The sequence below is a fragment of the Zeus faber genome (assembly GCF_960531495.2).
Source record: "Zeus faber genome assembly, chromosome: 1".
Classification (NCBI taxonomy): Eukaryota; Metazoa; Chordata; class Actinopteri; order Zeiformes; family Zeidae; genus Zeus; species Zeus faber.
The window spans coordinates 62,719,232-62,790,311 of NC_137193.1; the positions used below are offsets into that span (position 1 = coordinate 62,719,232).

General features: G+C 43.0%; 6 protein-coding genes across 10 annotated transcripts in view; 3 read left to right on the forward strand and 3 right to left on the reverse strand.

Annotated features, from left to right (window-relative positions):
- Window positions 1-16,323: 16,323 nt before the first annotated feature.
- On the forward strand, window positions 16,324-24,181 carry akr1a1b (aldo-keto reductase family 1, member A1b (aldehyde reductase)). 3 transcript variants are annotated; one of them, XM_080009523.1, is made up of 9 exons: window positions 16,324-16,469; window positions 19,523-19,618; window positions 19,699-19,818; window positions 20,852-21,003; window positions 21,254-21,449; window positions 22,609-22,808; window positions 23,299-23,371; window positions 23,495-23,581; window positions 23,794-24,181. In XM_080009523.1, exons 2-9 carry the CDS (start codon window positions 19,538-19,540, stop codon window positions 23,857-23,859), a joined length of 975 nt encoding a protein of 324 aa, XP_079865649.1. In that variant the 5' UTR covers window positions 16,324-16,469; window positions 19,523-19,537; the 3' UTR covers window positions 23,860-24,181. The 3 variants fall into 3 exon arrangements, with proteins under 3 accessions (XP_079865649.1, XP_079865651.1, XP_079865650.1); XM_080009525.1 differs by having other exon boundaries at window positions 19,729-19,818; XM_080009524.1 differs by lacking the exon at window positions 16,324-16,469 and adding an exon at window positions 16,706-16,742.
- Window positions 24,182-24,303: 122 nt separating this feature from the next.
- Window positions 24,304-40,805, reverse strand: cUnh19orf44 (chromosome Un C19orf44 homolog). Its single transcript, XM_079998232.1, has 10 exons — window positions 40,431-40,805; window positions 39,915-40,073; window positions 39,399-39,544; window positions 34,112-34,625; window positions 33,546-33,885; window positions 30,451-30,530; window positions 29,146-29,665; window positions 27,506-27,595; window positions 26,758-26,924; window positions 24,304-24,441 (listed from the first exon to the last, which is right to left on the reverse strand). The coding sequence occupies exons 1-10, from the start codon at window positions 40,569-40,571 to the stop codon at window positions 24,352-24,354; spliced, it is 2,247 nt and encodes a 748-aa protein (XP_079854358.1). The 5' UTR covers window positions 40,572-40,805; the 3' UTR covers window positions 24,304-24,351.
- Window positions 40,806-54,159: 13,354 nt separating this feature from the next.
- Window positions 54,160-59,876, reverse strand: ncbp2 (nuclear cap binding protein subunit 2). The gene is made up of 5 exons (XM_080014561.1): window positions 59,718-59,876; window positions 57,580-57,666; window positions 57,279-57,373; window positions 56,874-57,012; window positions 54,160-54,851 (listed from the first exon to the last, which is right to left on the reverse strand). Exons 1-5 carry the CDS (start codon window positions 59,790-59,792, stop codon window positions 54,753-54,755), a joined length of 495 nt encoding a protein of 164 aa, XP_079870687.1. The 5' UTR covers window positions 59,793-59,876; the 3' UTR covers window positions 54,160-54,752.
- Window positions 59,877-61,167: 1,291 nt separating this feature from the next.
- Window positions 61,168-62,756, reverse strand: fkbp2 (FKBP prolyl isomerase 2). Its single transcript, XM_079997138.1, has 2 exons — window positions 62,217-62,756; window positions 61,168-61,575 (listed from the first exon to the last, which is right to left on the reverse strand). The coding sequence occupies exon 1, from the start codon at window positions 62,666-62,668 to the stop codon at window positions 62,252-62,254; it is 417 nt and encodes a 138-aa protein (XP_079853264.1). The 5' UTR covers window positions 62,669-62,756; the 3' UTR covers window positions 61,168-61,575; window positions 62,217-62,251.
- A 317-nt stretch (window positions 62,757-63,073) lies between these two features.
- LOC307241982 (protein NCBP2AS2-like) lies at window positions 63,074-63,934 on the forward strand. The gene is made up of 3 exons (XM_080016288.1): window positions 63,074-63,206; window positions 63,335-63,695; window positions 63,800-63,934. Exon 2 carries the CDS (start codon window positions 63,385-63,387, stop codon window positions 63,655-63,657), a length of 273 nt encoding a protein of 90 aa, XP_079872414.1. The 5' UTR covers window positions 63,074-63,206; window positions 63,335-63,384; the 3' UTR covers window positions 63,658-63,695; window positions 63,800-63,934.
- A 2,537-nt stretch (window positions 63,935-66,471) lies between these two features.
- The window catches only part of hps3 (HPS3 biogenesis of lysosomal organelles complex 2 subunit 1), a 26,162-nt gene continuing 21,553 nt past the window's right edge, over window positions 66,472-71,080 (forward strand). For all 3 annotated transcript variants that reach the window (XM_080002846.1, XM_080002847.1, XM_080002848.1), the window contains exons 1-3: window positions 66,472-66,559; window positions 66,874-67,052; window positions 70,873-70,944. In XM_080002846.1, coding sequence (XP_079858972.1) covers window positions 67,002-67,052; window positions 70,873-70,944 — 123 coding nt within the window. In that variant the 5' untranslated portion in view covers window positions 66,472-66,559; window positions 66,874-67,001. The remainder of the gene's footprint in view (window positions 66,560-66,873; window positions 67,053-70,872; window positions 70,945-71,080) is intronic.

The window sequence follows — 71,080 nt, forward strand, 5'->3', positions numbered from 1 at the left end:
GCACGGGGAGAACATGCAAACTCTACACAGAAAGGCTCCTATTTGATAACCCACCGGAGCACGGTGCCAACAGCGCCCCAGGCGGGAATCGAACCCAGCAGACAGATGGAAGGAACAATCAGATCCATTCTAGCATGAGGTACTAGTGTTGAAAACAGATGATCCTCTTGGAGAACTTTAATCCCACATTGAGATTTTAACTCGATGCTGATCTGATGACTAGGGGGCTTTTTGGGCATATGCTCGAACAGTAAGTGGATTGAGGAGATTAGAAATTAGGGTATAAAACAGTAAGGTTCCGCTTCAGAATTAAATCGCACACTCCACACCGCCTGTGGAAGACCCAAAAACAAGTTATGAGTCATGAGATTGAGTGGAATTTTTGCGTTAAGTGGCTTTTTTTTGGTGTATTTCATGAACATTGCTATACTGCATAGCTATACAGGCTAAGTGTTGAAGTGTCCAAGACGCGTCAATGTTGTTGTAGGGAGAGGAGGAATACTGAAAGCAACAGCGATTGAAATATTTTTTAACAAATAGTTTGATTATAAGTTTAAGGTCTGAAATATCACGAATGATTTTATAAGTTATTGTGTGCAAAATAAAAATAAATCTCCTCCTCCATGATTTCGGTTCATTACTTGTTTAAAAACGACATTACAACATGTTGATCTTGTTTAGACTGTCTCACAATATGTCCCATGATCTCTGCAGACACTTTAAGTTAAAGAAAGTCTTATCAGTTATCCAGTTAAAGGGTATTAAAAAATGTTTTTATAGTAGTCTGCCATAAATAACTTTTAATATAATTGAAATGCGAGTGATAACTGTCATTGTTGAAATTGGTCAGTAGGGTATGTTTGTACTGTATTGCATTACTTCTACATATGACATATGTTTGTTCTTTAGATTTCTGATCAATAAGCAAATCCGACAGCAGTTCTAGGTCTCAGGTACAATGTAGGCTTTTATAAAACACACTTTAATATATTGCACTCTTTACAAAAACTTTACTATGTCGTTTTATCTGGTGTTTCTATGGGAAAGGCTCACATTGCGCAGTGGAAATTTTTTTTACCTCTCGCACAAAAAAAGAGAAACGCCGTGCGGCTGATGTGGCCAGTGGAGCTCCAACAGCTGATTAACATGGATTCAACAGGAAGGGTGTACGTATGGCACTCCAAAGCGTGCCCGTACGCTGCGTCAACGTGCCTGGTGTAGTTCTACCGTTAGTGTCTGCACATGAAAATATTTTTACACATACACACACACATGCACACAAACACACACACACACACACACACACACACACACACACACACACACATCCTTGTGCAAGTGATAGATATTCTTATATTATTTATTGAGGGTTCGAAAAATCCACTTAAAAATAAGTAATAAAAAAGAAATTATTTAATTTGAAACAGGAAACAGATGGCAAAGCTTTCTTTTCCACTTTAACACCTTGCACCTTTTTGTCTAGGAAACCATAAATAATAAAGTAATATTTTTCTAGTAAGTTGAATCTCTGTCCCTATTATAAAGCGCCGTGCATTTTCATTTTTATGGCTACCCCTCTCCTGTGTCAACCAGTCATCCGGGCAATGAGCAGATATAGAGCTGAATGACATGACAGTCAGAAAGCAGATTTACAGTTGAGGTGTCTGGAATATTTGAGGTGAAGAGGGCCTGGGGTCCCAAGAAAGAGCCCATTGTTCAAGAGCCCATTGTATAATTACTAACAGATGTTGCTAGAGGCCCTGTGAGGAAGGGAGTGCCAGGGGCCCCGGTGATAAGGGAAGTGGAATGTGCTTAGATGTATGTCAGTCAGGCTCTGAACTGTGACCTACGGATTGGAACCAGATGTACTATGTTATCTCTGTACAAGTATAAAGGACACTCCCTAGGTCCATCGAGGAAGGAATGCATTTGACTTCTGTTCTGTCTCAGACATCCATGGCAAGTCTGTTTTAATGCTGTTCTTACTTGTAATAAACGTAATATTATAATCAAGTCAGCGTCAGCGGAGAGTCCTTCTTCATCAACACATTATCGACAACAAAGAAACGATACAGTATCACTGACCTTTATAACACACATCTGGGGACAGCGTGGCCAAGCAGTTTTGAAGCCCGAGTGGGACAATCGTAATATGAAACATTTTGATGAACTCTATTAGCACCGTTGATCTGACACAGGCCACTCCATACTGCCACTTAACTGAACACTGTGACATAATTGTGAGAAAAATACGTTTTGCTTTTGTGGATTTCATACAACGATAATATATATATATATATATATATATATATATATATCAGGATTATTTGCCATAACAAAGTATTAAAATATATTAAAATATAACATATTTAAATAATACACTGACATAACATAGTATATTAATGCTAATACACTAACATACTATATTAAAATAATACATACAAACTAATACACAACACAAGTAATTTTCAGCACAATCAACCATTACTGTTATGTACAGGAACAAGTAAATGCAAATATTAGCCTATATCTATATCTATATATCCATATTTCTGTCTATCTTTCAACATTTTGCTATACATCTGTTTATATTCATACAGTATATTCATATTAAACTCGGAAGTTTACCTGGTTGCCAGATAATAATTTACCCTTGGATTATAATTCTGACAATGTTTCAATACTTGAGTCTGCAATTATTATTATTATTTTTTAAGAACATCCTGTGCCAACATAAATGAATTTGTTGCATTTGACAGAATGAGGAATCTAAATAAGTGAATGCGGTTGTATTCAGCCTTTTCCCTGCTGGAAACCAGGGACCTTATGAACAACATCTTCACAAGAAACATCTTCACATTCTTTCAGTCAACCAAATTTTACTTGCTTTTGTTTAGCGGTCAGTGAAAACGCCACAACACAAAACTCCTAGAATTGGTCTCTTGCTGATAGCACGGGTCAGCAAAACTTTGTTGGGGTCAATATTTGAAAAATGTTATTGTTTTAGATCCGATAAAATAGACAAAGTTAAAATACTTTGTAATGTAAACAAATGACAGCAAATTTCAGATTCACACGCACACCTCGCTCATGTTTTTCTATTATTTTGCGCTTTAAGTCAATGGACATCAACCGCTTCTCTTCTCAGTACTTTTTTTTTCAGACCCATGGTTCGAAAACAAATTTGGCAAAATAACTGCACAAAAAACACAAATCACAAGCACAAAACACAAAAGCGATGCTGCCACGCTCAGGTAACTACATGAAGTGAAGGAGTGAGACGCGGGATGCTGGCCGCATTCGCTCGCCACACCCACCAGTGGCTCGCTCCTCGTGACTCTAATTTCAATGCAAAAAATCGACGGAACAATGGCTTGTAACTCGGAAAACTTGTATGTTAGTGCACTCATAACTCAAGGTACCACTGTATTTTATGGTTTTATCACTTTATACAGCGCGCCTGTTCTAAGTGTGATTGTCTTGTGTTCTGAAAGCCAAAAAATTAGGGAAGTTTGCGCTGCCTCAACACCATTGGGAGTCCTGATCCATGTCTGTCCTCCGGGCCCTGGTACACTTTATCTACTGTAACACACAGAGACCTCGCTGGGGCTCACCACCTGGAAGATAGCATTACAACTTTGGTGCTGTGACCTGGATGGTCACACATCTCCATCCTCGAATATCCTTGTAGTGATGCGTTTCAGTCCTGGGCCAGGAAATGAGAGGGGGAGGCAGGCGGAGGCAGAAACAGCAGCATTTGGCGTTAACAAACTGTGGCACGTGGGCCAAGAGGGAAATTAAAGGCCACAGGTGTTAATCCAAACATATACATAAGTTCAGGGCTTAGTCCTGTCGGCGTGGGTTTCGTTCGGCGCGGTGTCTCTGCCACGCACCCATCTCTCCACTGTGAGAAAGACTAAATCATTTCCTGGACTGAGATCGGATGAATCAGGAGAGCTCCTCCCTTGATTTGCTCGATCCCCAGCAGCTGAGCGGCCCCAGGATGGGACCCTGCACAGCCTGTCTGCAGAGGCGGCTTGACCATGCCCCCTTGGTCCGTCACAATCCTCAACATTCAGGTTTTGTCTTTGATTTTGTTTTCCTTTAATATTGAAGTAAATAGGTTGTATTGTAACTATTTCTAGAGTAGAAAAAAAATCTTGTTTTTTCCTTTAAAAACTGTATTCAATGCAAAGTTGAATTAACTGTGCACATACTGTAGTGATGGTAGTGTTGGTGCTTATATGGTATTTGTTGTGTCCCTTCCCGCCCTCTCATGACACAACACTGATATATCCTCTAACATTCTACGATCACTACATAACCTAAAAAGTAAAATATGCAGAGCCACTACGAAAAGACTCCTCGCCGCCCCTTGTCAACTATCCTCACTGCAGTGAGGCAGGCCCTGACATGGCATGTGTGCGGCACCTGAGTGGTGCGGCTAGGAGGTTGGTCCTAAATCTCCCTGCCTCGACTAGATTTGAGGCAGCTTGGCGGCTGCGGGAAAGGGAACTGTGCTGTCGTCCACAGCCAGTGCTAGACCACGCCCCTTTGTCCGCCAACACTATTGGACTTAGGCCGGGGAGCCGCGGAGCCGTCGGCCGACAGCCAACCCCCCAGAGCGGGATAGAAAGTCAGCCACAACCATCAGCGCCGCCGGCCTATGGACCACCTGGAAGTTAAAGGGCTGGAGAGCCAGGTACAACCGGGTGATACGGGCGTTTGTGTCCTTCATGTGGTGGAGCCACTGCAGCGGGGCATGGTCCAAACAGAGGGTGAAAGCTTGTCTCAGTAGGTAGTAGCGGAGGGAACCGACGGCCCACTTGATGCTTGATGGCTAAACACTCCTTCTCCACCGTGCTGCACCTCGACTCCCACTCTGAGCGCTTGCGGCTGAGGTACAGCACCGGACGCTCGGCCCCCTCCACCTCCTGGGACAAGACTGCACCCAGCCCTCTGTTTGATGCGTCGGTCTGCAGACAGACTGATTAACCTGAGCGCCGACCCCCTCTGCAAGACAGACAAACTTTAAGAAATCTCCCTGCCTCAAGTCGAACCAATCAGCACCACGCGGGTGTTGATTGGGCCGATTCGCAACAGCTTTGTGGCCGAGGGAAAGGGAACCGTGCTGTCGTCTGCAGTCGGTGCTTGACAACACCCCTTTGTCCGCCACAGGCGGGGTCCCAGAAAAAAAGACAAACACTGCTCTTGTTGAGAGCCACGCAGGTTCTCAGCTGCTAGAGGGCCTTGCGGTGAGCAGGGTTCTTGCTTATGTGACAGAGGGTCATGTTCCCATCAGTGATGAACTTATCTGCACGACCAGTACTGATCAAACCACATGTTCATCTGGCAGATGCATTCCTTGTCCAGGATGTGGTACAGTGACAGATGGCAGTCAGCGTTCAAGAGTTGGTGGACAGCCAGATGATAAGCAACAAAATGTAGTGTGTGCAGAGTCTGAAGTGTGTAAAAGCCATGACAAGATTGTTCGCCCCAATCCCGGGGGACACAACCTACCCTACCTATGTGGATCTCAGTGGAGCTGCTGTTGAGGAAAAGGAGCAAAGAGTTAGTCTTGCGTGCCTGGTGGGGAGCAATACAGATCTTTTCCAACAGCACTCAATGGATTAAGATCATGAGATCCTCCTAATGGATCCAAAGCCCTTCCGCCTCCCATACTGTAAATTACCACCCACGCATTCGCAGGATGTCCGCAAACTTCGAAAAGACATGGAGCAATCTGACGTAATACGCCCCAGCAGAAGTGCCTATGCCTTGCCATGCCAGATACATTCCCACTCCAGAGAATGAGGTTCAAGGACGCGCTGGAGGGTCTTGGATATGCAAAATATTTCTTGACCCCTGACTTGACATCTGGCTACTGGCAGGTGGAGGTGGCAAAGCAGGACAAGCATAAACGGCTTTCACCAACCCTATGGGCCTCTATGAAGCCAACAGGATGCCATTTGGCCTACAGAATTGGCCTACATTTGGCCTATTGTTTCAGAGATTTGAACTGCTCATATCTCCATTACCCAGTACCCAGTCCCAGGGAGCACGAGGAGACCCTGCTCCCCAGCGGCGCACGCATACAACCAACCCTCAGGTGCAGGCACAAGACGCGGCCGCAGGCACAGAACCCGGGCAGCGGGCACAAGGCACGGACCCCAGGCCCAGATCCCGGCCCCACGGCAACAGACCAACACCCCGCCCGAACCGCCCGCCCCACAGGTGAGCCGGCGACATTACCTTTTCAAGGACAGCATCTGGAATGGCTTTGGTTGACAATTGATAGGCTATGTGAACATGGTCTAAAGCTGAAGTCTATTTGAGTTTGGAAACTGATGGGTTTCTGTCTTGTGTTCCGAAAGCCAATAAATGAGGCCAGTTTGCTCTGCCTCAACCACCACTGGGAGTCCTGTTCACTGTCTGTCCTCCCAGCCCTGGTGCACTTTACTTAACAATGCAGGACCTTGCTTGTCGCCTGGAAGATAGGGTTACATATATATAAATATATATATGTATTATGAATGTATGTGTAATGTATGTACTGTATATATATATATATATATATATATATATATATATATATATATATATATATATATATATATGTACAGTGGGGCAAAAAAGTATTTAGTCAGCCACCAATTGTGCAAGTTCTCCCACTTAAAAAGATGAGAGAGGCCTGTTATTTTCATCATAGGTACCTCAACTATGAGAGACAAAATGAGAAAAAAAATCCAGAAAATCACATTGTCTGATTTTTAAAGAATTTATTTGCAAATTATGGTGGAAAATAAGTATTGGGTCAATAACAAAAGTTCATCCCAATACTTTCTTATATACCCTTTGTTTGCAATGACAGAGGTCAAACGTTTTCTGTAAGTCTTCATAAGGTTTTCACACACTGTTGCTGGTATTTTGGCCCATTCCTCCATGCAGATCTCCTCTAGAGCAGTGATGTGTGGGGCTGTCGCTTGGCAACACAGACTTTCAACTCCCTCCAAAGATTTTCTATGGGGTTGAGATCTGGAGACTGGCTAGGCCACTCCAGGACCTTGAAATGCTTCTTACGAAGCCACTCCTTCGTTGCCCGGGCGGTGTGTTTGGATCATTGTCATGCTGAAAGACCCAGCCACGTTTCATCTTCAATGCCCTTGCTGATAGAAGGAGGTTTTCAGTCAAAATCTCACGATACATGGCCCCATTCATTCTTTCCTTTACACAGATCAGTCGTCCTGGTCCCTTTGCAGGAAAACAGCCCCAAAGCATGATGTTTCCACCCCCATGCTTCACAGTAGGTATGGTGTTCTTTGGATGCAACTCAGCTTTCTTTCTCCTCCAAACACGACAAGTTCAAGTTCAAGTTCAAGTTCAAGAGATTATTTGTCACATACATATACATACGGTCATACATTTATGCTGTGAAATGTCATGACACCCGGTGATTACGCACAATAAGCTCTATAAATACTAAAAAATACCAAAATGACAAGTTGAGTTTTTACCAAAAAGTTCTATTTTGGTTTCATCTGACCATATGACATTCTCCCAATCCTCTTCTGGATCATCCAAATGCTCTCTAGCAAACTTCAGACGGGCCTGGACATGTACTGGCTTAAGCAGGGGGACACGTCTGGCACTGCAGGATTTGAGTCCCTGGCGGCGTAGTGTGTTACTGATGGAAGCCTTTGTTACTTTGGTCCCAGCTCTCTGCAGGTCATTCACTAGGTCCCCCCGTGTGGTTCTGGGATGTTTGCTCACCGTTCTTGTGATCATTTTGACCCCACGGGGTGAGATCTTGCGTGGAGCCCCAGATCGAGGGAGATTATCAGTGGTCTTGTATGTCTTCCATTTTCTAATAATTGCTCCCACAGTTGATTTCTTCACAACAAGCTGCTTACCTATTGCAGATTCAGTCTTCCCAGCCTGGTGCAGGTCTACAATTTTGTTTCTGGTGTCCTTTGACAGCTCTTTGGTCTTGGCCATAGTGGAGTTTGGAGTGTGACTGTTTGAGGTTGTGGACAGGTGTCTTTTATACTGACAACGAGTTCAAACAGGTGCCATTAATACAGGTAACAAGTGGTGGACAGAGGAGCCTCTTAAAGAAAAAGTTACAGGTCTGTGAAAGCCAGAAATCTTGCTTGTTTGTAGGTGACCAAATACTTATTTTACAGAGGAATTTACCAATTAATTCATTAAAAATCCTACAATGTGATTCCCTGGATTCTTTCCCCCCATTCTGTCTCTCATAGTCAAGTGTACCTATGATGAAAGTAACAGGCCTCTCTCATCTTTTTAAGTGGGAGAACTTGCACAATTGGTGGCTGACTAAATACTTTTTTGCCCCACTGTGTATGTATGTGTGTGTGTGTGTGTGTGTGTGTGTGTGTGTGTGTGTATATATATATATATATATATATATATATGTATATGTATACGTATATTACGGTGGCCCTGAGAGCTCAATGCACTGCAACTTAAGAAAACGCATGCAAATAGAAAAACATAAGCAAATTAGGAAAACATCTCCAACAATATGACACATGCGCAACATTTACAAAACACGCTTCAAATCCAGACGTGTTGAACCAACGGCATAGAAAAGCGATTTTCAAATATGATAAACACAACCACATTAACAGAAAACACAAACACATTAACAGGAAACACAACCACATTAACAGAAAACACAACCACATTAACAGAAAACACAACCACGTTAACATACGCAAAACCACATTATGGAAGTGAGCCATACCGGATGCACTGATTTATTTGCAATAAAATATGTTGAACTAAATTATTTCTGTCTGTAATTGTATATAAGAATTTCTACAAGTAACAACCTGGAGCAGCAACTATCACAGACCAATCGTGCTACACGAGACCACCATGTCCAAATCCTCCATCTGCTTCCTCCATGCAAGTAATAAATAGAAAAAACAACTTTTATATAAATTCACACTTTTTATTTAGGCAATTTAAGTGCTATGTGCCAGAGAAAACAGCTTCTACCAGCTCCATAATAGTGTGGTGAAGTTTGGGAAGGATTCAAATCTTTTGGGTAAATAAACTTGTGGTGGATGGGGTGGCTTAAGTAGCCACACCTGATGCTCGTTGGTTGTGTCTCGAGCATCAGGCTTAAAAACCCCGTCCACACACTCAGCATGGGCGCCCTGTGTCATCACATGTTCCATCTGCTCCTTGCTTATTCCACCTAGCCTCATCTCTACAATAAACTGGTGTTATAAACCCCTGGTCGTCCGTGTCTCTGTGCTTGAGGTCCCTGAATGCGTAACTTGGATGGTGTATGGTGGCGAATCTGCCACAGAACTGAACTGAAACGATCCATTCATCAGTCAGTTCAGTTGAACTCTCAGTCAGTTGCTCCCAAACGTCATTCAGAATCACGTTTGCAGTGGGTGTATTCCTGCGAACGAATCAGTCATTATGGGATAAATTTCCTTTCACCCAAAAGATTTGAATCATTTGCGAACTTCACCACTCTATCACGGAGCCAGTAGAAGCCGTTTTCTCTGGAACGTCACACTTAAATGGCTTAAATAAAAACTGTGGATGGATATAAAAGTTTTTTCTACTCTTTAATTGCATGAAGGAAGCAGATGGAGGATTTGGACATGGTCGTCTTGTGTGGCATGATTGGTCTGTGATAGTTGCGGCGCAAGGTTGCTAGTTGTGGAAATTCTTATATATGATTACAGATACAACATAATTAAGTTTAATATATTTTATTTCAGATAAATCAGTGTGGCTCACTTCCGTAGTCTTGTGGCTTACTTTCGTAATGTGGGTTTGTGTTTTCTGTTCATGCAGTTGCGTTTTCTGTTAATGTGGTTGTTTTTTTTGTATTTGCGAATCGCTTTGGTATGCAGTTTGTTCGACGCGTCTGAATTTGAAGCACGGTTTCTAAATGCTGCGCATGTGTTGTCATTTTGTTGAAGATGTTTTCTTAATTTGCTTGTGTTTTGTCTATTTGCATGCGTTTTCTTAAGTTGCAGTGCATTAAGCTCTCAGGGCCGCCGTAATATATATACATACCAATAAGCCACAATATTAAAACCACTGACAGGTGAAGTGAATAACATTGCTCATCTCATTCCAATGGAACCTGTCAAGAGTTGGGATATATTAGGCAGCAAGTGAAAAGTCAGTTTTTGAAGTTGATGAGTTGAAAGCAGGAAATATGGGCAAGCGTAAGGATCTGAGCGACTTTGACAAGGACCAAATTGTCTGTGTGTGATGTGATCACGGCTCTAATGACTGATGATGGTGTCAGTCAATTTACCTATCTTGTTTTCTGCTTTCTCTAATAAATAAAAAATGTAAACATTGTACAATTCTATGATGGGGCCCCTGAGGGGCTCCTATTGGTATATCTCCACCCGCGTACAGGGAAGTACGGAAATATATTCATCCACTCACTTCAGCCAATCAGGATGGAGCAGCATAGCTAATATAAACCCCAGAAGTGCTCCCTTCATCCTCTGAAACCAATTCAGCAAGATGGATGGGGGTCCAGAGAGCTATAAAACCCTAAGGGGCTACGCCTTCTTCAAAGAACTGTAGTTACAAAACTACAGTAACCCCACCCCTTAGGGGCTACGCTCCTATTGGTATACTAGGGGCAGAGACCCCGCATACTCTAAACCTGCTGGACCTGAACACGGCCCAAGTGTGTAACGGTCTGGGATGTAGGCTTAACAGCCAAAGCGCATACAGGAGGCAGGATGCGATGCAATGATGCATGACGCTGTGGAGATTTACAGCACACCAAAGATGGTGGACGAGGCTACAGACTTATCAGTAATTGTGACTTATTTTGTGCTGATACTCCATATATTAGGACGTATCCACAATATAAACTAAAGAGTGGAAAGGAATATAAAGGAAAGCAGAAAGGAGTATGAAGCAGCTACACTCAAACGCTTCTTCACCCTTCAGCGAGGGCGTGGCGACGCAGCACGAGAACACGCATGAAGCGAGCTTATAGCGAAATTGTACTCTGGTGTACTTGTAGGCTACCCTCTGAAGGGCGAAACTTCCTGTTTCGTCGTCACAGTCTCAGAGGCAACATATCCCACGAGGGGTGCAGTCCTTGTGTAGCCATGAGACAGACTCCAGTTCTATCACCTCCTCGTGTGGGAGAGTGCTGAAGGTCACGCTGTATGTATATGTATGTGACAAATAATCTCTTGAACTTGAACTTGAACTTGCAGCGGGCAGTACTACAGCCACTCATGCAGTGCATGCTCAGCTCTTGGTATTCCTTCACGTCTGTCCTGCAATTTTAATACCGCTCGTATAAGCTTTGAACACATACACTCCGACACAAATTTACTGCAAGGACTTGCACCCCCTATCTGACTTGTGGGCGTTGGCGCCTGCATCAAGCGGACTCATCTAAGTGGGTGGGTGCTCGGGGCTTGTGGCCGGGTGGGGCATCTGGCCGGTTGCGGTATGGCGGGCCTCGCCTTTGCGTGGGGTGTTGGTGGGCATGGGGGCTCTTTCACCTGGGGGGCTGTAGTGGGGTGTCGGTCTGTCGGCACAGGACCTGGCTCCAGGCCTGTGGTCTGTGCCTGGCGTCAGGCAGTGGTTGATGCGTGCGGTGAGATAGTTCTGTTATGACCAGGGCTGGAAGGGACTCAAATGCACGGCACAGAGGCAGCTGGTAAACGGGGTAAACAAAGGATTTTTATTAAGAGTCACTGGGGTGACGACGGGAGAGATCCGGTCAGGCTGGAACATGTCCGGGAAGACGGGACTACCAGACAAGGCGAGGCAAGACAGGACAGAGATGGCGTGGATGGGAAAGGAGAGATCCAGGTTCCGGACGAGTAGACAGGGAACCAGGCTTGACGAAGCAGGACAGAAACGGCTTGAACGTTGAAAGGAAAAAGGCAGACTAGAACGGAGACTAAACACTTGAATTCAGAGACTTGGAGGGAACCAGGAGAGATACCAACTGAGGTAAGTTAGCTGACAATCTGGCAATGAGTGGATGGAAGGCCAAGGAATACATACAGCAGATTCTGATAGTGATGGATCTCAGGTGTGTGGGAAGGTGCAGAAGGACGGAGTGGCAGAGGAGAGAAGGGCGGCCCCCAGTGGGACTAGGAGGCTGTAGGCTTGACAAGTTCAGGTTGTAAGTAAAACTTTGTCTAAGTTTATTGTATAGAAGATCGTGATCAGTGGAAAGCACCTTACATGTCACTGAGTAACAGCAAAAAGCATCTCACCGAACCAGGGGCTGAACCAGGGGGCTTATATCACATAGGTCACACGGAGCATTACTGTGAGGGTGTCACAACGGTCCACGAATGGGACTAAGGTGGCACAGTGCTACCTCACAGCATGAAGGTCCTGGATTCCATTCCCGCCTGGGGAGCTGTTGGCACCACACACTGCCCCCCGGGAGGAGGGACAAGCCAGGATGGGTCAAAAGCAGAGAACTAATTTCACCGGGCCACCATTTGAAGCGTGTGTGTGTGTTGGTCGCCGTCGCCGGATGAGTGCATGTGTTGTGGCGTGTGTGCACCGTGTGATAAATAAAGAATCTTCTTCTTCAAAGGCAGTTTCTGAGGGTGTAGTCATGTACTGTATAGGTCACAAAGGCAGTTGCAATTGTTTCAGCAGTTTCATCATCTTCCACATCATCTTAACAACTTGTAATTGTGACCTGCCTGACAACAGGGCCAGCAGTACAAAATGTTCCTGTTGTTAGTAAGTAGATATGGGTTTACAACCGGGCATAGGGTTAGTTCAGTATTTTTCATTACATTTCCCCCCTTTGATTATTCTTTTAATCAACACATAACAATGAAAAATAACATTTACACTGTTAGTCAACACATGTCATTGAAAAATAACATTCACACAGCTGGCACTACTCCTTCTGGCTGGTCTTTAAAGGCATCCACAGCCTGAGTGACTTTGACACCACTCTCCCTTGGCCCGGATCCATTCTGGATCCATTCCGACTGTGATAGAGTAACCATGGCCCAAGTCCCGGAACTGCTCCACCCAAGAGCCCTGAACCCTGGTGATGATCGAAGGCTGGTGATGCGAGCGATCCTTGTGCTGCCCTATGCCGGATACTCTCCGGCTGGAGAACAGATTCCAAACCCTGGAGCCCACAGTCGATGTCAGGGATATGCGAAAGTTCCCCCCTTTGGAGGGCAATCACAGTCCACCGTGGCATCCAGGGCACCTAAACGCTCTCTTCCGCCCCCAGCCTCGTCTCCACAGCCGCCAGCTGCATGTCCACCGCTGTCATCCTCCTCCTCCTCTGGTTCCATGCCTGGATGGGCCATACGGCGGTCCGTCCATCGCCAAGGGAGGCACACTCCCCTCCACCGCCACCAGTAAAATCCAGCCAATTGCGGCAACTGCACATCTGGCTGAAGGGCTACTGCTGCAACAGAAGCATCCCCTACTGGAACTTTTTAGGGACAATAGCCTCCATCCAAACCATGAAGGATCCTATCTACTTTCCATAAACATTGGACTCATACTATTCTCCTGCAATTCATTCACCTCCTGACGGTCAGTGAGTCCCACACACCCATTCAATATACAGTCAACTCCTCCGTGCCCTACTCCAGCAGGCCACTCAGCCATCCTCAACAGGAAATTATGCCCTCCACCATAACCACCATCATTTCCTTTCACAGACCTATAGTAGCACACTCATTATCACGCCCCTTTAAGGCTAATCATAACACAATATAATTTGAGTTCCCAAACTACCTCTGTTACCTTCTGCTGTTGCTATCTGTAAACTTGTAAACTTTGGTCTTTTAAACATTAGAGCTCTTAAAAACAATAAAATCATGCCATGATTTTATTACTTTTAATAATTTGGATGTTTTTATCATCACAGACAGTCAGGGAGACTGCAGTCCCCTTATTGAAGCAACCCCCCCAGGATTTTACATTTTTCCACAAACCCACGCTCTCAGGCAAGGGAGGGTGGGGGGTTGCTGTTATCTATAGAAAGGATTTTAAAAGTACTCCCATTTCACATAGCAGTTTTACAAAATTTGAACATCTTGGTTTTATGCGTAATTCTATGGACCCGGTGATAATTTTAATAATTTATAGACAGCTGAGACCAAATAATGTTTTTAACCAAGAATTTGTTAAGTTGTTATCTAATTTTATGTCAAATTATGATTTTTGGTGATTTTAACATACATGTCTGCTGCCCCAGCCATACTTTTATAACTGATTTTATGGATGTTCTTGTGTTGACTGGTGTTCTTTTAACCTAACTCAAGTGGTACAAGAACCTACCCATTCTAAGGGCCACACCTTTGACTTTGTACTGTAAGGTAGTCTCAGCCCTGAAAACATTGAGACAAAGGATATCTGTGTGTCCGATCACAAGGTGGTTATATTCAGTGCGGTCTTATCCCAATTTTTTTTAATCACGCACAACAATCCTGTCGGCCGGATTTTCCAGATTTTAACACAGAGGGGCTCGTCTCCCATTTTAATGACACGTGTCTGACTGTCCTGGACTCTGTAGCCCCATACAAGGACAAAAAGTAATATAAAACACTGCAGCCCTGGCTAAATGACATCTTATGACATCTGGAAAGACACTATGCACAATTATCAACGTGCAGTCAAAGAACCTAGAACAGCTTTCTTCTCTAACCTTATTGTTGCAAACCATTCCAACCCCAGAATTTTATTTAAGGTAATGGACTCCATCATCAAAGTAACCAACGGTTTCCTTTTAGCAGTCGATAGGGGGGGATAGTGCAATTTTAATTATTTTAGATCTAAGTGCAGCCTTTGACACTGTAGATCACGCTATTTTAATTGACCACCTTAACACCTGGGTTGGCATCAAGGACACTGCACTTGCCTGGATTTATTCGTACCTTTTAGAAAGAACCTTCGCAGTCTCCATCGGTGACTTATCCTCTACAGCTCAAATTACCTGTGGTGTACCGCAAGGTTCCATTTTAGGTCCAATTTTATTTTCAATCTACAGTATGTGCTCCCTCTTGGCCAAATTATCCAAAGACACAATGTCTCTTTTCATTGCTATGCAGACGACACACAGAAATACCTTCCTCTGAGACCTGGTGACCCAAACAGCCTAACTGCTGTTGTAGATTGTTTCAATGATATCGACAGCTGGATGGCACAGAACTTTCTTTAACTCAACAATTCAAAATCAGAAATCATACTGTTCATTCCACCAAATTTTAGTCATAGTAGTCTAGTCTAGTCATAGTCTAGTCATATTGAGAGTGGCCTTGGCACTCTGTCCACAAATATTAAGTCTATTGCTATTAAGTCTGTCTATTAAGATTTTACTGATCACTTTTAAAGCACATCTGGGTCTGACTCCAAGCTACATAAGAGATATGTTGACCCCATATGGGCCAGTACACAGCCTCAGATCCTCAGGTGGGGCCCTCTTGGCTGTTCCAAAGTCCAGACTTAAAACTAAAGGTGACCGTGCATTTTCTGTCAGGGCCCCTCGACTTTGGAAGGACCTGCCTGAAGAGATTCGGCTGGCAGAGTCAAAGACTTCCTTTAAGTCACTTCTCAAAACCCCTTTTTATAGATCTGCTTTTATGTGATCTTGCCCCCGTTCTTTATCTATTTTATTTTTTACTTATTTATTTACTTACATTTTTTTTATTTTATTTCTATTTGTTATTATCATATTGTATCTATTTTTTGGTTTATTTTGTCTCTATATATGCTTTTCCAATTTAATGAATGAATTTAATTAGTGTTTATCAATGTTCCCTTGGCTTTCAATTTCAGGATCTGAACACGCTGCTTTTATTTCTCCGTCAAAGCACTTTGTAAACTCTGTTTTTAAAGGTGCTATATCAATAAAGCTATTATTATTATTATTATTGTGGCTTCCCTGGGGGGGGGGACAGCGCTCGTTTAAAAAAAAAAAAAAACCTAAGGGGAGCCTCCTAAAACAGAACACTAATTGCACATCTGGAGACAATCATGAGGAAATCACAAGAAATTATTTAAATATACACCAACAAATACAAATTTAACCAATTACATTTTTTTTTTTTTAATTTATGTATTGACGGTCTGTCATTTACTGCCTATATAAATACTATATATACAGTATTTATATCTACACTCACCTTTGACATGTATGCATGTTGTTATTGAATCTCATTATTTGTGTTTATCTGCTTGGGCATCTGGGGACCGTTTCCCGTCCTTCACACGGGCCGCGCGCCAGCCGTTTGAGAAACCCGGATATGGAGGAAAACGCACGTCACATCCGGGAAAGGGAAACGTCAGTGGGACGCTTGGCGCGTTGAGCGTCTTTTAGAAAGGTCTTTTTTTTTTTCTTTCACCGTTGCTTAGATATAGCGCACAGGAGCACTGCGACGCGGAGCCCCTCGATTACGCACGTTAAAAAAAAAAACAAACCCAAATCGGTACGTATCTAATTCAATTGAAATCTAATAGTGAATGTGACACTTCCGCACCCGCGGGCGAATGTTTTGACGGCAGAAATGACCACGCGTTCATGTCGTTGTTTGCAGCGGGGCTGGTGAGTCCCGAGGACATTCGAGGTTCCTTGCGTGTCTGCGTATGAGCGCTGCACGTTTGGCCTTGCTAGCTGGTTGTCTTGTGTTTCCAACTGACGTCGTATTTTCCCTGAGCCTAAGGTCAGATTGGACGAAATCGTCTCCTTCCCGGAAAGCCCCGTGAGTCACTGTTGTTTTTCCAGGAAGTGTGCTGGCCATGGGTCGGTAGCCAGTAAAACATGCTCTTCCAAATCGAGGCTATGGGATGGGATTTCATGTCAACATTAATATTGGATGTGTAACACCCCCCCCCCTCTCTCTTTACCGTCTTTAAGAGGTTTCCAGGGCTCCACAGCAAAACGATGATTACATTTAGCAGACGCTTTTATCCAAAGCGACTCACAATTGTTCAAACACCGACGGACGCAGCCATCAGGAGCAATTAGGGGTTAAGTGTCTTGCTCAAGGACACTACAGCATGCTAGCAGGAGGAGCCTGGGATCCAACCAGCAACCTTTACATTACTAGACCAGCAGCTCTACCGCCTGAGCTACCATCCCTGTGATGATTCCCCAGTGTTACATCCCCATGATTCACTGTTATCTCTTGTTACTATAGTGTAGCGTGTTCTATGTATGGCACGTTGGACGAAACAATATCCAATAATTAAAAAAATGTAAGATTGGAGTCCCAGAGACAAAATCTTAACAAAATGGGGTCCATCCTACATAGCAAAATTTGTTCAGACCATATCTGGCCCACATGCTGTGCTCCCTTCTGGCCCAATATAGAGCAAGGAAAGCTGACATCACATTGTTGGAGAACGCTGCCATATGTGGGGGATCAATCATCGCATTGACTGTGAATGTCAGTTCTCCGTTTTTGGGTTAAAAGATGACTTGAAAGGTGCCACAGAAAATCTTGCAACCCTCTCATGTGAAACCTCGACCCCCCCCCCCCCCCCCTAGCTATTTTTCTATGCAATTGAACAAAGTGATCCTCCAATGACAACCGCAATCCATAACAACCACCAAATTTTGACGATTGTGGATATAGATAATGAAAACCCCAAATTCAGTCCCTCAGAAAATTTGAATATTACATAAGCTCAATAAAAAAAAGGATATTTTAAACAAATGTCAGGCTTCTAAAAAGTATGTTTATTTCTATGCACTCAATACTTGGTTGGGCCTCCTTTTGCATGAATTATACATTATACATAGAAATACACTACGCAAACTAAACTTCCACCCTGCCCTCTCGATCTGCTGCCAACTACAGCACCTCTTCATATTGGACTCCACTTCACACTCTGCAGTGTTCGCTGTGAGCGGGTTCTTCCTCACAGGGGCTGATATGAGGACAGTAAAATATAAATGAAAACTTTTGAAACAGGAAGAAGACAATGTACCAATATATTGTAATTTATGATCGATCAATCGCGTCGAAAGGAGCCATTTGAGGTGGTTCGGGCATCTGATCAGGATGCCTCCTGGGCGCCTTCCCTTGGAGGTTTTCCGGGCACGTCCAACTGGTAGGAGACCACGGGGTAGACCCAGAACACGCTGGAGGGATTTTATATCCCAGCTGGCCTGGGAACACCTCGTGGTCCCCCAGGAGGAACTGGAAAACGTTGCTGGGGAGAAGGGGGCCTGGAGCTCCTTGCTCAGCCTGCTGCCACCGTGACCCGGCCCCGGATAAGCAGTGGAAAATGGATGGATGGATGATCAATAAAATAATTTGATGACTATTTAAATAAAATTAAAAATCCTTACCAATCATAATGTTCCTTAACGTCAAGGTTGCCATTGACATTTCTCCATTTAAGCTTTACCAATTGATAGTTTTCAGGAGCTTGTTGGAAATGGTACGCCGCATTTAACTCCGAACGGTCGCCTTTACCGTGGTCCCGCCCCGACATTGCTCAGGTGGTTGGTCTAAACGGAATAGGTGTAGCAATATTGACATTAACATACTCTTAAGGCCCCAAAATGTAAAGAAATGTTTTCAAATTTGGAATATACAACTTATTCAGATTAAACCCCTCTTTTCTGGTTAATTGCCCATTTTTCTAATTGTATATAATTATTATATTCAATATTGAGTGCAATCAATGTGCATTTTTTTTTTAAATAGTTGACATTCTTTTTGTGGCTTCAAAGCTACAGTTATTGAAACGGTTTAAATTAAAATCCTAATGTCATACAAGTAAAAGAAAATATTTTGTAGTTGTAAAGTATTTTTTAAACAAGTTTCTGAGTACATACTTAATCTGCCTCCCATTGCTTTTCCTTCTCTATTTCTCATACCTTCCTTTATAAATTCTCAAGAGACTATACAATGGATGATGACAAGACAATTAACAATACTAACGTCGACTGACGAGACCGGGGGCAACAATCATAGGGACGTAAGGACATGGGCAGGTATATAATATATAGGGCAACGTTTAATATTTTTTAAATATAGCTATGACATGTAATTAAAAAAAATAATAAAATATATATATATATATAGATAGATAGATAGATAGATAGATAGATAGATAGATAGATAGATTGATTTTGCCACACATGCAGCTAACCGGACCGGTTGTCAGCCGACACTGGTGGATAAAAGCCGCAATCGGCCAAGGACTGAAATTCAGGGTCATTGATATGAAATCGGTTGAAAATCAGTGAAGAGAGTTTTAAAGAAGCCAATCCATTTTTACTTCTAAATTCCTGTCCGCTCACTAAATTCAGCGTTTTATGTCTGTGTAGTTGCAGATGTTGGAATCACGACAGTGTTACATTTTTCAAATGAAAACCGGAATAAAGTCCCCATTCTGTGGTGCCAAGATTAAAGACTTAAAGACCCGGATCTAGGTGATCTTAAAAAGGTTCCACTCTGTTTGCCCAGAGAATGGGAATGTAAAAATACAAAGAAGTGACTGAGGTGAATAATCTATGGCTTTTCAGGCATTACGTAGAGGCATGAATGACTTTGCAGTTCTCAACACGGGGCGAAAGATGCCCCTCCTTGGCCTGGGAACGTGGAAAAGTGAGCCTGGGAAGGTACATTCTTTGAGTACACCTTAATCGTCAGCACTGTATTTAAAATATGCATCTACTTTAGTACCTTAAATGCTTCCCAGGTTAAGCAGGCGGTCATTTGGGCCTTGCAGGCCGGCTATCACCACATTGACTGTGCCGCAATCTACGGCAATGAGGTGGAGATTGGGGAAGCACTGCAGGAGACATTGGGCCCGAGCAAGGTAATACTACCGAAGTACTCTAATCTCTAGACCCTTAAGTAGGCGGTATACTTCAAAGAAAAAATTATTAAAGTATGTGAAAAGTACGTTGCAGGCCTGTTATATACACTATGCAAGCTACAATACGTGAATGCAGGTATTTGCTCGCATACCGTACGCACATTTTGGAGCCCTGCCAGAGCCACAAATGGCTAATCCACAAGGTGGTGCCAAAATCACCTAATTAGGTAGGATGAAACATTGAGCAGGGTATTTAAAAATGGCTAGCAAGCAAGGGGTGTATGATTTTGTATATTCTCAAACGCCGCCTAAAAACATGGTGGCTACGCCCTTTAAATACTACATGAATGCAAGGTGGCTGTGGCAGTTTTGCCTACCACGCGCCACTCGAGTGGCATTTTCAGGGCCCTCCGGCACAGACAATGGGGTTGAGAAGATACCAGTTTATTGTAGATAGGGAGCTAGATGGAATAAGCCCTGGCGCAGATACACAGCATGTCATGACAACGTGTGTGTCTGTGTGTGTTGCTCAGTAGACCAATCAACAAGCAACCGGTTTACAGCCACACTGATCGTGGGCTCCAATTACCTAGACCCAGGACAGGTGTGGCTGCTCAAACCACACCATCCCCCTACCCCAGACACCAGCCTGAGGCCTGTTTTTTTTTTTTTTTTGTTTTTGTTTTTTCCCAGTTGATATACAATGTGTTTTATTTCTAAATGCTAGTGTCATAAGAGAGAGAGCGAGAGGGAGACTCCAGCTGTGTTGTTCGAATAGTATTTGTCTTTAGCGCCTCTATGGGAAGAGGAATTGCACCACATGTACACATAGTGTTTCAAAAGTTGAACGCACACATTTGCTGTTCAAGAAACGGCCCTTGTGTTGCTCTTTGCTTTGTCTTGCAAAGGGTATGTAACAGGCCTAACTGTGACGTGGTTAACCTTGTGATATTTGGACCGATTGCCGACAGGATGAAGTAAATGAAGCGTCAGCAAACTTTTCCATTCATTGTCGGCCCGCCCCTGCACCCAGGCCCTGAGGCGAGAGGATGTGTTTGTCACGTCCAAGCTGTGGAACACGCGGCATCACCCGGAGGATGTGGAGCCATCACTGCTGAAGACGCTAAAGGACTTGAAGCTGGAGTACCTAGACCTCTACCTCATCCACTGGCCCTACGCCTTCCAGTGAGTACCAGGGGGAGGGGAGGGAGGGCTTTTGAGCGACTGCATCAAATAGGCTTGACCCCAGAAATGGAGAGGTGGAGGTGGCCTTTGATGGAAACCATTTTTGGCGTCCAAATCTTTAACTGAAACTCTGTAGCTGTTTCTGCACACTGCCCCAATATGCCTTAACATTTGTCTTTGCAGATTTCTTTCTTTCTGTCTGTCCTCTGGTGATACAAAGCATGTACCCCTACTCTTTTGTTACCCCTAGACGAGGAGACGCTCCTTTCCCCAAATCGGAAGATGGTACCCTGCTGTATGACGATATCGACTATAAGCTGACCTGGGCCGCCATGGAGAAGCTGGTGGAGAAGGGTCTCGTCCGAGCCATCGGCCTCTCAAACTTCAACAGCCGGCAGATAGACGACATCCTCTCTGTTGCCAGCATCAAACCAACAGTCCTTCAGGTGGGGGTGGGGTGGTGGGGTGAAGAGAGAGAGATCCGGTTCTGGGTATTTTGCTGCACTGGGGAAACGGAGCAGCACAGCACAGCGGAGCACCAAAGATACGTTCCTCATGAATATGCATATCGTGCCCAGAATACACCTAATGGAAAGGGCATCATGGGGTCCATGGGGTAGGGGCTCGGCCACCCTCCGCTCCCCACTGCACGTGTCTGCCGCTCTATATGTAAATGTTGTGATTAAATTAGCAATATATAATATAATCTCATAGACCAATATTTTTTTGATTTTCTTACTTGTATGGAAAATGAAAAATGTAAACCCAACTCTGGGAATTAGAGGGGAGTTCTTTTTTTTAAATTTCACCTCCAGACAGCGGTGCATTGTGCGCGCTCCCTGCCTGTGTTGTTATTTTAGATATTTTTGTTTGTTTCTATATGTATGAAACATTTTTTATTTTTCAAACAACTGAGTTAAGGGACTGTCCCATTCCAAAAAAACTGTTCGCACATCTTTCCATTGCTATGGGACTTAATTTAGTAAAATCCCGCACTTGTAATAAGGAGACCCACATTTGGCACATTACAATACGTTCTATGCTAAATGATAAATGAAATGATTCAATCTCCATCCAAACAATCTCTTAAGTTCATTGTTGTCAATTGCTTGGATAGAAATGGAAACCTTTATTTGTGACTGATCTTGTACTGGAAGATCTAAGATCCTGTGCACATTCTGAAAAAAACAGTTCACTTCACAATTTATTTATTATTATTTTTTACAACAGTGAGGATTTGACATTGTCATACACAATACACTGATTCGCTAAAGAAAAGAAAAAGTGATTCATTCAGTTCCCAACCGCTCTGTGACGTAAACTGCATTTCTTCAAATTCCTGGTTTCCCTGAAGCTGTAGGTGTCATAGACAGATGTCATAGCAGCATATTAGATCGTGGCCCCATCAGACGACATGCGTTCTTTAAAAACTTTTTTTAAATGATACGAGAAGTATGAATATTTATACTCCTAGCTGAACTTTTAGCGCAATTACTAGTGATTCTCAGACACAGCTGGGTCAGATGTCACCCATATTGTTCGTATTTGTGTGCGTTTCTGCTTGTTTTTATGTGTCTGCGTATTTTTTGGTTTCATTTTTGGCAGGTAGAGTGCCACCCTTCCCTGGCCCAGGTGGAGCTGCTGGCCCACTGCCGTGACCGGGGGCTGGTGATGACGGCCTACAGCCCCCTGGGCTCGCCGGATCGTGCGTGGAAACACCCCGATGAGCCCGTGCTGCTGGAGGAGCCCGCTCTCGCCACCCTGGCCAAGAAGTACACCAAGTCCCCCGCTCAAATTATCCTGAGGTGATTCATTTAGTTAGTCTGGGATTATATGCATAAACAGTACGTTTTAAACTTTGACCTAACACTCATCCGCGGCATCATAATGGTAAGAGACAGTAAAACAAAGATTGCTTTCACACAAGAACAGCCATAGAACAGAGCCATTTTGCACAATGTAATAAAAAGGTTCTTACTGTGTTTCTATTGTCAGTTAGACTATCTAATCTATTATCTTGGAGTTTGGAGGTCTATTTTATTCATTTAAATTGCAATTTTCTATTTATATTATTGCTTTTGTGTTCCGATATGTGCTGCTGTAACATCTTAATTTCCCATACAAGTGAAATTGCAGAGTACAACACATCTGTGTATCACATCTAGCAGTCATGTCATTAAGGAATTGGTCCAGCTTCAAGCAGAAATGGTGCCTGCGTCAGAAAAACACTGAGCCAATGCAAACTAACACGTTGGTTCGCCTGTATAAATGCATCGGATCTTCTACCGTCCACAGATGGCAAACTCAGAGAGGAGTGGTGACGATCCCCAAGAGTGTGACGGAGTCTCGGATCAAAGAGAACATACAGGTGGAGCCATTATTGGAAAATAAAATTGAATATTGCCTCAAAATTAATGGCATTTAAAAACATGAAAAAGTGGAATCTATGTATCTTGTGTGGGTCAAAAAAAGATGCGTTTTTTTACAACAGATATTTGACTTTACACTGGAAACTGAGGAGATGAAAAGCATGGCGGAGATGAGTCGAGGTTGGCGATACATTGTGCCAATGATTGAAGTAAGTGCGTCTTATATTTCCGTCAGTATTATGCCGTTTTTATTCTTCCACACGACTGGAAGTCTCTTTTTAACTCTCTAGCGTTAGTAGGGGCCAGATAGCCGTTGTGGGGCTACTCAATACCACAAGTAAAAAAAATAATAACAAAAAAAAGTGGAAGCCCTGCCCTTAGGAGGCATTGAAAGTCATGACTTGATGTTTGTTGTTTCCAGGTGAATGGGGAGAGAGTTCCCCGGGACGCAGACCATCCACACTACCCCTTCAACGACCCCTATTAAGGACTCATGCAGCCCACTTATTGTGCCTTGGAACCCCTCCACAGACCTGCAAACCCATCCAATACTTGATCACCACGGCCCCCGATAACACATTTCACCCATTCTCCTCACAGCTGAATTGACAGTGTTGTACTTAAAACTACATTTGGTTCATGAAAGAATACACTAAATATGGTGTGACTGTTTACATGTTATTTTTAATAAACATTTGTTACTTCCCTCTTTTGCATTGTGGAGGAATCTAACCAATGTGTAGCTGTATTAAATGCAAACTTTGATTTTGAGGGCACAACTAGAAATAAATCTTTAAGACAAATTTGAATTTGGAGCCTTTGGAGGATTTTGACACTCATTTTTATTAAAGCAACTCAACCTTGACAACAGTCGTCATCGTGCATTGCCAACTGGATATAAAATGCAAAAATCCTCTTAAAGGAGAAAAATAGTCTTGCAGGAAGCGGGAGTTTGTCAGGCTGCAGATGTCGCCGTGGCTCAGATGTAATGATGGTCTCTCATCTCCTGCAGGACTTCCTGTTTCGCCTGGTCCACGGTCAGCTTGGCAGGCCTGAGCTTGCGGATGAGCTACAGCAGATTAGAGATGTATGAGCATCACGTTAACATTTACAACTTGAGAAAAATATTTTATACAAGTTATTTGAATAAATTGACAGTATCTGACATTTAAGAAATATGAAAACACTTTCATACTGTATAGACACCAAATCAGATCCCAGGAAAACAATTAAACAAGGCCTATTGTAATCAAAAAGCCTTGACTAAACCAATGCCAAGCTCAGATTTCCAGGGGGTAAAATTGAATGGAATGCTTATGGTATTCATGGCACAAAAATGCAAATGCTGGCGAACCACTTAATTTGCTTAGTGGCCTTGGGTTTATTTTCAGCATGAATCTTCTTCCCACGCCCAGCCTCAAGGTAAAATGCCTCAGAGCCTCAGAGTAAAATGTCTTGTGCACAGCAACATATTTATCCTTTTATACTGCAAATCTAGAAACTATCAATACTTGACTTGATTATAGTTTGTATAGTAAAAGTAAAGATCATCCTTTTGAAATCTTTTTTTTTTTTTTCCTCATTTCATTGTGTATTCCTTAACATAAATATTAAAAATATTTAGAATTGTGCTTCTTGACTGCAATATTAATGCCACTCATATTGGCTTAGAACACACATACCCACATAAATCTTACTCCAAACAACACAACACCAAACCAGGGTCTGCAGGGCAGTAGGGGTGCAAGTGATTTGGGTTTGCTTGGATGACCCGCCCACACCCCGCTATTTTAACCTCATATTTTGAACTGCATACACAAACTGCACACATCGAACATTGTGGTTTCTGGGGTGGGCGGAGCGCTGGCAGATTGGTGTGGGGATGTGGTTGGCCGGGGAGCGACGTGGTGAGCGCCCTGCCGACTATGCCCTGCAGGTCCCGTGGCTTGCCCCTGGTGGTTTCCAGCCTGCTGCAACGACGGCGGTGCAGCGGAGAGCACCGCCAGTGGCTTTCCAGGGCTCCTTGGTGGCTGCTCACCATTTTGGGTGTGGGTTAGAGTTAGGCAGGAGGTGACGGTCGACCTTGCTCCCGCCGCACAGCTTCTCTGCAGCTGGTGGCCTGGGTGCCAGCGGTGGTGGAGGGCCCGTTTCCCCTAGGGGGGTTGATGTTGGGGTGCCCTGCACCCTGAGCACTCGGCTACATGGGTGAACGCTTGGGGCTTGTGGCCGGGTGGGGTTTCCCGGCGGGGGTAGCATGGTGGGCCTCGCCAATGTGTCATTTGTGGAAAAACCTCACCTGCAGGTGAGCCTGAAAGGGCAGGCTTTACTGGTTGGGTGTCCATCTGTCAGCATCGGCCCTGTGGTGCGTTCCGGGCCCCCACGGGCCTGGGTTCTACGCTTGCGTGTGCGTCTTATGCCTGCATATGGGGGTGGGTTGTATGTGTGCGCTTCAGGGGTGCAGGGTCACTTCATGCTCCCTGGGATTGGTATGTGCACCTCATGGCCATACGTGGGTGTTGCTCCACAGACTCCTGGCTTCTCTGTGCATTGGGGAGGTCTTCTGTGGCTGCAGTGCACTGCCCTGGGAGCTTTGCTGAGGTCATGGGGTGTCTATACTGCTGCAGGACTTGTGGATGGCTGCAATGTGCTACAATATAGTTCTGACCTCATACACCAGAACTAATTGGGGGGGACACACACACACACACACACACACACACACACACACACACACACACACACACACACACTTCTTCACAGGAAGAAGCCACGTGCCGTAATTGCTGTTCAAATTTCCGTCTACTCAATCATGTTTTGTCAAATACAAGTTCTGTTAGTTCAGTTGTTCTCTGATGTTTCTATGTTTATGTTTTTCCAAGTACAGTAGTTGTTGTTTGTCTCTATGTTTATCTGTCTCAGTTGTGGTGATTCTCCCCCTCTTGGAGAAGTAATGATGGAAGATCAAAACATGGCAAGATCTTGCTCAAAAGAGGGAGATTGGTGGTGGTTCTGTACAACAAAAAACTGCTGTTGTCATCCTACAGGTCGTCCACAGGACAGTTGTTGCAGCAGTTCTTGATGTTAAGAGGGGCACTGCAGGTTGAAATCTTTTTGGGAAAGAAATTTGAAAACTCCAATTGCAGATTTACTCTGTCTTGGACGCAATGGCATACAAATACTCTGTTGTATGCCAAGCCAGCACAGGTTAAAAATAATTTTAAAATACTGGAATCCTTGTGTAACACTAATACACCGTCCAAAATAAATATAAAAAACACTTCAAAATATCTATATCCATTGATTTCAGCATTTGGGCATGAATAAACACATTTCAATTTCTTTATTGATAGATTTTTTTGCTGTTGATTTGAGATATATATCCTACCTCCTTGAGGTCCTGCAGGGTGGTGTAGGTGTAGTCTGCCGGTCCCAGGCTCTGCACTAGGGTGGTGTGGAGGTGTCGGCTGGCCTGGACAAACCGCCGAGTCATAGCCAGCTGCTGCCTCAGCATGTCATTCAGGGCAAACACAGCTGGGCTGTATGTGCTCAGGGCTAACACACACACACACACACACACACACACACACACACACACACACACACACACACACACACACACACACACACACACACACACACACACACACACACACACACACACACACACACACACACACACACACACACACACACGTTTTTTTTTTTTTTTAAATGAAATGGAGAAAAATAATAGCTTAGTTTGATAGTTAGGTAAATTGGCTAAATAGTAACCTGGTTATTTGTAGGGCATTTCCTGTGTAAATGTTGCCGTAAGCAGAGACTATGATAAGGACCATTATTAGTCCATTATTTGGACGTTGACATACAACTGATATTTCTCTCAAGGAAACGCTAAGCACCAAGAGGTCTTGTAGGAAGGTAAAGATGGCCCTGCTAGCGGAATAAACAGTACCTAGCCCCCCCCCCATATCTCTCTCTGTGGGGATGGCAAATCTTTCTCCAAATTGCGTTTGTCAATCCAGTGGGTTCCATTTAGAAGAGTCCTGGTGCTTGTTTTATTATTATGATTTTTACAGGTATAGAAGGCGTGACTACACTGTGGAGCAATGAGAGTGGGGTGGAGTTACACATACCTTGCACGGTTTCTGCACTGATGGTGTGAGTAGCCACAGGGGTGGGGTCCACGAAGGCCATGCCCAGCGACGGGTCCATGGTAGCCATTCCTAGTGGGAGGGACGAAGAAAGAGAACAGGAAAGCAAAGTAATTTCATGTGTTGCCTCAAATCTGCCTAAATGCCCAGGTACTTTATTATTATTTTTAATCTGTGACCGCTGCAGCATTCAGTTGTTCTGGAGTCACTACCTTTTTTACTTTCTACAACTACAAAAGTTACGGTAGAGATAACTTTGATTATTTTATCCTATCATTTAATTATTTACAATGAGCGTTGTTTAGAGAGAATTAATTAAGCATTTTGAATGTGTGAATGAATAATTCATAGGAACTGATTTGTAATTTGCAGAAACCAATTAGAACAAATTAATTAATTTGATAGAATTAATCAGTAAATTGTGGCCATAAAGTTGTAATTGATGGAAACAATTTATAATGTTCTCACTTGAGACCTTGGTAGCTCCATATACAACTTCTTGCTGACACTTTGTCCCTATACCGATCACAATACCAAAGTCTTTTGTTAAATTAATTATTCAAAATAGAAATTAAGCAACAGGAGCTGCTATCCATGACCACACTGTTGTGGTCTCTCTCTCTCTCTCGTGACCACACCACCAGGCACAGGCATCATCGTCCTGCACGGGCCAGGGAGAATAAACGCTGGACGAGGGACCAGTGGCCTCAGTGCTGTTCTCTGATGAAAGTCGATTCACGTTGAGCAGAAATGATGGCCCCCAACGATGTTGGAGGTGTCAAGGAGAGCGCTATGCATCAGCCACTGTTGTCACCAGACGAGCCTTTGGTGGTGGTGGTGTTACAGTGTGGGCAGGTGTGTCTAGTCAATACAGAACTGCCCTACACTTTGTGAATGTTACAGTGACAAGTCCATACTACCTGAATAACATCATTAATCCAGTCATTGTGCTCCTGCATGAACAACACAGGCCTAATTTCATCTTCATGGACGACAATGCTCCAGCTCATCGAGGTCGCATCATTAGGGAACGGCTGCTGGAGACTGGGGTACCTCAAATGGAGTGGCCTGCACTTTCTCCAGACCTGAATCCCATAGAAAACCTATGGGATCAGCTGAGTTGCCGTGTAGAGGCTCGTAACCCTGTACCCCAGAACCTCAATGACCTGAGTGCCGCCCTTCAAGAAGAGTGGGGGGCCAGGCCTCAGCAGACAATAAGTCGACTTGTGAACAGCATGAGACGTCGTTGTCAAGCTGTAATTGATCCTCAAGGGCACATGACAAGTTATTGAGACATTGACATTTTTTGTTGTGATATACCCACCACTGTTGTTGGCTTTTGTTTCAATAAATTGTTTGAGATGAGGAAATCACCATTACATGCTTTTACTTAAATGCCCTACTTTCATGATATAATATCACTGTAGCGTGAACTTTTTACATTTTCCATAAATTTCACCTGAAAGCCAATTATCTCTAACTTTTTGTGAGTAGTGTATATCTCCACTTATATATACTTAATTATTTAGTCCTCTGTCATGTTAAAACAGTAACATTATGGTCTTCGGACAGCAGGATTCTTCCTTCCTAATGTGCAATGGCCCGCTGTAAGAAAGACGTACCAGCTGACCAAGCGTAGGACAGCACGCCAGGCTGGGTTTGCACAGCTGCCTCCCTCACAGCCCTTTCCGGCAAGGTTCGCCTTCTGGACCGAGAGACTGGTGTCACTGTGCAGGCGGAGTACGAGTCGGAGCTTGGTGTCGAGGAGCCGCTGTGCAAGGTGGACATTTTGCTGCCCCAAGACTGGCTGCTGTTGCCATGCGAGACATCACTGGAGTAGCGGTCACGCTTTCCCTGCCCTTGGCATCCTCCCTCCTCTCTGATCTCTGATGTGTCGCCGTCATCATCTGTCTCCCCATCCTCCTCCCCGTCTCCTCCCAGGCGCTCATATATCTCGCTGGCACTGTAACCAGGCTCAGATCTGCTTGCACTCTCAAAGTCGCTCTGGTAGTCATTAGTTTCTTCCCCACATGTCTCTTCTTCTTCATCCTCCTCCTCCTCCTCCTCCTCCTCCTCCTCCCGTTGTTGGTTATCCTGATGGTCTCTGGAGCAAGGGTTGTGTTTGGATGATGTCAGTTCCTTCTGTTAAGTAGTAATAAAGTAGCAATGGGAAAATATATCATTCTGATGCTTAACATTTCTGTTTTTAATCATTGTGTTCAGCCAATTTCCTAGATCTGAATGCAGAGAAAGAAAAACAAAGTAGTAATAGATTTCAGTTGAATACCATCCCCATTGCAATATCTTTCCATAGGACCAAAAACAATAGAGGGCAGAGCAGTGCAAATACCTGGTTGCACTGCTCCATCTTTTGGGGCGAACAGTTGTTGAGCGCATTTCAAATGTCAGTTATTAAGTACATTATTCCTCCAAGGGGACTTGTTATGCTTTTCCTTATTTTCAAACCCCATTGGCTCACAGAACCCAGGAGGGTGGCTCCTCCCACTTAAACAGCCCGTTTTGGAACAAGAGGGTTATAGAGGTATGTTCGAATGGCTCGAATGCATAATCTGAGTGATATTTTCAGCAACAAACTATTTATGAAAAAAATCCTATTGATTTAAATTAAACTTTATATTCCCACTACTTTTCTTTCTCCATTGTCTTCTAATGCAGTGAAGAGCATTTGAATGGTTCAAGTTAGAATTAGTTAGACATTTAGCTTTGTTCAGTGGAGAGATCTAGGTCCATAAATATTTATTGTTTACTGGCCAAGACTGCCCCCTTTATTGTATTGCCCAATGAATCGGCCATTATGTAACAAACAATGTTGAAAAGAATATTGGCGCCATTACCATAGACTAAGGTACATACAATATGTCATGTTATTCATTAAAATACATCATTCTTTGCACACTATATATTACCATCTCTCCTTTTGCTTCGTCTGTAAATCCCAATGTAATAGGTGCAAGATCATCCAACGTCATGATATTCATCTTAAAGTCTGCCAAAAAGAAAACCAAAATGATTAAACAAAATCTGCCAAAACCATAGATAGGTTTCCTGATCAAATAGGTGAGGGCGGACGCTCAGTCAGGGAGCACTAAACATTGCTGGAGTATCTGGATGGTGTGTTCATGACAAGATTGCATGGGAGTTGTCAGAATTGAGAAGTGTTTTTAACGTGCCGGAAAACAGTTCAATACATTTTAATCTAATTATTTTAAGTCAATTTCATGATCCAATGAAGTTTTTAAATCAGTTGCTTAATCACCAAAACTGGTTCTACAGGCAAATCATTGCAGACTGTAACAACAGCTCCCAAAAAATTGAATGTTCTCAAAACTAACAATGTTGCAGATTTGTACATTTGCATTCAACATTGTTGAAGGAATCAATTAGGCAATCAATCAATGACACCGGTACAGCATTTCAAAAGTGGAGGGAGCTTAGGAGTTAAAAACCTCAAAAACAATGCCCAAGTCTCATTTTATGATATACTGTAGCATTAGCCACACAAGCTAGTTGGAGCTAACGTTTGCTGCACAGCCAATCCTTTCCTTGACTTTCCGTAGAAACCTTCTGCCCGCCCATGGGTTGTTCTAAACATTTAAAAACTGCTTGCATGTTACATATTACCTTTTATCTGTACATTATTAAAATAATCAATATTATACTGTATATCATTGCAGTAATCCCCCCCCCCAAAGTAGTGAATTGATCTCACATATATGCAATGACTGTCAGCAGTGTAATCTGACGGCATTTGTGTTCCTTCTTCCTTCTCAAAGTCAAGATAACATGGTTTTTGAGTTGGTTTGATTTGCCTTGTTGGAGTTGAGTAGATTAGTGTGTGGGTTTGGATTTTTGTTTATTGTTTTGGGGAAATGGTAAATTGATTCAGGAAACGCACTACTCCAACTACTTTAGTACTCTGCATTCTGTAAAACTGTCCTCTGCCTTTTCGGAGTTCAAACTTGCATTGCTGAGAAGACCATTTAAAGCAGCTGAACTGATACTATGGGAGAAATTTACTATAGGTTTAAAGGAAATATAATTATGTACTATACATATAAAGAAAGTATAATAATTATCTTGCCTATATGCTATATGAATGAAATAAGTGTGGAAAAAAAACAAGTCTGGGATTAATCTAAAACACAGGGAACGTGTGTGTACGTCTCAGAGACGAAAGATAAATGACAGCTATGTGCAGAGCGTGTGTGAGATAAAGAAAGCTAAAAAGATAAACATGCGCCCACATAAGGTAAAAATGTATGAGATGGATCTACAAGACAGATAAGAGTCAGAGTCCTAATTTTTCTCTCAATTTGTTAAATGTTGTTTTTCCACGACAATACGTCCTAAAACAGCCATACAAGATAGAAAATCATAACACAACGTATCATGTATTACCAAGCACATATATTTATGATTCCCCTTATTAAATTTTATCCCAGTGCCTTTTTGTAAGCTTCTTTCTGTTTTACCCTGTTATTGTAATGCACACTGACTGAAAGAAAAAAAAAAAAAAAAAAAAAAAAAAACTACTTGTTTAGTGGACTTGCAAGTCATGTCGACTCGTCTACTTTCAGGGGGCAGCCCTATAAAATACTACTTCATTCTTCATTTTAAATGACCGGTGAAATACATAGACATATATACAGTGGGGGAACTAATTATTTGATCCCTCACTGATTTTGTAAGTTTGCCCACTGACAAAGAAATGAACAGTCTATAATTATAGTGGTAATTTTTGGTAGGTTTATTATAACAGTGAGAGACAGAATATCAAAAAGAAAATCCAGAAAATCACATAAGAAAAAGATATAAATTATTTTGCGTTTCATTGAGTGAAATAAGTATTTGATCCCCTCTCAAAACATGACTTAGTACTCTGTGGAGAAACCCTTGTTGGCAAGTACAAAGGTCAGACGTTTCTTGTAGTTGATTACCAGGTTTTCACACATCTCAGGAGGAATTTTGGACCACCCCTCTTTGCAGATGCTCTCAAAATCTTTAAGGTTTCAAGGCTGTCGCTTGGCAACTCGAAGCTTAAGCTCCCTCCACAGATTTTCTATAGGATTAAGGTCCAGAGACTGGCTAGGCCACTCCATGACCTTAATGTTCTTCTTCTTGAGCCACTCCTTTGTTGCCTTGGCTGTATGTTTTGGGTCATTGTCGTGCTGGAAGACCCATCCACCACCCATTTTTAGTGTCCTAGCTGAGAGAAGGAGGTTGTCACCCAGGATTTCACGGTATATGGCCCCATCCATCTTTCCCTCAATGCGGTGAAGTCGACCTGTCCCCTTAGCAGAGAAACACCCCCAAAGCATAATGCTTCCACCTCCATGCTTGACAGTGGGGATGGTGTTCCCTCACCTTTCTCATGATCATTGATACCCCACGAGGTGAGATCTTGCGTGGAGCCCCAGGCCGAGGGAGATTGACGATCATTTTGTGTTTCTTCCATTTTGGAATAATCAACAGTTGTCTCCTTCTCACCCAGCTTCTTGCCAATGGTCTTGTAGCCCATTCCGGCCTTGTGCAGGTCTATAATCTTGTCCCTGATGTCCTTAGACAGCTCTTTGGTCTTGCCCCTGAAGGAGAGGTTGGAGTCTGATTGATTGATTCTGTGGACAGGTGTCTTTTATACAGGTAACAAGTTGAGATTAGGAATACTTTCAAAGCGAGAGGACTAATCTGTGGGAGCCAGAATTCCTTATGGTTGGTAGGAGATCAAATACTTATTTCACTCAATGAAACGCAAAATAATTTATCTTTTTTTTAAATGTGATTTTCTGGATTTTCTTTTTGATATTCTGTCTCTCACTGTTAAAAACAAACCTACCAAAAATGACCACTAGAATTTTAGACCGTTCATTTCTTTGTCACTGGGCAAACTTACAAAATCAGTGAGGGATCAAATAATTATTTCCCCCACTGTATGGTGTAAAATTCGCTATTATTATCATCAGGACTCAGGGCAGAATACACAAACATACACAACTTCTCTTACCCATAGAGGAAATGTCTTCTTGGCTCTTCTCACTATGCGAGTCCTCAGTGAAGAGCTCCTCCAGAGAGCGTACTTCACTGTGGCCAGAGGCGGAAGACAGGGGATGCGGGGGGATTTGTGCTCTGAAAGCGGAACCTGGCCTGTGCGGCGGAGGGGAGGAGGCGGCGAGAGGTTGAGCAGGTGACAGGGAGCGCACAACAGAGGCGCTTCGGGCTGAGAACGAGGAGCTAGGCTGGCCTTGGCCCTGCTTCCACGCCTGGCCCCTGGTCTGGCTGGGGAACCGGAGAGGAGAGCCACGTTCGGGTGGGGACGCAGCAGTAGCAGGCTGTGTTTTGAAAGCCTGAGTGGAGGAGAGCACATTGTTTGAAACAGAATAGAAAAGTATCTTGGAGTCAAAGCAGATCAATAATCATGGCCACGAAAGAACAGACAAACAAAAAATATATATCTATCAATTTGGGCGTCTACAGCCGATGCTATTAGAATACAGTTGGCTTAAATATAGGTAGTTTGGAAAGCGTAAGGTTTTCCACTGAAGACAAGAAGTACAAAATTCAGACATCTACCTGTCCTGCTCTTTTCGTGGTGGGTGACCTCAGTCGTCTCAACAGGCTGTCCTCCGTTGAATCCAACGAGTCGCCCAGCAGTCTCCTCATGTCCTCCTCGTCACTGTCCAGACCCACGCTGCTCGCCGCACCGATCTGTTTAACCCCTGTATTGGCCAATGCCATTGAAGTGCTCAGCGTTCCGGGAGCCAATGCCACGGCAGCATCAACGGTAAGGGTTTTGGCGCTGGAAATAGTCCCTTTCGGAAGAGCTCCAATGCTGTCGGAAGCTGCGGTTGCTGAGGACTTCTTAATGAACCGATTCCCCGTCGGGTTCATGTCGGCCAAGGATGACTGAGCCCGCGGGTCGGCAGGGACCTCAGACAGAGAGGCAGCCTGTCGAGAACAGCCACCGGAGTCAGAGGTCTGTCCTTTGGTCACCAGTGCCCATTTGCGGTTGTGGATGCGCTCCTTGACGGAGGCCAACCTGCACAGGGCAGCGCTCTGGGAGCTGCTCTGAGATGATGACACAATCCTAAGAAGAGGGGGTCCGGTGGGATGGAGAAAGGGATCAACACAGAGGAAGAAAGGAAGGAAGCTAATTCCTATATTGCATCCTATATTTCTATCCTGTATCATAACTGCAATGTATTGTAACCCCAATAGGAGTGGAGCATGCTGTGGGGAAAAAAATATATATAACACCGCGCAAATCCAAAGTGGAGGATCTCAAGGATTATATTAATTATTATTATAACGAGTATGTGACGGAAGAGGACCAGTCACAATCGGGCGACACAGATGATCTCATTGATCTAACTCCCAGCGCTGTAGAGGTTAGTGTCTTGGATGACATTAACAAGAAGCTGGACATGCTTGGTCCGCTCCTCTGAAACATTTACGAGATTAAAGCCAGCCTTGATTTCATGCACCGCACTGTCAGCGAGATGCAAAAAGACAACGCGGATCTAAAAACTTCTGTGAAGCGTCTCACAACGGAGTTGGAGGTTGTAAAGAAAGAAAATAAAATCATGAAAAAGCCTTTCCTGGATATCCAATTCAGAAGTATGCGGGACAACCTCATCTTTTCTGGGATCCCAGAGAACACAGAGACACCAGAAAACATGGTGAAAGACTTCCTCCACACCGCCCTGAAACTCCCCACAGACATCGTGAAGCAGATCACCTTCCGCCGGCTGGGACACCACGTGGGGAACCTTCATTACTAAGTTTGAAGACTTCAAGCACAAGGAGCTGGTTAAAAGTAAAGGATAGGAGCTGAAAGGAACCACGCTGGGTATGAACGATCAATTCCCCCATGAGATCAATGACTGAAGGAAGGTGCCGAAGGAGAACCGGCAGAAGGGTAAACGGGTATCGCTGGTTGTCGATAAACTATATATATATATATATATATATATATATATACACACATATATACACACACACACACTCTTATTCTGAGGCTCCTCCACCACAACCTGGTTATTCTGATAATTCTGATATACAGGATGTAGAAACTAGCACTCTGTCAAGATCTCACCTTCCTAATCCCTCCCTCCCTACTTCTCTCATCACTTTCACCCTCTATCCACTCTCACTATATGTATGTCTGACTCTGCACTGTTCTATGTTTATCTTTGTCTATTTGTCATTTGCTTGAGTAGATATGTATACCTATAAATTCCCTGCAATACTAGGACAGTAAAAAGGAATGTAAAGGAGGAAAGCTCAGACTTATCTATGGGAAAACATGGGCAAGGTAGTATAGCTATTTCTTTGGATGCACTGTGCTGCTGCATGGGAAAACTACAAATCCACATCCATTACCCCCTAAATAACCTCAATGACACCCATTACGTTTGTTAGTTGGAATGTGAGAGGTTTGGGCTCACCAGCTAAATGTAGCAAAATCCTAAGTCACCTCACCAGGATGAACCCCAGCTTCTGTCTCCTGCAAGAAACTGATCTCACTGCATCCGAGCACCTCAAACTCAAAGCTAATCGGGTTAATCAGATGTTTTCTGCATCATGTAACTAAAAAGAAGAGGCGTTTCTATAATGATCAATAAAAGTATCCCATATCAGGATAAAACCACAATATCAGACACAGAAGGGCGATACATAATGATTAATGGAATTTTAGCAAACATCAAATTAACCATAACTAATATTTATGGACCCAATGAGGACGACCTAAATTTCTTTCACAATATATTTTCAAAACTCTGATAATTCTCTCAAGTTTAGACCCTTCACAAACCAGAGAAAATCCCTGGCGTTCGGACACTATAAAACAATATATGAGTGATCTTGCTCTTGGCGATTGTTGGCGATCAAATAATCCACATAATAGAGAATACACATTATTTACCACCCCACAAAAGCTTCTCGAGAATTGACTTTTTTATGACAAGTAACTCTGTAATGTCCAAAATCACTAATCTCCAGTCACAGGCCGATTAGTTTCAACCTCATGAATGAAACCGACCCAAACCCATCTGGCAGGTGACGGTTTAACACCTCACTTTTGACAGCTAAAGAATTTAACCATTTCTATTCCAGATAATGGACTTGCTTCATTGAACTGAATGACTCCCCGGAAATATCACTATCCTTACTCTGGGAAATGGCAAAGGCAGTTCTGGGAGGTAATATTTCATTCCCCACTCACAAGAAACAGAAAGGACAAGAATGGCAAAATAAACTAGAACAACGATTAAAAGACTTACACTCCCAACAAGCCCACTCACCCACTGAGCAAATCAGAAATGAGATCCGGACAATTACATCTCAAATAATCAATTAAATCTCAAGTAAATTTGGTCGGCCGGCCACTCCTGGTAAGGTTCACCACCGTTCCATATTTTTACCATTTGTGGATAATGTCTCTTACTGTGGTTCGCTGGAGTCCCAAAGCTTTAGAAATGGCTTTATAACCTTTTACAGACTGATAGATCTCAATTTCTTTGTTTCTCATTTGTTCTTGAATTTCTTTGGATCGCAGCATGATGTCTAGCTTTTGAGGATCTTTTGGTCTACTTCACTTTGTCAGGCAGGTCCTATTTAAGTGATTTCTTGAGTGAGAAGAGGTGTGGCAGTAATCAGGCCTGCATGTGTCTAGAGAAATTGAACTCAGCTTTCCAAAGATGTGATAAACCACAGTTAATTTATGTTTTAACAGGGGGGGCAATCACTTTTTCCACACAGGGCCATGTAGGTTTGGATTGTTTCCCCCTCAATAATAAACACCTTCATTTAAAAACTGCATTTTGTGTTTACTTGTGTTATCTTTGTCTAATATTTAAATTTGTTTGATGATCTGAAACATTTAAGTGTGACAAACATGCAAAAAAATAAGAAATCAGGAAGGGGGCAAACACTTTTTCACAGTATATCCTTCCCAACCTGAACCCAAAGGTGGCCAGTTCCCTCCAATTCCTTCAAACTATTGCAGCCTCTAAAAGTCAAAATCAAATTAACGAACAACTATCTACAACCATTGAACATCTTACTCATACAGGTAATTTAAAAAAAAAATCCCTTTTCCAGAATATACAAACTTTTTTTATCTTTACCCGCCATGGAACGGGAAAGAGAACTGTGATTTCCGCCGATATCAACCTGTGGAAGCTTTTCTATGACCCGCAATTCCAGAATGCAACTCATCCAATACAGGATTTTGCACAGAGCTCATATCACCCAACACAAAATGTTCAAAATGGGTTTTGTGGATAAAGACATTTGTTCTCACTGTTGCCGTAATGCCAGATATGACTACTTTCATGCCATATGGATCTGCCCACCTATCCCAACATTCTGGACCAACATCACCAAGAAGCTATCAACCCTTCCGGGTCGGCATTCCAGTCTCCCTGTCTGTATGTTTTCTCGGTGACCACTCCTCAGTAGACCCACCACCAACCCATTTTGATCGCCTTAACAACAAAATAACATTACTCAATTGGAAAAAACACAGATAATCTCACCACATCCCAATGGTTACATTTATTAATAAAATACTGTACATTGGTTGGCTGCGTGGCCGCTGCTTGGCCTGCTGCAGCCCTGCGTTTATCTGGTTGGGCTTCGCCCATCTCTCCCAGTTCCAAAACTCACACTCAGTACATACACCACACAACAGGTTGAGGGTTTGCGGGACGGGTGGGGTGTGAGCTGTGTGTCACGCTACTGCCCCAACGTGCTTCTTGGCTGGATAGGGCATCTGGCTGGTTGTAGTGGGGCGGGGCTTGCGCAGGGCACGGATAGTCGGGGTGTTGGTCTGTGGGCGCGGACCTGACACCAGGCCTGGGGTCCGTGCCTGGAACCTGCGGCGCAGGTTCTATGCCTGTGGCTGCGTCTAGTGCCTGCGCATGGGGGTGGGTTTTATGTGTCTGCGCCTCAGGGGTGCAGGGTCTCCAGGACTGGGTTAAGCTCCTCGGGACCGGGTGTGGGTGTTGCTCTTCAGGCTTCCGGCTTCTCTGGGGGCTCTTCTGTGGCTGGAGGGCAGAGTTCTCGGGGCTTTCCTGCGGCTGTATGGCTGTGGGCCTCAGGGGTGGCTTTGTGGCCATTTCTGCTGGTTTGAGGCGCTACGATATAATACTGACCTTATACTCCAGAACCAATTGGGACAAGTCCTGTACACTCACCAGTGGGGACACACACGCGCACACGCGTGATTATGTTGTCGTCTGATGTTTATGTTTTTCCATGTACATGTTGTTTGTTTCTATGTTGATGTTTTTCCATGTACATGTTGTTGTTTGGTTCTATGTTTATTTGTTTCACCCATGGTGATTCTCTCCCTCTTGGAGAAGTGATTAGTTAAGTAGGATAGTAAGATAGTTCTCCAAATATGGGGGATTGGTGGTGGTTCTGTGTAACAAAAAAACGCGCTCTTGTCATCCTACAGGTCATCAACAGGACAGTTATTGCAGCAGTTCTTGATGTTTAAAGAATTAATAAACAGTTGCATTGCAGGTTGACAACTTGAACTCCACTTGCAGACTAACTCTGTCCGAGATGCAATGACATACTAATACTTTGTTGTATGCCCAGCATGCTGACAGCAAAAAAAAAAAAAAAGATATATATATATATATATATATATATATATATATATATATATATATATATATATATATATATATATATATATATATATATATATATATATATTGCGTATGGTGTCAAGAGTTAAGCTTCTTAACCCACCCGGTTTTGATGGTTACATTTATCACCTTGTGTTTTAGGCGTACACTAGCCTGGGCATTCTGATGATAGCACCCAAACTGGATCCCAACAGTACCTGTGTTCGGGGAGATGTGTTGTTTGGCTCTTGGCAACAGCAGGGCTAGACTGGCTGCTAGCTGTTGCAGGTTGTGGGACCTTTTTCAGAAACCTACTCCCTCCAACTCCTCCTACTTCTCCCATTGAGGCCTGAGGTAGTGAATCCTACGAATAGAGATATACAGTATACTGTGAGGTGAGTTTACACTGTTGTATGTTGTTTTAGAAGCTTAAGGAAAAAGACGGAAATCACAATCACAGATCAGCAAAATAGAGAGCTCCCGTGACCTCTAAATCTCCCAACCTTTATATTATCATGGATCGGATCACAATGCACAAAATAATTACGGACGAATGGGAGGGATTGGAGAGTTACTGTTCACGAACTGGGGGGGGGGGGGGGGGGGGTCTGGGGTTCTCCGGTGCCCCACGGCCCAGCACCTGTCCACAGCCCGCTGGTTGGGAACCCCTGCTGTAAATGATATAATATTAACGAGAGAAATGTGAAATAAGGATCCCCAGCTGAATTTATCACCTTGGGTGTCTCCGACTTTCCACCATGGTTCTTTTGAGTAGCTGCGGAGCCCGTGGTGGTTCTGTCCCTGTGTTCTGTGACCGAACTGACAGAGGACAGGTCACTCAGGTCTGGGGATAAACTGTGGACACTCTTTGAGAATGGCACTGACACAGGACTCTGAAACGAGAGAGAGTGAGTGAGTGAGTGAGTGAGTGAGAGATGTGTGTGTGTGTGTGTGTGTGTGTGTGTGTGTGTGTGTGTGTGTGTGTGTGGCGGGGGGGGGGGGGTGTTACTGCACCTATGGAGCTGAGCCACATTGACAAAGTTAAATATCATAATTCATTTACCAGTTACTCTACAGTTATGTTCATTTGGGTACGAGTATTGGTGCTTTTATAAGATACTAGTATATGAGTATAGTACATAGACATATATGAAAGTCATATTGAAGTTTGTTTTTTAATCTACATTGCGATATGGATAGTCTCATATCGATATAATATCGATATAACGCACTACCGTTCTGGAACTCACTTCTTGTCCGGGTGTTCTGGCTTTAGGAACCTTGCCGCCGAATCGCTCCACGGGCTGGGCGGCACTTTGGTTGTTTCTTTTAACCGACAGCAATGCCTGTGCTCTTTCCAGAGCGGAACTCCGACTCCCTCGGTTCCACATTTTGCAATTAGTCTCCGTTCTGCATGGTTACGGACGCGGACTATATTTGTAGCGACTACTTATGACGGAGGCGTCCATCGCTGTTCTCCTTCTTCGTGCGTTTGTATTCATTCGTTATGTTGCAATACCGCCCTCTTCCCTTACTAAATGTTATATGCTATAATAGAAATAATAGACGTCCTACTTATGACAGAGTGAATTGTTGATACAGAGCATTTTTATTTATTCATGATAATTATGTTTATTGTATACTACCAATCTTCGCCCCTTTTTTGTTGTCCTTTCTGGGTTTATTAAACGAGTGTCCACTGTTTGCGGCACCCGTAGTATCCATAGCGCGAGGGAGAAAGCCGATGTTTATGTATGACGTCATGAAGCCAATACTACGGAAAGCCGTTAGGACAAAATAGGTTTCGTCAGCGTTATATTTCATTGGGCATAATGGTGACCATCAAAAAAGTGTCACAGATCTATAATACGTCATTCAAAAACCTTGTTTGTTTGATGTTTGACAACAAAACTGGTCTGTCCATGAACTACAATTAATTTGCAGTTGTTCATGTTGTGGCTGATGGGTTTATGTATTTCCGAACATTTCTATTGATAGAGTCCACATTTTCAAAACTCTGAGACTGCTCAGTTCCCGCAATGACAGTGGGGTGGTGAACTTTGTCTACATGTAGTACACATCCAGATACTGCAGTCATGGGAGGCTGCTGCTCAGGACATACCCTCCATTGGCACTTATCTTTGTATGGTCCAAACAACACCTCAAGATTTATGAATCTGTCCAGTCCATACATGTTAAAGTTGGCTTCAACATTTGAGGTGCTGCAGCTTTTGGATTCTGTCAAAAAGTGAGATCCAACTGCAGTGGGTGATTGTCGTTATTGCACGGGTCCATGTGTATTTGAGCGATTGCATATTCAAGATTCAAGATTCAAGAGGTTTGTTTGCCACCTACATATACATCATTTCATACATAGATGCAGTGAAATGTCAATGCAACACACCCGGTGATTATGCACAATATGTTCTAGACTGAACACAATAGCTACCTAAACATTTCTACTTGACTAACAAGGTAATGCAGTAAGTTGATTACTATAGAATAAAATAAAATATATAGAATAAAATAAAATAATAACTCAAAGGTAATGCAGAGTGGGGGTACAAAATAGAATAAAGGGCACAGGCTTATGTATATGGGATAGACTTATGTATATGGGATAGGCTATTTATGTACAGTGGGGCAAAAAAGTATTTAGTCAACCACCAATTGTGCAAGTTCTCCCACTTAAAAAGATGAGAGAGGCCTGTAATTTTCATCATAGGTACACTTCGACTATGAGAGACAGAATGGGGGGAAAGAATCCAGGAAATCACATTGTAGGATTTTTAATGAATTAATTGCTAAATTCCTCAGTAAAAAAGTATTTGGTCACCTACAAACAAGCAAGATTTCTGGCTTTCACAGACCTGTAACTTTTTCTTTAAGAGGCTCCTCTGTCCTCCACTCGTTACCTGTATTAATGGCACCTGTTTGAACTCGTTATCAGTATAAAAGACACCTGTCCACAACCTCAAACAGTCACACTCCAAACTCCACTATGGCCAAGACCAAAGAGCTGTCAAAGGACACCAGAAACAAAATTGTAGACCTGCACCAGGCTGGGAAGACTGAATCTGCAATAGGTAAGCAGCTTGTTGTGAAGAAATCAACTGTGGGAGCAATTATTAGAAAATGGAAGACATACAAGACCACTGATAATCTCCCTCGATCTGGGGCTCCACACAAGATCTCACCCCGTGGGGTCAAAATGATCACAAGAACAGTGAGCAAACATCCCAGAACCACACGGGGGGACCTAGTGAATGACCTGCAGAGAGCTGGGACCAAAGTAACAAAGGCTACCAGCAGTAACATACTACGCTGCCAGGGACTCAAATCCTGCAGTGCCAGACGTGTCCCCCTGCTAAAGCCAAAAAACTCAACTTGTCGTGTTTGGAGGGGAAAGAAAGCTGAGTTGCATCCAAAGAACACCATACCTACTGTGAAGCATGGGGGTGGAAACATCATGCTTTGGGGCTGTTTTTCTGCAAAGGGACCAGGACGACTGATCCGTGTAAAGGAAAGAATGAATGGGGCCATGTATCGTCAGATTTTGAGTGAAAACCTCCTTCCATTAGCAAGGGCATTGAAGATGAAACGTGGCTGGGTCTTTCAGCATGACAATGATCCCAAACACACCGCCCGGGCAACAAAGGAGTGGCTTCGTAAGAAGCATTTCAAGGTCCTGGAGTGGCCTAGCCAGTCTCCAGATCTCAACCCCATAGAAAGTCTTTGGAGGGAGTTGAAAGTCCGTGTTGCCAGCGACAGCCCCAAAACATCATTGATCTCTAGAGGAGATCTGCATGGAGGAATGGGCCAAAATACCAGCAACAGTGTGTGAAAACCTTGTGAAGACTTACAGAAAACGTTTGACCTCTGTCATTGCAAACAAAGGGTAAATAACAAAGTATTGAGATTAACTTTTGTTATTGACCAAATACTTATTTTCCATCATAATTTGCAAATAAATTCTTAAAAAATCAGACAATGTGATTTTCTGGATTTTTTTTCCTCATTTTGCCTCTCATAGTTGAGGTATACCTATGATGAAAATAGCAAGCCTCTCTCATCTTTTTAAGTGGGAGAACTTGCACAATTGGTGGCTGACTAAATACTTTTTTGCCCCACTGTATATACAGATATGTGCATTAAAGTGGCATGTGAATAAAGTGAGGTGGTGTGTGTGAGATATACAGCACAGTATACAACAGTACGGCACAGCAATATAATAACACCGAACAACCCATAACAATGATACAGTATGCGGTGCAGTATGCTACATACAGTACAGTAAGGTAGTGGGGCCTATGTGTCTGGCTCAGTGAGGACCCCTGGTGAGGTCAGCATTGACAGTTCTTATGGCTTGCGTGAAAAAACTCTGTCTCAGTCTCTCTGTTCTTGCTCTGTGACTGCGGAGGCGCTTGCCTGACCGCAGCAGCTGGAACAGTCCGTCGTTGGGGTGGTGAGGATTTTTCATGATTCTGCAGGCTCTCCTACTACACCTCCTGGTGTATAAGTCCTGCAGGGAGGGGAGGGTAGTCCCAATGGTACAATCAGCTGAACGCACCACCCTCTGCAGGGCCCGCCTGTCCTGAGCAGTACAGCTCCCAAACCAGGCCGTGATGTTGCCTGTCAGGATGCTCTCCACGGCTCCATAGTAGAAGGACTTGAGGATCCTCACCGAGACCCGGCATCTCCTCAGCTCCCTGAGGTGGTAAAGACGCTGCCTCGCCTTTCTCACCAGAGTGTCTGTATGTACAGTCCATGTTAAGTCCTCTGTGATGTGGACTCCCAGGTACTTGAAGCTGCTCACCCTGTCGACAGAAGTCCCATTAAGCACCAAAGGCGCGTGCGTCCTCGGTTGTAATCCACGCCTAAAGTCTACAAATAGCTCCTTAGTTTTGCTGACGTTCAGGAGGAGGCTGTTGTCCTGGCACCAGAGTGACAGGTCAGCCACCTCTTCGCAGTAGGCCTTCTCGTCGCCGTCGGTGATCAGGCCCACCACAACAGTGTCTTCAGCAAACTTGATGATGGTGTTGGAGCTGGACCTGGCCACACAGTCATGTGTGTACAGGGAGTACAGTAGGGGGCTGAGGACACAGCCCTGGGGGGATCTGGACATGTGCTTCCTCACCCTGACCACCTGGGACCAGGCTGAGAGGAAGTCCAGGATCCAGGCACACAGCGGAGCATTCACTCCTTCAGCTTGACAGCCAGTCTGGTGGGGACTATAGTATTGAAAGCTGAACTTTAATCGATGAACAGCAATCTCACATAGGCCCCCTTCCGGCCATCAAGGTGCATGAGTATGGTGTGCAGTACATGGGAAACCCCGTCATCCGTGGATCTGTTCTGCCGGTACGCAAACTGCAGCGGGTCCAAGGTGCGGGGGAGGGAGGCGCAGATACAATCCTTAATCAGCCTCTCGTAACACTTCATGACCACCGAGGTGAGGGCCACCAGACGGTAGTCATTCAGGCAGGCAGGAGGCCATCTTCGGGACAAGAACGACGGTGGACCTCTTGAAGCAGGACGGGACCACTGATTCAGCCAGGGAGATGTTGAATATTGTAGTGAGCACTGGGGCTAGCTGGTTAGCACAGATTTTTAATACTCTTCCAAATATGCCATCTGGGCCCAGCTTTCCTGGCGTTCACCCGCATCAGAGTCCTCCTGACGTCATGCTCAGACACTGAGAGTGTGCGCTCCTCCCCAGCGGTGTAACTCCAATTAGCCGGAGAGCTAGCGGTGCTGTTGCCAGACTCAAACTGCTCAAAAAAGGAGTTCAGTTCATTGACTTGTGGCTGGGGAGGAGCTGCTCTTGTAGTTTGTTATAGTCTGCAGCCAGTGCCACAGGTGTCTGGTGTCCTGTTGCTCCATCAGTATCATATCCTTCAATCCCTCAAAAAAGAGAGGGTGTGCATTATCTAAAGACTGAGAGTCTCTGAAGGCTGTGATGGTGGAAGAGTTGTTAAACCAGTATGAAGGGTATGACGTGAAGGTTTCTTCATGCACAAGAATAATTTATGTTTTTTATCATCTGAAAATACAGGCATGTAAGCATCATTATTTGCAGTAATGTACATAAATCCAAAAGATCTATAAAATTTAATCTGCTTTATCTCTGTGCAAGATTCGGTGTATGTCTGATGTACGTAGCAGAATTAACACCCATACGAACGATGAGAGCAACTTGCATTTTTGTGTGTGAACTGTGAGCTAGATGAGAACGGTTGGTATCGGCCCATGAACCAGGACCATTTTGGGAACATGAATGGCACATTTGTTTTTGTTTTTTCATCTGCACTACGGCAACTGAATATCTGTTCCCCCTACCTTCCCTAAATTAAATTAACTTAAAATAACTACATTAGGTTTATTTGGAATTTCCAACTTATTAGTCAGCAGCCTGAGACAAGCATTACCTTTAAACAGATACTGTTAGTTGAAAGTTTTTTATTATCATTTTCATGACTTCCTTATTTGAGATAGATTTTTTTTTTTGCAGTGGGGAAGCAGTTTCTGCAGGGTGCAGTGTAAGGGGGCTTTAATATAGGACGTGGTGTGTAGCGCAGATCATGACAGCTTTTATTTACATATTATATTATAATGTTGCTGCAGCACAACCATCATCACATGAAATGTCTTCACACAACCATTTCTTATTTTAATGACATAGTGACATCTTGTAGGTTATATTTATTGTAAATACAATTGCTATTGGTCATATATCGCTAAACTCCACTGCATTCAAATGCACCTGGTATGCCCACTTAGGTAGCAAAGATCAATGACAGGGATTTCCTTCCCAGGTCTCAATAAAGTCATAAGGAAGGGCTGTACAGTAGAGTTCTGGGAATTCGGACACTGCTAAGATCGGTTTTCCCTCCATATTGCACAGACCCTTCCTGTCTGCTTCACTTCTTTTTTTCTATTGGATCAGCAGAGATTTAGTTGCGCCACCCAAAAGTTCAATCAAGTTGAACTTTGGCAGCAAGGGCACTGAGCTCTGCACTACACAAGCCATACACAATAATGGAGTCTACACCTTGGTCCTATGTGAATTGGGGTCATATGTTTTTGCTAAAATATCACCGAACCTTCTTTTTGTCCAATACACTAATGTCCAGTGCCCCTCAGAAGTGATTCATGATGAATCAAAGATGGTGTCGGTGTAGCAGGGAGGATTGTGATGACACTGTTGTCCAAGGGTAGGTTTTTGAGGAGATATGTTGCTGCCTGAAGATAACCTTTGGGGGGGGTGTATACCTCTTTAACCCATGGCTTGCTATTCCCCCCGGCCTTGCTCACAACTGTTTCTACAGTTAAACTAACGATTGCAAAATCTATACATGGCATTATAAAGTCATCACTCAGGCTATAAAGCCAAAATCGAATAAATTTTTTTTATCCACTCCTTTGGGAATGCAGTTTATCCCTTCTCTCAGAACTAGAAATTCTAGAATTTCACAAGCTATGCTTAGATTAAAATGTTTATTCATCAGTGCTCTTCAATGCATCATTAGAATGTTCAATTTGGATACATCTCTCACATATGTAAGATCATCCATCTAAAAAGGGTAAAAGTCAATTGTAGCCATATACTAATCTCTTGAACTTGAACTTGAACTATACTGCAGATTAAAATGAAAAATCGTACAGCTGTACAGATCCTGGCCGTCAGCTTGTCGAACTCAGAGAAAAACACACAGAGGGGTTAGGGTCAACAACTCAGGTTGGTTGGGTTTGGTTTTTGTTGGCATCAGTTATCACTTTGGCAGGAAGCGGCTGTTTTCATCCAGGGCTTTTCATGAGCGTTCACTTAATTCTTGTCAAGGACCTGATTAGGAAGCCACCTGGAAATAGAAACAAAAGTCTTGATACACACATGGCTGCACACCACACACAAATCACACCAATATTTAGAGAATGCTTTTTAGAACGAAGACCACCATTTGAACATACTTTATCTCAGGGACCCACACCTGAGAATATTGGACCCTCAGGGTCCTTTGACAACCACTTCCAAAAATATTAATACACTACATTAACAGAAAATGACATTTAAATTATATCTTACCTATACTTGTGTTGATCAGAGGGAGACAACTTGCTGAGCACTGCTGAACTCTGCTGAGCTCCGTTATATACATCCAGGATTTGGAGGAACCTGTTACCTGGGTTCTGGCTTCTGATCTTCAGATCGAGGAAAGACTAGAACTCTGCAAAAGCATCTTCATCCTTTTTTTTTTTTTTTTTTTTTCTCATGTCATATTAATATCAAAGCAAAAGTCTTGCACATATCAGTCAACTCTTGTGTAAGGGCAAGTGGTTACTTTCCTTGAAGCTAGATGTGGTTTTGTCAATATCAGACATGTCCATACCAGCTTTTATAATTAAGGTATCCATTACGTTGCATTTTATACAAGCAAATTTGGGTCAAACAAAAGTCATACTTTTCACAATACTTATACAACAAACAAACACTTTACTTATACTTTTTACTCTACTTTCCCATATTTGGATGGGAGAAAATTAGTGATGACCCTAGTACACAGGAGTATTAACAAAATGATGCTGAGCGATGCCATTCTGTATTTATTTTATATATAGGGGTCCTAAAATGTCCTTCAACTGTCTATTATTTTCTTTTTGAAGCCAGTTCATATTACAAAGGTTTTTTTTTTTACATTTTGGATGGCTTCAAAGTAATTTGAGGATCACTTGCTCAAATCAGCAGGTGCTGAGGGTCAATATAAAACTGATGCAAAACCTCAATAAAAAAGGGATGTTTACAGAGTTGGATGGATGGATGTAACTATAAAGCATAGTTGTAAAAATGTATTAATTAAAATAAAATACATTAATTATAATGTATAATGTGATTTTCAGAATCAGAATCGTTTTTACTGCCAAGTAAGTTTACATCTACAAGGAATTTGTCTTGGTGTTCTGTGCATTCATGAAACATAAATGTAAAGTGGAGCAACAGGAAAACAATAAGTAAAATATATAAGAATATGTAAAATAAGGCTGTTTTTGTTTTTCAAAAAAGCTGTACAGTTTGTGCAGGAATGTGCAAATGTTCAGTAAAAAGGGTAACAGTATGTGCAATGTTCACGGATAATAGTCCAGAAGAATGAGGAATGTGCGTTAAACCCCCATGACATACCCATGTCATGTGTGGGGTCCGTTTCAGTGGGGGGTCCCGGGCCTTGTTCATGAGGCCAGTTGCAGATGGGAAGAAACTGTTCTTGTGGAGAGAGGTTTTGGCCTTGTTGGACCACAGCCTCCTGCCAGAGGGAAGTGTTTCAAACACTTGTTTGTGTCCGGGGTGGGAGGGGTCAGCCACAATCTTACCTGAACGCCTCAGGGTCTTTGAGGCGTACAGGTCCTGGAGTGATGGCAGATTGCAGCCAATCACCTTCTCAGCAGAGGGAATGACACGCTGCAGTCTGCCCTTGTCGGTTGACTGCATTGATTTACATACTATCTGTTCCTCCTCCTCTATATGTTGCGTCCATTGTTAGTGGCGGGGTCCACCTTTCCCAGTTATAACCACGTTAGAAATTAAAATTGCACTTGTTAAAAAGGATAATTCCATCCATTTATGTAGCGTTATATGGTTTATTAAACTATTAAATTATCATATCAAATTATTTTTGACGGGGCACCAGCCTTAATTAAAAGGGAAAATAATATAAACCAAATGAACAATTATTGTTAATTATTGCTGTTTACACCCAAACTCCACCTCTTCTGTTGCGGGTTTAAAAGAAGCCATCCACTAGGTATTGATAGGTCGGTCCTCACAACTTGCAACTTAACATTTTATTTTTTTGTGTCTCGTTACATTAAATACCCGGAGTTTATGATGACATTAACATGGACCCGGCCAGCCTTGGAGTTGACCTTAAAGTCAACAGTGGGTATATGATCCATTCGGGCTCATATTCAAAAACATCCATTTAGGGGGGTAAGTAATTAATTCACAACACAGATATTCTATTGATCAGAACAGTGGCATGGTTGAATGTGTTACATGGTAAATGTACTTTGTGTGTATGACGTTGTTTTTGATGCAGTGAAATTTAAGAGAGACAAAATCCACCCCAGGGGCCCGATAAAGTATCTTATCACTGGATAGTTGACAGATTTAACCATTAGCTGGAAATGCTGTGCTCAATTTTCATACATTCATTTTCTGCTGAAGTTTGTGGGAAGAGTGTAATTTTCTATGGAGACAAAGGAATTCTATTTCCTTTGCTTCCATTTCCAAATTAAAAGAAAAATAAATTAATCATACTAACTTGTGAGTTGCTGGAAAGCTGTGGTCATTAGAGGCGGGGTGACGACCATGTAACGGGTGGGGTTAGGACCCAATTGCAGCACAAAGACAGGCAGGGATATTTGGTAATGTCTTTTATTTGTAGAGCAGACGGAAGACAGGCAGGGAGCAGGCAGGATACATCGTCGGGGTCAGGCAGGTTCGATAACGAGGAGTGCAGACAGAAGACAGGCGGAGTGGCAGGCAGGATACGTGGTGGGAGCGAGGCAGAGTCGGTAGCAGGGAATCAGTCAGGAGAACGCTGGAGAGTCTGGTGCAAGCATCGAAGACAATCTGGCAATGGGTGACTGGTGAGAGAGGCTTATATAGTGGTTAGATTACAGATCGGGAACAGCCGTGTGCACAGGTGAATGGAGTTGGACTAATGGGACAGGTAAGGAGAGGGAGAGGAAGTAGAAGAAGGCGGAGATCATGACAGACCAGGCATAATAAATCAACCCTCTGGATCATAATTACCACCCAGAATCGTGTCAGGTTGCCATTGTGTTTTTAAGTGATTAACTCTCATGGTGTGCGCCAGCGAAGCAAAATGAGCCATGCTTTAACGGATGTATTTGTGACCGTTTGTGTTAACAAGGCCAACATGGTAAAGACAGCAATGTTTTTGAACAGTTTAGTATGTATCGTACCTCCTTGCTAGACAGGACAGTCTATTATGCTGCTTTTGCTGGTGCAAGTGTTTCCCTATTGATTCATTCTCACCAACCCTGTGTTTTTTGTTACTTATCGGTTACCACACACAACACTACCACAGTTTCTATATTATATAGTAAAATTATTGAGTGCAAATAACACAACCTCTTTCATAAATCTAATCTAAGAATTTAAAAGGAGATAGTTGTCTCGAGATAACCATTTTGTGCTGCTATTATATAACTCTATGGCTGCTATGTTTCAATAATAGAAGTAGTAGTCGTAGTAGTAGTAATGGCAAGGTGAGAACTGAATTTCCTTCCACCTGCTATATATACGTAGGCTATATGTATACCGTATGTATACACACTGTATATATACTGTATATATAGCCACAATATACTGTATATCACAATACCTTTTTTCTCCCGCCTTCTTTGGGTTATAAATAATGTAATGTAACATGTTAACGGACCATACTGGTGTCAACATGAGATTTTAGATAGACCACAAGCTAGTTAGAGCTGAGTGAACGTGATGTTAGGTGGGATCCCCAGATATGTGAGTCTGTCTCGCTGACATATCCACATAGATGAAGGATTATCATCTTCAACTAAACCTGGCGAAGACGGAACTGCTGTTCTTCCCGGCCAAAAAAGGTATTTATAACAACATTGATATTAAAATTGACTCTCTATCTCTTGTTCCTACCAAGGCTGCAAGGAATCTAGGTGTCATTATTGATGACCAACTGACATTCTCGGACCATGTTGCCGCCGTCTCTCGGTTGTGCCGCTTCGCACTATTCAACATCCGAAAAGTCAGGCCGTACCTGACCCAATATGCCACTCAACTGCTGGTACAAACCTTGGTGATGTCCCGTCTCGACTACTGCAACACCCTCTTAACAGGCTTGCCGGCCTGTGCGGTGAAGCCACTACAGATGATAGAGAATGCGGCGGTGTGACTGGTCCTCAACCAGCCAAAGAGGGCACATGTCACTCCGCTGCTCATCGAGCTCCACTGGTTACCTGTAGCCGCTTGCATCAAGTTCAAGTCTCTGATGCTGGCCTACAGAGTGATTGTTGGGAATGCTCCCAACAACTTAAATGCTCTTGTAAAAGCACATGTTACCCCCCTCAAATGAGCGTCGCCTGGCTCTGCCGGCCGTACAACCACGGCAATCCAGGTTATTCTCATTTGTAGTTCCACGTTGGTGGAACAAGCTGCCAAAAACCACCAGAGCAGGGACCTCCCTCTCTGTCTTTAAGAAGCACTTGAACACCTAGCTCTTCAGAGAGCACCTCCTCTCCTAACTTACAATTACTTAGCACTACTTAGCAGTATTTATTGTTACACTAATGTCTCTGTTGCAATGTAGCTTGAATGTTATTCTCTCTTGTAAGTCGCTTTGGATAAAAGTGTCTGCTAAATGACTAAATGTAATGTAATGTAATGTAATGTAATACGCCTCAGCTGTTCAAGAGAATCCTTGACCCAGAGGAGGACAGGCCTAGTTGCGAGAATGCAGAGGGAGATAACCACCTGTATGACCCGCTGTTTCCTTTCAGAACCACTATTGCGCAGAGCGGAAACAGATATTCAGAATTATTTCTTTACTATGTTTTGGGTTAGGCCTATAGCCTACACCAACGTTTATTCAACAGTTTTGTAATATTTAAAGCAATCACCTGTTATTCATGAAATAATTAAATTCGTTTTTTTTATGTTATGTCTAAAAATGAAACCATTTAGCCAAATCAACAATGCCTTTCTTCACATTTGCGAATTTAGGCTAAAATAAATAAATCACGATGAATTCGATATTCAGCTATAGAAACACGAGAGAACTGCGTTTATTCACACGTGATTACAGTCTGACATAGTGAGATGATGACAAGGTAGCACCTGAAATTAAACCTAATTTCCCTACGTGCGTTGTGTGTGCATTATGGGACAGGACAGGAAACATTCATTCTTTACTTCCTCTCAAGTCTCTCTGCTCACCAAATAAGTAAACCTTACCTCCATCACTTTTTAGAGGATGTATACATACACTGGTAATGGCTCCACAATCTCCAAATAGAACACCACAATCATAGCCTATGCCAAACATGGAGAACTGTATCAGCAGTCACAAGTTGTAGCTCACCAACAGGGATGGATGGAGACTTAGAATAGGATAACAGGATAGTGGATAATAGGCAATCAGTCTCAAAAATGGCCACAGAATTGAATCAGCATCTCTGTGACCCAGTCTAAACAAAAAACACATGTTGTGAGCTTCACAAAACTGGAATTGACAGGGCTTGGATCCAAGGACAACACAAAAAGATGTACACTGAAATATCCCTCTGGGGATGAATGCCAGTATCTATCTATCAGCCATCTCGTGGGAGTCGAATAATTGGTAGGTCCAATAATTGTTCGGCATGAAGGAATAACGGCCAATGACTAATGAGACAAACACTGTTTGCATATTCCAGAATTCAGTCTACTACTACCATGGCCTCCCCAATCGCCCGGTCTGAACATCAGACATGACTGTTGATATTAATTCCTCTTTTAAAAGATTTGTGTTGGTCTGCAAGCTAACAGAGCAGATCCCAGTGGTGCTTGTTATTCTCCAGCCGTGGGTGGAGTCACTTAGATGGAGGGCGGTTGTAATTATAATGAAGCCTTAAATGACGTAGGAAAGGGCTGCAAATCTGAATGGCTTGTTTCATGACATGTTTTCTGAAATCAACAGCTCACAAAAAACTGACTGGGTTGTCTTATTTCAGCTTGTGTGTTAGTTGGCCCATCAGAGACCCAAATGTATGTGCACAAGCACTGAAAGGGTATGTTTTTCATAATAGGTCCCCTTTAAAGCAAAAAGCAGATTCTACAGCAAAGACGGCAACATAGATGACCACCGTATGTGTGCCTCAAAATTTTCCTTTTGCTGCTATCACACTACTACCATGTGGTTTTCTCTATCCACCACAACACTAAAGCAGTTCACACTCAGCTGGCTTTTCATCTGTCAGGAGTGCCTCGATACTGCACTGTCATGAGTGAAATTTTCTCATGACCATCTTACGCAGGCAAATGCAGAGCAAAAATGTCAATTATCTGGACATCACAATCTGTAAGATGTTTTCTAGTTGCTGGAAGCCTTGTTTTTCCTGTAACATCTGAACCGAAATACCACCCCTCGCAGGAGACTAAAACTGACCAATCGACAGAATACACAAAATAGCAATTGGACAATCATGGCCACAACTCCCTTTGTAGCTGTGTCCTTGAATGTCTGGGTCAAAATTGCATTTAAACATTTCTAAGATGTAAGCGATGTAATGTAAACCCATTTTGGTAGCTCAGGAGGTAGAGCTGGTGGTCTAGTGATCTAAAGGTTGCTGGTTGGATCCCAGGCTCCTCCTGCTAGCATGCTGTGGTGTCCTTGAGCAAGACACTTAACCCCTAATTGCTCCTGATGGCTGCGTCCGTCGGTGTTTGAATAATTGTAAGTCGCTTTAGATAAAAGCTTCTGCTAAATGTAATGTAAAAAAGGCACATGACAGCCTGCTTGGAGTTCACCAAAAGGCACCTGAAGGACTCAGACAATGAGAAACAAGATTCCCTGGTCTGATGAAACCAAGATTGAACTCTTTGGCCTGAATGCAAAGTGTCGCGTCTGGAGGAAACCAGGCACCTCATCACCTGGCTAATACCATCCCTACAGTGAAGCATGGTAGTGGCAGCATCACCAACTGGGAGACTATTCAGGATCGCACAAGGTACAGATCCTTGATAAAAACCTGCTCCAGAGCACCAGAATTCATTCATTTTAGAATGAGGCATTTAACATAAAATGTGGGGAAAGTAGAGGGGTGTGAATACTTTCCGGATGCACTGTACGTATCCCCCACTTGGTCCAATGTTCGTGACTACAAATGTGACACCAGAAAAGAAAAAAGGCATTTTTCCCTGGAAATAAAGGCATCAATGGCCTATTGTTAGTGGGTTCACCCGCGTTTATATTTTATTGGGAAATAGAGGAAAAAAACAAACTATAGCGATAAATCATTTTTTTCCCCCCAGTAACTAAAAAGAAAAAAAAGAAAGTAAGCATTCTCACACGTCAAGACACAAAAAGGAAATTGACAATGAAACTCTAGGTGGAGATACAGTACGACCTCTTATTAAAAGTCAAACAGGATTCAGTGAAATAGAGCCAAAAAAATAAAATCCAAAACACACAGGGAGACAAAGTTCATTTCCTGATGGCGACGTGCCTTTAACATCCCAGAATGAAATGTCAGAAGGTTCATTGTGTGTATTATTGAAGGTGTTGGAGAAAATGTTTCAAATCACAGCACATTTGGAGTCAGGTTTTCTGGACTTCCGACACATCAACAACTGGTTCAATTGATCACAAAAAAGTAATAAAAAAAGGCGACAACAATGAATCACATTTTCTGTGGATGAAGGTCCGCTCCTTTGCTTGAGGATTTGCTTCAGAGTGTTTTTTTGTGGGGGGCATCTGTCCGTCTAAACTGTTCCTGCAGGAGTCCTGCTCTCTGGGGCAAGGGAACGCTCGGGCTGCTTAAAAACTATTGCGTGGCTCTGGGACCCTCTGCTGCTGAGCCAGTTTACCGTAGCCTCCTCGAGCTGGATCGTAGTCCTGTCTGTATTCGTCTCTCACCTGTATAACAAAAGACAGACACAAGAGTTGGGAGGCTGAAGAAACCAGTGACAACCACGGAGGGGATTTTTTTTTTTAATATTAATATTTTTTTTTTTTGGGCCCCAATATTCTTCTGTATACAACCATATTTTTTCTTTTTACCACTACAATAAAAAAATAAATACACATTTGAGCAGAGCTGTCAATGGTCCTCAATCTTTAGGCCACTGCAGCCGCAGTGACCGACGGACCGCTTTATTGCTATTCCTTATAACGTTTAGTTGTTTTTTGATATCTTCCAAGTTTATCTGGAACTGCTTGTCAATGTTTGTAACATTGTCAGGTGCCATGACAATAAGTAATAAAAATTGTCAAAATATTATTATGAGGTTCTTTTGCATAGAGGGGACAATTTTGCGTCATTACCTCTCAATTGAAATACTCGCAAATAGCTGTGCCACACAAGAGTATTTGCATAGCACTGTAGTTAGGGGTGCAATCCACCATTTACGGGCACTTTGTCAATTAGACGCTCGCTTTTTCACTGGTTTAGCCCAAAAGAAGCAGCAGCAACACTGGTTTAGACGTTGCAAAAGCCGCACAATCTTTTTGTGAATTTGCGCTTCAGTTTTACTACACGTGGCGAAATGGGGATATTTTTGCTCTGTACACAAACTGTTAGTTATATTTTGTGTAACGGCTTCAGTACACTGAAGGTTGGAGACATCATTGCACCTATTGCTACATTCCAATCCCACAACTACAGTTCAGAGCAATTATCTTTAGTGGTTTCAATCCCACCTTTTTTGTGATACTCTTAGGAGCGTGCTTGACTGTGCTCGATAGGGCGTCACTGCCAGACAGACCCTCATTCACGAGGGGGTTGTCAAGTTGTGGGGAAAACAGAAGCATTTGCACTCTACTCTCAATGCTTTACTGTCCAATCCACTGGCTTAGTTAGGGATGGGTATCCGAGGCTACCGTCCTGAATGTTTTATGAATAGCCCCCTATTCTAAAATGTCCGTGGATTGAATATTCACCCCCTCCCCACAAAAAAAATCATTAAAGAAAAAAGCCTTTGATCTATTCATGTCATTCCAATCGTGCATTAAAACACAAATCAAGTTGGACCCAGAAGGTATTGAGGAATTGTCAAATGACGCTTTCGTGTTGATGTCGTGTCGCTGATGATGTCTCTCCTGGAGAAGCCCAGGGGTCAGACCCTGATGGCTTTGAATCCTGGAAACGCCACTTTCTTCCAATTCGTGACAAAAGGCTCAAACTGTACCACAATTGTCTTTTTCTGAAGTCAGCTGTTTCAGATAAATATCAGTAGTCATCAATAATTAGTATTTATAATAGCAAAAAGAGAAATTTAACATGATACTGGAATTAAATTCAGTTACTGTCATTTCTGTCATCTGTCATCTCTCCATTCATGCATGGCTCATATTGCACTTTACTTTAACAATTGAGTATTTAATGTATTTTCAGATTTTATTCAAACATTGGACATCATGAATGTTATTTTCATTTAATGCCATGGGCAAAAGTTTCTTACTTTAAGTTTTACAGAATAAATGTCAAGTAGTTATTTGCCCCACCCCTTTTTTTAGCTGATCCAAAAAATGATCCAATCTGTGGCTCAAAACCATGATACGATCCGAACTGTGAGTTTTGTGATCTGATACACCAAATGACAAACGGGGTTAGTTCATTAAAAAAAAAAAATAAAAATTACAAAAAACTCTAAAATGGCCCAGATTGAATTAATATCTTTTTCCAAATAGGGGGAATCCCTAACCTTCTTAAAATTGAAAGATTCATTATGCAATGATTATAAAAAATTAAAAAAAATCCCTGTCATTCCAACAAAGCATTAAAGCCCCAATTTTTTATTTTAAATGTATTTTACTCAATTTCCTTATTGAACGTGAATAAATAAAAAGGCACCATGTGCCCCCAAGATATGCTGCATGATAAATTGCATAATGGTACTATGTGTTATGCCGAGACAATAGCGAATGAGGATTCCCCACCTGTCCTCCGGACTTGCCCCGGCCGTACTGCCTGCCCTCCTTGAAGCCGGCGTCCCAGTCCGTGCGGATGACGCGGTCATCCAGCCGTGTCCCGTTGATAAAGCGCATGGCGTGTTCTGCATCGGCACGTGTGTAATATCCAACACGGCTGTGGTTAAGGTCTGCCTGGCTTACTGCCTGGCTTACCGCCTGGCTTACTGCCTGGCTTACTGCCTGGCTTACTGCTTTCTAGAAGACCACTGGCAATTTTACTGATATTATCCAACATATGCTACTTTATGGAATACCTTTAACAGAAGAACAGAGAGCTATGCTTCGTGCATACATTAAAACATCAAGACTGAATGTCTATATTGAAATTTGTGGGCACAATTTTAAGTTAGTGTCGCATATTGTGGAGGATACTCTACGAAGCAGAAACCGCAGGCAGTCTTCTTGACTTTATCAAGACCAATTACGATGCGTTTGACATCTCCACTTCTGGAAAACATCTCATAGACCTGTAAAGTGGCAGATAAAATAAATAGATAATTAAGGAAGAATTGATGCATGAGTTCATATTTTTTTTTATTATAAATAAAGGCTACTGTAACAAAGTGGATTTTAATATGATTTTCATGAGCATGTGTGGCCAAGTGACAGTGCCAGGCTTTAAATAGCATCTTAATGTTTTGCAATATGGAGTTTTAAACACACTTAAACAGACCTGTTCCTCTGTCGTGTAAAACGACAGGTTTCCCACATACAGAGTGTTACTCTGCATAAGCAACTTCTCCTGCTCATAGCGTTTACCCTGAAGACAGACAGAAATGAATGGGATGAACAACACCTTCCACTTCACTCCAGGTAAAACAAAACATGTTCAGCGCACCAGAGGAATAATGGTACTCATCTATCTATGCAATGTATATGAAATATGGTAAAGGAAGGTTTGAAATGCTTGGTATGCCTACAACAACCAGTTGATTTTGAGCTGACACACCCACAAATGACAGGGGCACAGACGCCTCTTCATCGCCGGTGTGATAGCCACGAGACGAAATCTGCATGGCTTCACGCTGCAGCCAACACGATCATTACTGTACACTCACACCAGAAGCGATATCAGCTACTGTCAATCGCCAAAGAGCTGTCAATTCTGGGTCACAACAAACCCACGAGCGATCGATGTCGCCTGCGGGCGATCCTGTTCAACTCATCGCTTCATGTGCACATACTGTAGCTACGTTCATTTATTTAGATGTTTGCAAATGTATTTATATTTCTTTATAAAAATATAATATTTGCAACATTACCCACAATCCTGTTCCTCTCAGTCTTCAACTAATAATTAAAAAATTACAGTAAAAAAAACCAAACCATTGCAACCTTCTGTCGCTCTTAGTGGATGTATGCAAGTGTAAATGTACATACAGTAGTCGAGAAAAAATTATATATATTTATTATACATATATTTTGTACCTGTCAGATTAACTTCTCAAAATATTGAAGAATTTTTTTTTTTTTTTTTAATATCAAATTATATGTTAGTACGGGGACAGTCTGCACAAGAACTTTGCTTCAGGAGGTACAACTTCGACTTTCACATTTTTACTTCAGTGCGTCATGTAATAAACCCCACCAGGGATCCCAACTACCTCCCAAAACTTTTTCCATGCATCTTTTTTACAACATCTCTGGAAATGCCTTATCGTTGTTTTTGCGCGCAGCTAATTATCATGAAGTTGAAATCCATTCAACTTTCTACCATCGCCGAGTCCCTAGAAGCATCGCGTTGCTCTCCTTAATGTTGCCCTGCTTCACTCCTCATCACCACCTCCCATTGGAAATTAAAGTCTTCCGGCCACTTTGCTGCTGCATTTCGCTTCTGGTGTGAGTGTACGTTTATAGAGTGCTACAGGAATGCATCCTCAGACCTGGGAATTATTTTGCATTTTGGCCCTTCCGGTTCCCTTGTTCTGATGTCCAAAGCAATTTTTGAACAGGTTTTTGGTTGCATGCCTGAAATAGAGTGCTGTAGGAGCAAGTCCTAAAACCTGCAAATAAGTTCGCATTCCCAAACTACCAATTCCATTACCCCGAAGTCAATGGGTTTTTGGTTAGATGCCTAAAATAAGGTCTGTGGTTAACACGAGCTTAAGACATTTTCACATTTGTTCTAAGACATAAAATGCATCAGTAAATACCACACTGTGAACTTGACCTCGTGAATGCTGACGCTTTTAAGTGTCGTAAAAAAAAAGGCGGTTGCTAACAAGTGGCTTAATGAGATTACAGAGGTTGTCTGGGCCATTAAAACGTCTTCATACGGAACCTCACTCACTAGTCTGCCTCTAGGTGTGTTTATACTCACGCACACTATTCCAACTCGAACTTCTGTGCAAGACAATGAGGAAAATCAAATTACAAGTTGGAAACCTAGTCGTGCGGACGTTTAAATCATGCGACCGTGGTGTAGTTCGTTTATAGAGTGGTGTTCGTTAGTTGGGATTATCTCCCTGAACAAAACGTGGAGGTAACACACACTTTCGTTTGTCACATAGCTGATGTTCTGCAACAATCAACTCTATAGAATGCTCCGGATTTTTGTAGGCCAACCCGGAAGTTAGCATCTCCCTGGTTCCCTCGACAAAAAGCAAACGGGATTTTTCCATTTGATTTTGGATTATTGCAGAAAATAAGCTCTGTGGCAAAAAAAAAAGGTCTATGATATTTACAAATTGTGTTCAGAAAGATAATATTCACAAATGCACCACTCTATTCAACCTCGTCGCTAGCTTCAACTAGCATAGCAGCGTTGCAAACCGGGACCGCGTTAGAAAACAAAAGGTTTCTCCAACTCACCTTAAAGTGCTGGTCTCTGTATTGGCTAATGTCGACGTAGGAGTCACTGTGCAACGCGTTTAGTTTAATAGACATTATGCATAAATGAAAGGTTTGTCGGGTGTCTGTTTTACGCTCTCCACGCCAAGGTAATGTTGCAAGGAGGAACACGTTAGCACAACTTCGGGCTCCGGCATGTGTAACCCCTTTCATGGTCCGTGTTGTCGAAGCAAGTTCGACATTTAATGCATAACTCATAACTAACTCTGGTACCAATAAATCTCCAGCGTTCTTAAATCTATATGTGACGTCAAATCTATTGCAACATGTACACAATCTCCGTGAATAATCCTACGTCGTTTTACACATTCCCAGTTATAAACACAAACATAACATACGTTTTTGAATACTCTTTAACTATATAGCAGACACAGAAAACAAGTTGTATATGTTCATAATAACACACAGGGGGGGTGGGGTGGGTTTAAAATGTATAAAATACAAGACATTTTCTGGAAAATGTTTTGAAACTGACAAGTGTTCTCCACAATTCTTTATTTTACTCTTAATAGTACAGAGACTTAACTGAACTTAACATATCCTTTGACATATAATAAAGAAAAATGTCATCGATGACATTTTTGATACTGTAGATTGAATAGTTGGTAGCACCGCTTTTGGATAAAATCACTGAATCATGCACTGCCTTACCTATAGCCATGAATGAGATGACATGATGAGATTTGGCCTACTCTTCTTTGTGCCACTGCTCAAGAAAGCTAAGATTTCTTTTTTTTTTCTTTTTCAGTTTTAGATCTGGGGCCCTGTCCACAGCAGTCTCCCAGAAGGATTTTGGTTTGTTCAGATGTGTTTTTGCACACTCCAGCCGGGATTTATTGTGTCTCTCAGTAGTGTGGCCCTCCTGGACCTCTGCCATAGAACCCATTGAATTGGTGCTGGGTAGCACCGGTAGAAACTGTTGTAACCTAACTTGTATCGGAATGTGGAATAATGGACATTTATATTGCCCTTGAGTCTTTGACTGGACTCCTTGTTTTAGTTGCTTGTTTGTAATTCAAGGCCACCTTATGTGATAAAGTGGGACACTATGTCAACTCCAAAGACATTTTCTGCTAAACACTACCCTCTGTCCATGTGCATGTATTGACTTAATTATTCAGTCAACTAATTGTGGTTGTAGTCCATGCATTTTCTTTAATACAGAGGATCACCTTAAATCAGTTGAGTGGATTTCAATTACTAATTCAAATTGAATTATTTCTTTCTTACAACTTCCAAAGGATGCCAATATTGTTCCTGCCATAGATTTCTGCATATAATGGGCAAAAATCCAGTACTTTTTATCTTGTCCACTACAAATCCATGATACATATTTTGATTTCAACATTTTCCCAGGAAGGTATGGCCTATTATTAAAACAAACAAACAAAAAAATCCCACATTGCACCGCAAGTGTTCCCAAGTTTTATTAAAATAAATTTAACAAAAACATCTACTTCCAATTCTAACATTTGGAGTTCTTTTCAACCACAAAGGCAAATTTTCTAAAATTATCTGAAATGTTTAGAGACATGAACAAATCATTTTTATCACAATGAAAACAGACAACAGAATGTATGTTTGTTGGGCTGCGGCCTCTTAATATTATTTATCTTGTCCTTGGTAGACGAAAACAGTAACATTTGTCGCACCGATAACGATGATACAAATTAAGAGGGAAAGATATTCAATGGAAAGCAACGGAATAAACACAAAATCAGTGATGGGACGACATTGGCCAAACTCTTATTTCCAGATTTGGCATTCACATCATCACCAGGACAGATTCACCGCTCAGCGCCATGGCAACTCCTGGAATCTGAAATAAAAAAACGATTATATTTAGAACAGATGGTCATGGATAATTCAATTCGAACAAATGCATGTGAATAAGATAATATGGACTAGGCAGGGCAGTTATTAATAGAATATCAATAAGACTTTGTTAAATACTGGACAACCCCCTTTACCTCCACTGCTACACTACCCATTACTACTACTGTGATGTGAGAGAAGATAACACCTCATCGCTTGGATTTTGGTAATCACAATATGGTTGAAAGTCTGCATTACAGTACGATGGATGCCATTTTCTTTACTTTGTACACTGTTCTAACCAATGCCTCTACAAGTTTGGTCATAATAGCCACGTCGCTCATGATTGCCTCTGGAATATTTATTGTGTAGGAATATTTCTTGAAAGCACAGATAGTCATCCCCAAAATATAGTCAAATTCGTTTCACATCTAGGACCCCTCAATTTGGGAATAAGAAGGCCACTGATTAGCGTATGAGCCCATTTGATAAGATTGTGGGAGCCCAATCTGAAAATACTTTATATTGTTAGATATACTTCAGTCCATAATTTCACGGCTGTCTATACCATAGTTAGAGAGATAGAGAGAGCGCGAACAGTGAAACTATGATTAGAAAAGTGCATTATCTATCGGTGCGCATTACACTCTGAAAGCAGCCTCGCCAAGTCCCTTTCCCCGTCAAAGGTCTGATCTCCTCTCGATGCTGAGCAGCTCCACTTCGAAGATGAGCGTTGCGCCTCCGGGGATCTTGGGGGGAGCTCCCCTGTCTCCGTAGCCCAGCTCGGAGGGGATGACCAGCTTCCTCTTCTCCCCCTCGCACATCCCCAGCAGGCCTTGGTCCCAGCCCTTGATCACCTGGCCGGTTCCCAGCGTGAAGGTGAAAGGTCTGTCCCGGGGGACGCTGCTGTCGAACTCCGTGCCGTCCTCCAGCTTCCCGGTGTAGTGCATGTTCAGCACGTCCCCCTTACGGGACTTGATCGAGCAATTTTCCACTCGCTTCTTGATGCCGATCTGCAGCTTCTTCTTCTCGGCCCCGGTCGCCGACGCCGAGCCGAGCGAGACCAGCGTCGCCGCAAGCAGAAGACACGCACGCATGGTGAAATGCTGGCGTTTATATTAGAACGGAACTTAGCGTTTCGCCTCGGCCACGGACGGCAGCAAACCTCCAGCCCGAGCAAGGGAAATGAGCTGGGCAGTAGCGGGGAGACAAGGGAAATGACGTGGAGCCCGCCCAACGCCCAAATGACACCCTCGCATGAATATCTTCTCCGGTTAATATGGTAATGTTTTTTTGCGTCATTTTGGAAATAGATCATTTGACGCAACTTATACCGAGTGAAACGCATTTATTACATGGATTTGGTATCGCTTATGGCAAAATTATTTTCTGTGTTACCGTCTTTATTAAAAATATCAAAGGAAAGCTATGAAGCTGGTCAACATTTGCACAAACATATAGGATCTATTTTTAATATTACATGTGTTCGTTTTATGCTTATATATATATATTTTTAACAAATGCAAATGAGCTATACGGGTTTCAACATAAAACGGAAATCACGTGACAAGCGTCCACCTCACAAATAAGACCGTTCCGAATTTTGTGTCACCACGGTCATCGGCGTAAACTCAAGTAAGTTATGGATTTGTTATTCAGCGTTGACCGTACTTATAGTACAATTATACATATTTATATATAAATGTAGATTATATTTTCACATCGGAATTGAAATACATGTGTTATTCTTACATGTGTTACAGGGCGGGGAGAAAAGTTAATAGGTCAGCGTCCTGTGGGTCACAACACCAGAATGGCCATCATTCGCATGCTGTTCTCTCTGTTGAACAACCCCCGTGTCATTGAGAAGTTGGCCGAATCTCGGCCGATAAGGAGGGCAGCCCAGATCACGGCGTACGCCCTGACGAAGGCTCAGATCGCCGCGAGGGACGCCTTGGGGACGACCCAGAGGTCCGGGACGCTGAGATTTCCCCTGGGCATGGAACGTTTCAGGAAACTGCGGGAAACCTTCGTCAAAGAGGTCAAGGTCGGCTGGAAAGACGGATCCAAGCAGATCAAGAAATGAAGAGCGTGACATTTTTTTTTTTTTCAATGAATGGACTGAAAATCGTTTCTTATTGGGATGTACACCTTCACGAGGTTTCCTATTTCAATATCACAACAGGAACAAGTGGCCTATTGGTTCAATCCGATTCGTTATGGACCCAAAAATCCAGGGTCCCAAAATGTCCTGTGGAAAAGGGGGACGTTTAGATCAAAAGGCAACAGAGGGCAGTTGCATAACTACCTCCCCTAGAATCGATCTGCTATGTAAAGTAAAAGCCTGACTTTTTTGTCCAAGTGTATAGTAGCGATAATGGGAGAACCAGTTGGAACTATCTAAGCAGTCGTCCAACCAGCCCCCCTCCCTTATCAGCCCACAATTCTTGTTTAATATCCCTACTTTGCATATCTCTGCGTTCCACTTTCAGAAAGTTGTTAAAGGGAGCTGGTTTTATTTATTCACTGTGTTCGCATATACTGTGTATATACTTATACTGTCTATAAGTGAAATATTCATTTTAAATGACAAAAGAAAACAAATAAAGAGACAAGAAAGATTTGTCTCCTAAAATCCTGTCTTGACATTTAATACAATCCCTGCCATATTCGCCTGGTGATATATTCAGTGACATTGAATATATTACCAGGTCACTGTGCTACGGCTGAAGCCTCGTAGCAGATGTATTGACCGACAGTTGTTGGCTCATAATTTCTTATCAATGGGTATGAAGATTCTGACCTTTAGTATAGGAGCAATAAGATTAACTACCTGTCTTCTAGAATTTTCCCTCCAGCCTTTTGACAGATAATTTTGTACATTGGCACCATTTAAGGGGTTTCAGCAGACACATTTGTGGGTTATTAACTTATCTAATTTAATGGCAGGTTTAGGTACTGCAGTAGACTAATATTATCTATAAGGTGGAGTTGTGTTTGTGTATGCACAGAACTGGATACGGCAGAATGTCTTTAAATTCACTTTCCTCTGGAACAATAAAGTGTAGCAGCTAGCTTCAAATGTTGATAAATGTTATACATGTGATATCTCTTTCTCACTGCACCAAAAACCCGGTAACACCCATTAACATCCGGAATTTGTCACCAGTGGCAAAGGAAAAACCCGGGTCTCAGTCCCGGGTGAAATTACTCAGCAATAGACACAGGTTTTAATTGTCTCCACCTCCGATCGGCTCTGATGTGAACAGGACAACCGGATCGACTCGCTCATTTTGGCTCCTTGCGTGACGCAACGCACGTTGAAGTTCCGGACACTGGCGCATAAATAGACAGGAATATCAGTGTATCATCGCATCATTTCATATCCCATTTAGAATCCAAAATTGCAAGTTATTGACTTTTTTTTGCAAGGGGGACCGTGAAGTGTTGTCAGTGTGGGGGTCGCATGCTCCCCGTCGGTCCCCTCTGCCCAAAGACCGGTGCTTCATGCCGCTTCTCCTGTAGTGTGAGAAAAAAGTATTTTGAGCCGTTCAAAATACTTTTTTTTCAAGTTTTACAGTTGGTCCAAGTTGCTGTCTCCTCTACTGTTTTGTTCCCAATCACAATGGAACCACGAGACGCCCCTTTTACGGCTTGTTCGTGACGTCAACACCGTGACGGCACCAGGAAAAAAAACGCCATTTCTCCTGGCAATGCGAAAGGTGTCAATCGCCTATTTTTAGCAGGTTGATCAACAGTATCATATGGACTAACCGCACACTAACTTACAATGAATGCAAAAGAGTCAAATTGCTTCTGATTCTTGTAAAATGTGACACTTCACAATAACTAACTTAAATGTGGGGAAGCAAGAGGCCCTGATATAAGGCAGACTAATAGTTATAATAAAAGTTTTCAGGATATGTTGTGAAGGCAGGTAGAAGACGTCTCAGCCACAGTCTCAAAGAAAAAAAAAGTGCAATGGTGTTTAGTTGGGATAAAGATATCTCCTGAAGGTGGTGTGGGTGGCAGGAATTACTATTACAATATAGCATACCTATTGTATTGGTCTGTCTGTCTATCAATGAGTTCATTTCAGATTCCTTCCTGAACGGTTTCAAGTGCCTAATGCCTCATGTTGGACCTAACTATAGACATTTTAAATTCCTATTCATTCCTAATAAGTACAAAGCTCAAAGGCAAACAATTGTAGTCAAGCGTAAGTCAATAGCATATCTGTTTTTCTGTGTGTATAAATAGTAATGTCAATAGTGATGTAATGTTAAGTTAAAACTAAAGGTAATAGCTCAAGGGCCAAATAAGATCGATGCTTTATTCATCCCCGGAAAGAAATTGCATTGACTCAACAGCTCACAATAAAACAGAAGGCAAAATATTAATAAAACAATACGACAGAAATATGAAAAAGAAAATGGCAATATATAGAGAAAAAAAATCTAATCCACCCACACACATTTTATTTTCCCAGATTCAACTGCATATTTAAACATTTGATCTAGATCTTTTGACACCGTGAGAATTCTTCAGTGACGTCACATTTTCGCGACTTTGTTTGTTAGCCTGTTAGCATTTCAGAGGAGTTGGACTAATAGTTTTTTTAATATATGTACATCTGATTTTTAAACTCAGCAAGAACATATATGACGGAGCACCATACATATATATATAAGACTTACTGTCAGAGTACCATAACATTGAACACGGCTTAAGTCGAAGTCGCCACTTCTCCATTAACTTGAGGGGACTGGCTCAGACCTTTGCCGCACTTCCGCTCAGAAACGCCCCACACATCTCGACAACCAATAGAAACGTCAAACGACTTTTGAACCAATGAGCAACGGGAGGGGTGGGGATTTGCGATTGTGGCGAAAGTTTGTCTTCCTACTTTTGTAAAATAACACACAGAAGGTTCGAAGGTTTTTTCGTCTTCTCCGAATTGTCAAAAGAAGAAAACCAGCAGAAGGCGAGTACGTCGATTGAATTATCATGTTTATATCACACCCGTGCTTTTTCTTTTTTACTTTAATGCTTCTCACAAGACAGCATGTGATGTCGATTAGAGAGAGAGAGAGAGAGAGAGAGAGAGAGAGAGCAAGGATTCATCTACTTTAGTGTCGTATTGCAGAATATCGATCGAAGCAGGCAGGCGGAAGGTGGTAGAAACGCCGATGGAAGAATAGAGCTGCCTTTATCGCTTAACATTTAACAACGGTTGAAAGCGTCTGGTTTAAAGCGAATTCGTTGTTTTTTTTTATTGTTTTTGTTTTTTTTTTTCATGCAGAATAAGCCCTTCCACATTACAGGGCCGGTGTACTGAATTGCTGACTTTCAAAGACGTTTCTGGGATGCAGTGGCCTTGAAGAGATGGGTTTGGGATACTAACTAGGATTTCCAAGACATCTTCTCAAAATGGTCCATGTCTACAACTGCCACCCCTTCGCCTCACAACAGATAGTACAGGTCAGTAGTGATGGGCTCCGGGGTCCCTGGACCCTGTCTTAATTTTGACGGTCCAACTTGTCGGCCTATCTGTTTAGAGCAGTGACTCTCGACCTTTTTTTTCCGAGACCCCCATCTCATAAGATTTTTTTTTATTGTTCATTGATATGATTCAGTCCAGTCTTACAGATATGTCGTTACTGTAGTTACAGAGATAATAGTGAAACATTTGGGTTGTGCTACAACCCTGCTTTTACCAATGTAGAACAAGACTTCTTACTATGCCTTAAGCCAAGGGTCTCAAACTACAGATTTATTGCTAAATCTGGCCCGCAAATATTTTTTTTCACATTGCAATGCTTAATTGACCCACACAAATGTACTTAATGTTTTCAAAACGGAATAAATAGATCAGCACATTTTAGTATTTTTAGTATTTTTAGAGCTTATTGTGCGTAATCGCCGGGTGTCATGACATTTCACTGCATATATGAATGACCGTATGTATATGTATGTGACAAATAACCTCTTGAATCTTGAATAAGAGAGCTATTTCTAACAGGATTATGAGGCAATAGAATGCAGGAGAAAACAAAACAAAAAAAGGCCGGTTTTCCCTTTAAGGTCAACACGGCCTCCGAGAAGAAGATAACCTGGCCAGTGGCCCCCGGGTCATTTGAGACCACTGCCTTAAACTGTCTCCAGACAGCTCCACTGAATAAAGCTGAAAGCCTTTTTTAACCAACCAATTCTCAACTTTGCCCTGACAGGCTGTGATTGGGCCACAAGGGCAACCATCATAAGGCCCGCCCCCCACTATATACTGGGTCATTGCCTGTCATACGTCCTCTGACATATCAAGCTGGTCAGGGAACAAGATAAGAACTCTCATTCTTCATTCGTAAAACCAGGGTTGTAGCACCCAAACATTTTACTTCATTTCAAACTTGAGTTTGGAGGAGAAAACAAAGAGAGCTCAATTATGGTTGATTTGAATCCCGCTTTTATGTTCTTGGGCTGAAAAGCCGGATTGGGTTTCAACGTAACCCTCCCAATTGTTCGTGGATAACACAGAGCAGGTAAGGACAGACAGTGTGGCCAGATCTCCAAGACGCTTTGTCGAGACAAGTGGCAGAAGCAGTGCTGACTTCACCTCATGTAGAGGTTTGAATGTGGGTCTTATTAAGACAACACCAAAACCAGATCCCATTTCGGAGTCAGCAATAGCACACGCGGGCGTAACCCGTCGGGTACCTTGCATTAACCTGGGTGCCTTGCATAAACCTGGATGCCAAATGTGGCTGCCTGGTGGCTTTCCATCCACTCCATTATGACAGGCCAATATAGTGGCCAGGTACACCTTGAGGGTGGACGGTGCCAAGCCTTTTTCATGCAGGCTTTGGAGGACACTGAGTATGACCCCAATATTACAGCGTAGTAGGTCATCTCCACGCGCCACTCACCAGCATTCAAAGGCTAGCCATTTGGATGCTTTACGCATCCAAATGGAGAATCCGTCTTTCCACAATTGGTATGTGAAAGTAAGCATCTTTCAAATCCACCGAAGTAAACCAGTCTCCCTGTCGGATAGATTTGTACAAGTGATGGTGTGTAAATATTCAAAGTGGGAGCTTTCTCAATGTTTTGTGTAAAATTCTGGGATCCAGAATTGGTCTCAGAAGACCTGTGTATTTTTTAAATAAGTAAATATCTGCTGTAAAAAACGCTGTTTCTCTCCCTGTCCACTATCTGGCGATGGCGCCCTTCTCCAGCAAGGACTGAATTTCCTGTTCCAGGATGACAGTTGATGAGTCCAAGACTTCTGTCAGTGTGACTAAAGCAAACGGCAGTGGACGAAGGGCGAACTGCAGTGCATAGCCCTTTCTTATCATCCTCTCTACCCAGGGAGAAACTGCACATGCGTGTCTCCATATGCTCACATGAGCTGACAGGCATGATCTGGTTTCTGGTAACGATGGCACAAGGGCGGACTCGCCCACAAACTGAGCCTCTGGCCACTTTTTCTGGGCAGTGAGGCTCACACCTGTGTTTGTGTGTTTAGTGACAAAGACTGTGTCTGGACATTAACCGCACGGCTTTCACTGGCATGGGAGTTGGTACAGCAGAATGTCTTTTTCATTGCTAAAACTGTAGGTCCAGCGGATGGTCCAGCAGCACAAATCCCCTCTCCATATTGGCTCAGGTCCTCTGTGCCTTCCTGCCCCTCACTGCCAAAGCTTGCGGCTGCTGAGGACGGTGGAAAGGATTCCTATTCCAGCCCCTCATCCTGTCAGCGGGGGGAGGCTGGGGCGGCTGCCTGGGCTCACTACGCTTCATGAAATTCCTCAATGCCACCGGCTCCTTCTGCTGCCACTCAAATTTGTAGGTCATGGTGTCCACAATGAGCCTGAATAGACCGTTACACTGTCACCGGGGCGTTCAGGAGCCTATTCTTCATTTTCTCAGAAATCTGAAACAGGTTCAGCCATACGTGGCCCTGCGTCACCACCGAAAACCCCATCATACACTTCTAAAGCAGGAATCTGTGGCCTTGCACAGTATGCTTATGTCTTGGGCGACCTTGTAGGACTTCTACACCGGATTCGCTGTCAACCTACATGCCTAGGCCTAGGCTTTTCTATGGTGAGGGAGGGGCACAGGTGGGCCGCTACTGATTCCTGCTGGGGGGGCATAGCCAGGTAGCCCAAGTCTGGCTCGGTGTCCAGGGTCGACCAGTGGTTGAACGCCTGGATGGGGGGAGAGCGTTTTCTGTGGAGGACTCCAAGATGATCTCACTCCCTGGTAAAATCCTCCAGCACAGGAAGGGGATGCAGGGGAGGAGGCCGATCCCCAGCCTCTGTAAAATGCGCCCCAGCCAGCATGGAGGGAGCGGTTTTGGGGTCTGGCCATGGGATTGCCAGCTTTGCCGTAGTTCGCTCCAGGTGGTGCTGCACCCCCTGGTGGAAAGGCCCCTGGGATGGTTTGTGAGCAGCACCTTGTGCCTCTTCATCTGGCTCCCCCCCCTTCCCCTCCTGGACCGTGGAAGTCCCACCATGCCTGCTTTGTAGCCAACTCCTCCTGATCCACTTGGCAACGATGCTGAGGGGGATCAAGAGTGGCGGCGGAGCATGGCCTCTGGACAAGGCCCAAGGATGTGAGAGCCGATTCCACCCCCAAGACACTCGTAGGCCTTTAGGCAGTAGCGGGGGCTACTAGGGAGGTAACCAAGGATATCGGCCTGATGGCAGGTGACTCCAAGTGGCAGTCCCAAGCAGTCGACACTAAAGAACGGGTCCGAGAGTACCGCTTCTGCGTGTACCGTGCCAAGACAGCGGACCCACAGTGGGTGAGTATCCTTGCGGGTCATGTGCATGCCACAGCCAGCACATGACTTAAGGTCCCCAGCCGACATCTTTTTTTTTTCTTTTCCTTTTTTTTTTTTTTCACAATAAAAGGCTTGCATTTAGAGCTGGGAGCTGAATAGCAGAATAGGGAGCATGACAGGCAGTGACCCCGTATATATACCGGGGGGCGGGCCTTATGAATAGTACCCTATTGGCCCAATCACAGCCTGTCAGGGCCAATTTGAGAGCTGGTTGGTTCAAAAGGGCTCTCAGCTTTATTCAGTGGAGCTGTTTGAAGACAGCTTAAGGCATAGTAAGAATTTGAGTTTGACATGACGTAAAACTATGATCAAAACAATCATTCATTATTGTACATTCTCCAATCCTTTTGCTGGGGGCTCCACTTGGAACTGCTTCAACAGTCCCCAGGGGACCCTGGTCCCTATGCTGAGGACCACAGATCAAGAGTAAAATAAGTTTTGCTTTTTGGTCTCCAGGTTGAACATGAACCAGGACTGATATGCTCCGGTGGAGGAGCCCTCTTTGTTGTGGCCACTGGAGGATGCAAGGTTGCATTCATACTTCATTTGATATCTTGAATGTTGGCTCAGCAAAAAATATAATATCTTTTGTTCTTTGACAAATATTAGCAACTACATTTATAGCAAGGCAATCTTAAACCACATATTCCTTCATACAAAGCTT

Coding starts and splice junctions, on each gene's coding strand:
- LOC307241982 (XM_080016288.1), top strand. CDS start 63,385: ATGGCCATCATTCGCATGCTGTTCTCTCTGTTGAACAACCCCCGTGTC.
- cUnh19orf44 (XM_079998232.1), bottom strand. CDS start 40,571: ATGTGGAACCGAGGGAGTCGGAGTTCCGCTCTGGAAAGAGCACAGGCA. Junction 33,886..34,111: donor CCACGAAAAGAGCAGGACAG/GTAGATGTCTGA, acceptor TCCTCCACTCAG/GCTTTCAAAACACAGCCTGC. Junction 27,596..29,145: donor GTCCTACGCTTGGTCAGCTG/GTACGTCTTTCT, acceptor CCCTCCCACTAG/GAATGGCTACCATGGACCCG.
- fkbp2 (XM_079997138.1), bottom strand. CDS start 62,668: ATGCGTGCGTGTCTTCTGCTTGCGGCGACGCTGGTCTCGCTCGGCTCG.
- ncbp2 (XM_080014561.1), bottom strand. CDS start 59,792: ATGTCTATTAAACTAAACGCGTTGCACAGTGACTCCTACGTCGACATT. Junction 57,667..59,717: donor ACAGAGACCAGCACTTTAAG/GTGAGTTGGAGA, acceptor GTCTGTCTTCAG/GGTAAACGCTATGAGCAGGA. Junction 57,374..57,579: donor TTTACACGACAGAGGAACAG/GTCTGTTTAAGT, acceptor GCCACTTTACAG/GTCTATGAGATGTTTTCCAG.
- akr1a1b (XM_080009523.1), top strand. CDS start 19,538: ATGAATGACTTTGCAGTTCTCAACACGGGGCGAAAGATGCCCCTCCTT. Junction 19,619..19,698: donor GGAAAAGTGAGCCTGGGAAG/GTACATTCTTTG, acceptor AATGCTTCCCAG/GTTAAGCAGGCGGTCATTTG. Junction 23,582..23,793: donor ACATTGTGCCAATGATTGAA/GTAAGTGCGTCT, acceptor TGTTGTTTCCAG/GTGAATGGGGAGAGAGTTCC.